The 72089-nt window shown below is 43.4% G+C and overlaps 1 long non-coding RNA gene across 1 annotated transcript; it reads left to right on the top strand.

The window, feature by feature from the left end:
- Positions 1-35898: 35898 nt before the first annotated feature.
- Positions 35899-43961, top strand: LOC135524797 (uncharacterized). Its single transcript, XR_010453026.1, has 4 exons — positions 35899-35921; positions 41921-42044; positions 43229-43291; positions 43496-43961. It is a non-coding gene; the product is annotated as an uncharacterized LOC135524797 (long non-coding RNA).
- The last annotated feature ends 28128 nt before the right edge of the window (positions 43962-72089 follow it).

Here is a 72089-nt window from a genome sequence, read left to right on the forward strand (position 1 = left end):
GAAATTAATCATTCTCTCTACTATTATTCTGACATTTCATATTCTTAAAATAAAGTGGTGATCCTAACTGACTTAAGAGAGGGATTTTTTACTTGGATTAAATATCAGGAATTGTGAAAAACTGAGTTTAAAATGTATTTGACTAAGGTGTATGTAAACTTCCAACTTCATCGTCATCTGTGTAAACACGACCAGAGTTTCGAAACCCAGAGGCGCAACAGAGCGAGAGTTCCATGAACACTTGCGAAACAGAAGAAAAAAAAATCTTCCCTAGTTGTTCATTTTTATCTAAACCTAAAGGTACAACCAAGATTTGAGCCGCTGTAGATGAACATGTTATTAATCCCACTTTGTGAAAATGACAAACTGACACGGTATAATTTATTTACCTGCACATAAGCAGTTCGGTGCAAAGTCGCCCGTTAGAAACATGTCATCGGATCTACGCATGAGATTAGCTAGCCAACGTCGCCATGACATCAGTTTTTGCACCTCTTCATGTTGTTACTGTCTTTGGTTCAACCCTTGACTGTTCTCACCCGTCCCTCTCTCATGGATTAACCGAGGAAACCACAAGACCAATTGGATATTTGCGACATGCCGAGATCATGGGAGGTGTGAATTTACAGTCTGTTATCTCTAAAATACTGTGGCTAGATGGGTTGGAACATGGCTAGGTGGGTTGGGACGTTACTAAGTGGGTGGGTTGGGACATGGCTAGGTGGGTTGGGACGTTACTAAGTGGGTGGGTTGGGACATGGCTAGGTGGGTTGGGACGTTACTAAGTGGGTGGGTTGGGACATGGCTAGGTGGGTTGGGACGTTACTAAGTGGGTGGGTTGGAACATGGCTAGGTGGGTTGGGACGTTACTAAGTGGGTGGGTTGGGACATGGCTAGGTGGGTTGGGACGTTACTAAGAGGGTGGGTTGGGACGTGACTAAGTGGGTTGGGACATGGCTAGGTGGGTTGGGACGTTACTAAGTGGGTGGGTTGGGACATGGCTAAGTGGGTTGGGACGTTACTAAGTGGGTGGGTTGGGACATGGCTAGGTGGGTTGGGACGTTACTAAGTGGGTGGGTTGGGACGTGACTAAGTGGGTGGGTTGGGACGTGACTAAGTGGGTGGGTTGGGACATGGCTAAGTGGGTTGGGTCGTTACTAAGTGGGTGGGTTGGGACATGGCTAGGTGGGTTGGGACGTTACTAAGTGGGTGGGTTGGGACGTGACTAAGTGGGTGGGTTGGGACGTGACTAAGTGGGTGGGTTGGGACGTGACTAAGTGGGTGGGTTGGGACATGGCTAAGTGGGTTAGGACGTTACTAAGTGGGTGGGTTGGGACATGGCTAGGTGGGTTGGGACGTGACTAAGTGGGTGGGTTGGGACATGGCTAGGTGGGTTGGGACGTGACTAAGTGGGTGGGTTGGGACATGGCTAGGTGGGTTGGGACGTGACTAAGTGGGTGGGTTGGGACATGGATAGGTGGGTTGGGACGTGACTAAGTGGGTGGGTTGGGACATGGCTAGGTGGGTTGGGACGTGACTAAGTGGGTGGTTTGGGACATGGCTAAGTGGGTTGGGACATGGCCAAGTTGGTTGAGACATGGCTAGGTTGGTTGGAACATGGCCAGGTTGGTTGGAACATGGCTAGGTGGGTTGAGACATGGCCAGGTTGGTTGGAAAATGGCTAGGTGGGTTGGGATGTTACTAAGTGGGTGGGTTGGGACATGGCTAAGATGGTTGGGACATGGCCAGGTTGGTTGGAACATGGCTAGGTGGGTTGGAACATGGCTAGGTGGGTTGGGATGTTACTAAGTGGGTGGGTTGGGACATGGCTAAGTGGGTTGGGACATGGCCAGGTTGGTTGGAACATGGCTAGGTGAGTTGGGACGTTACTAAGTGGGTGGGTTGGGACATGGCTAAGTGGGTTGGGACATGGCCAGGTTGGTTGAGACATGGCCAGGTTGGTTGGAACATGGCCAGGTTGGTTGGAACATGGCTAGGTGGGTTGGAACATGGCTAGGTGGGTTGGGACGTTACTAAGTGGGTGGGTTGGGACATGGCTAAGTGGGTTGGGACATGGACAGGTTGGTTGAGACGTGACTAGGTGGGTTGGGACGTGACTAAGTGGGTTGGTCACATGGCTAGGTGGATTGGGACGTGACTAAGTGGGTTGGGACGTGACTAAGTGGGTTGGGACGTGGCTAGGTGGGTTGGGACATGACTAAGTGGGTTGGGACGTGACTAAGTGGGTTGGGACGTGGCTCGGTGTGTTGGGACGTGACTAAGTGGGTGGGTTGGGACGTGACTAAGTGGGTTGAGACATGGCAAGATGGGTTGAGACATGGCTAGGTGGGTTGGGACATGGCTAGTTGGGTTGGGACATGGCTAGGTGGGTTGGGACATGGCTAGGTGGGGTGAGAAATTGCCAGGTGGGTTGAGACATGGCTAGGTGGGTTGAGACATGGCCAGGTTGGTTGAGACATGGCCAAGTGGTTTGAGACATGGCCAGGTTGGTTGAGACATGGCCAGGTAGTTTGAGACATGGCCAAGTTGGTTGGGACATGGCAAGATGGGTAGGGACATGGCTAGGAGATTCATATGTAATAGACTCAGGGTTGGGACATGGCTAGGTGAATCATATGTAATAGACTCAGGGTTGGGACATGGCTAGGTGAATCATATGTAGTAGACTCTGGTTTGGGACATGACTAGGTGATTCATATGTAATAGACTCAGGGTTGGGACATGACTAGGTGATTCATATGTAATAGACTCAGGGTTGGGACATGGCTAGGTGATTCATATGTAATAGACTCTGGGTTGGGACATGGATTGGTGATTCATATGTATTAAACTCTAGGTTGGGACATGACTAGGTGATTCATATGTATTAGACTCTGGTTTGGGACATGGCTAGGTGATTCATATGTATTAGACTCTGGGTTGGGACATGGCTAGGTGATTCATATGTATTCGACTCTGGGTTGGGACATGGCTAGGTGAATCATATGTATTAGACTCTGGGTTGGGACATGACTAGGTGATTCATATGTATTAGACTCTGGTTTGGGACATGGCTAGGTGATTCATATGTATTAGACTCTGGGTAGGGACATGGCTAGGTGATTCATATGTATTCGACTCTGGGTTGGGACATGGCTAGGTGATTCATATGTATTAGACTGGGTTGGGACATGGCTAGGTGAATCATATGTAATAGACTCAGGGTTGGGACATGGCTAGGTGATTCATATGTAATAGACTCTGGGTTGGGACATGGATTGGTGATTCATATGTATTAAACTCTGGGTTGGGACATGGCTAGGTGAATCATATGGATCCAGCTTCAGATTCAATGTCTTGGTAGATCCTTTGAGATCCCCCAAGGACAAAACATTCCACCGCTCGAATAAAACACTCTCGTTGTTTGGATTTTCAAACCCAAACAACGGGCCCTCAGATCCTCATAGTTTACCTGCTGCACCATTGAGATAATCTTGACTGGCTGCATCACCTCTTAGTACGGCAACTGCAAGGCGCTACGGAGAGTGATGTGTACGGCCCAGTACATCACTGGGGCCGAGCTCTCTTTCCCTCAGGACCTTTATACCAAGCGGTGTCAGGGGAAGGCCCAAAATATTGTCAAAGACTTCAGCCACCCAAGCCATACACCATTCTCTCTGCTACCGCATGGCAAGCAGTACCAGTGCACCAAGTCTGGATCCAAGAGGACCCTGAACAGCTTCCACTCCCTAGCCACAAGACTGCTAAACAAGAGCGCTGAATAGCTGATCAAATGGCTACCCAGACAATCTGCATTGAGCCTTTTTTGGCACCAATTATCTTGCAATGACTCTATGCGTACACGCTGGACTCTACCCACCTGCTGGACTCTACCCACACACACGCTGGACTCTACCCACACACTGGACTCTACCCACACACTGGACTCTACCCACACACTGGACTCTACCTACACACTGGACTCTACCCAACACATTGACTCTACCCACACACTGGACTCTACCTACACACTGGACTCTACCCACACGCTGGACTCTACCCACCCACACGCTGGACTCTACCCAACACACTGACTCTACCCACACACTGGACTCCACCCACACACTGGACTCTACCCACCCACACGCTGGACTCTACCCACACACTGGACTCTACACACCCACACACTGGACTCTACCCACACACTGTACTCTACCCACCCACCTGCTGGACTCTACCCAGCCACACGCTGGACTCTACCCAGCCACATGCTGGACTCTACCCACCAACACGCTGGACTCTACCCACCAACACGCTGGACTCTACCCACCAACACGCTGGACTCTACCCACACACCTGCTGGACTCTACCCACACACCTGATGGACTCTACCCACCCACACGCTGGACTCTACCCACCCACACGCTGGACTCTACCCACCCACACGCTGGACTCTACCCACCCACCTGCTGGACTCTACCCACCCACACCCTGGACTCTACCCACCCACACCCTGGACTCTACCCACCCACACGCTGGACTCTACCCACACACCTGCTGGACTCTACCCACACACCTGCTGGACTCTACCCACACACACCCTGGACTCTACCCACCCACACCCTGGACTCTACCCACCAACACGCTGGACTCTACCCACCAACACGCTGGACTCTACCCAACCACCTGCTGGACTCTACCCATCCACACCCTGGACTCTACCCACCAACACGCTGGACTCTACCCACACACTGGACTCTACCCACACACCTGCTGGACTCTACCCACCCACCTGCTGGACTCTACCCACCCACAGGCTGGTCTCTACCCACCCACACACTGGACTCTACCCACACACTGGACTCTACCCAGCCACACACCTGCTGGACTCTACCCACCCACACACCTGCTGGACTCTACCCACACACCTGCTGGACTCTACCCACCCACACGCTGGACTCTACCCACCCACCTGCTGTACTCTACCCACCCACCTGCTGGACTCTACCCACCCACACACCTGCTGGACTCTACCCACCCACACACCTGCTGGACTCTACCCACCCACACACCTGCTGGACTCTACCCACCCACACACCTGCTGGACTCTACCCACCCACTTGCTGGACTCTACCCACCCACACACCTGCTGGACTCTACCCACCCACACACCTGCTGGACTCTACCCACCCACCTGCTGTACTCTACCCACCCACCTGCTGGACTCTACCCACCCACACACCTGCTGGACTCTACCCACCCACACACCTGCTGGACTCTACCCACCCACACACCTGCTGGACTCTACCCACCCACACACCTGCTGGACTCTACCCACCCACTTGCTGGACTCTACCCACCCACACACCTGCTGGACTCTACCCACCCACACACCTGCTGGACTCTACCCACCCACTTGCTGGACTCTACCCACCCACACACCTGCTGGACTCTACCCACACGCTGGACCCACACACTGACCCCCAAACACACACACACACACACTACATATTCCCCCACCCCACACACACGCTACATATTCCCACAAGCACATAACACACTGACACCACACACACATACAGACTCACTCACACATACTGTCTATTATCTATCCTGTTGCTTAGTTACTTCTTCCCTACATACTATGATACAAAAAAAAACTGACTTCTGAATGCACTGGGCCTGTATTAAGGAGGCCCCCCCCCCACCCCTCATTCAGCGCTATTTGCATGCCCATGCAGCTGATAATGGCCCATCAAAACTAATAGTTCAAAACACAATAGCTGTATGCAGAAGCGGCCATTACATTGACAATAGTCTGATGGGTGACAAAATGATCAATTGTCAAGACTGATAAACAGTGTGAAATTGACACAACGGCAGAGTAACTGAGCATTTAATTTTTTACTGATTTCCTTATATGAACTGTGGCTCAGGAAAATCTTTGAAATTGTTGCATTTTGTGTTAATATTTTTGCATAGTTTATACATACAAATAACATTTCTACAATAATTGCAATAGTTCATATAGTCTTTCTAACAATGTACATTTACTCATTTCACAGGAGACAGTTGTTAACCTCTGCACCCTTGATTGCTGACCCACATCAGGTACCAACAACATCAGCAGGAGAACACTGATGCCTTGTGCCAAATCCGCAGACTTGTCGAGAGAACATTTGGGCTTCTGAAGTTGAGGTTGAGGTGCCCTACAGTACTCGTCCACTCAGGAGGTGCCCTACAGTACTCGTCCACTCAGGAGGTGCCCTACAGTACTCGTCCACTCAGGAGGTGCCCTACAGTACTCGTCCACTCAGGAGGTGCCCTACAGTACTCGTCCACTCAGGAGGTGCCCTACAGTACTCGTCCACTCAGGAGGTGCCCTACAGTACTCGTCCACTCAGGAGGTGCCCTACAGTACTCGTCCACTCAGGAGGTTTTTTTTTAATATATTTTTTTTAATTGTACCTTTATTTAACCAGGCATTTTCAATGGGAACAGTGGGTTAACTGCCTGTTCAGGGGCAGAACGACAGATTTGTACCCATGTCAGCTCGGGGGTTTGAACTCACAACCTTCCGGTTATGAGTCCAACGCTCTAACCACTAGGCTACCCTGCCGTACTCGTCCACTTAGGTGCCCTACAGTACTCGTCCACTCAGGAGGTGCCCTACAGTACTCGTCCACTCAGGAGGTGCCCTACAGTACTCGTCCACTCAGGAGGTGCCCTACAGTACTCGTCCACTCAGGAGGTGCCCTACAGTACTCGTCCACTCAGGAGGTGCCCTACAGTACTCGCCTGACCAGTGTTCATGCACCATCCAAGCATTTGGTGTTCTTAGTAACATTGCTATTAACTGTGGTGTTGTTCTGCCATCAGTACTGGGCTATATTCCTCAAGCCCTGGGCGGGATAGGTATTGACAGAGTGGGGACTAGGGAACAGGCAATGAGGGGTCTGATAGTGGCGCAGTATTCTAAGGCACTGCATCTCGGTGCTTCACTGCAGTGGCTGGTTCGAATCTAGGCTGCATCACATCTGGTTGTGATTGGGAGTCCCATAGGGCTGTGCGCAATTGGCCCAGTGTCGTCCTGTTTGGCTGGGGTAGGCCATCATTGTAAAATAAGAATTGTTCTTTAACTGACTTGCCTAGGTTAAATAAAGGTTACACAATGTATTAATAAAACCTGGGGATAGCAGACAAGATTTCAGAAGGATCTGTCAACTGCAGAAAAACATTTGACCTGAGGGGTATTGTTTGAGATGGATGAAATGATGTGGATTTTACAGGTGATTTGACTCTAATACAATCAGAAGTTCCAAAAATAGTATAGAGATTCCTGTGTTACCTTCTCATGATCCTCACATTTTGGAGATTTAACAAACTGCAACGGAACCGTGAGGAGTGCATCTGTTACTTGAGTGTGACAGCTGTGTTCACGGTTGCTTGGCTCACTTCAACAATGTCGCCCACTGTAGTTTGAAAGAAGACACTTTGCATAAAACGCTAAGGCTACACATACCTTGGTCTCTACAGATGGGTAATGAACGTGTGAATACAATGTGTTGGGCAAATTCTTTCAGAAGGTCACAAGCATTGTAAACTGTTAAAATATCACATCGCCAAGAGATTCTCAGGAAGATGAGAATAACGTAAATATAGCCAGGGGACTCTTGTTGGCTATATTTTTTGTTTAGTTCTTTTAGATTGGGCAGGACGATTTGAAAAGAGAATTCCGCTCTTACGACCTGGCTCAAGGTTCCAGCATGAAGTATTACTGAAGGCCCGCACAGACAACATTTCCACGTCATAAACAATTTTCGGACATCTTGGCTTGTCCAGTGTGAAAGGGCCTACTGACCAAGTACCACTATGTGCAGTCATAGATTCCCACAAAGTTCTGCCAGTGTCAGAAATGTTGAACCTTTATCGTGCAGTGTGGCCGGTGTTACGAGCCGATCCCGGTGACTGACCAATTATCATGTTCAAGTTGTATTGATATGTTGACCAAGTTGTTCTAAAGATTGGTAGGGGTACGTCTGGTTATAAAAATATGTTATGCGTTTGACACAAAGCAACTGTACTAGTTGTTCAGGCTCTGGTCTTGTCTCATCTTAATTACTATCCGGTAATATGGTCAAGTGCAGCAAAGCAAGACCTAGCAAAGCTGCAGCTGGCTCAGAAGAGAGCAACATGCTTTGCCTTTAACTGCACTTACAGAACTAACATCAACAATATGCATGCCAGTCTTTCCTGGTTGAGGGTTGACAGGAGATTAAATGTTTCTGTTCTAGTTTTTATGATAAATATTACTGTGATGAAAATTCCAGATTGTCTGCATAATCAAATAACATTCAGCTCAGACATTCATACATACCCCACAAGACCTGTCACCAGAGATCTCTTCAGACATGCATACATAGCTCACAAGACATGTCACCAGGGGTCTCTTCAGACATTCATACATACCTCACAAGACATGTCACCAGGGGTCTCTTCAGACATGTCACCAGGGGTCTCTTCAGACATTCATACATACCCCACAAGACATGTCACCAGGGGTCTCTTCAGACATTCATACATACCTCACAAGACATGTCACCAGGGGTCTCTTCAGACATTCATACATACCCCACAAGACATGTCACCAGGGGTCTCTTCAGACATTCATACATACCTCACAAGACATGTCACCAGGGGTCTATTCAGACATTCATACATACCTCACAAGACATGTCACCAGGGATCTCTTCAGACATTCATACATACCTCACAAGACATGTCACCAGGGGTCTCTTCAGACATTCATACATACCCCACAAGACATGTCACCAGGGGTCTCTTCAGACATTCATACATACCTCACAAGACATGTCACCAGGGGTCTCTTCAGACATTCATACATACCCCACAAGACCTGTCACCAGGGGTCTCTTCAGACATTCACCAGGGGTCTCTTCACATACCTCACAAGACATGTCACCAGGGGTCTCTTCAGACATTCATACATACCCCACAAGACCTGTCATCAGGGGTCTCTTCAGACATTCATACATACCCCACAAGACATGTCACCAGGGATCTCTTCAGACATTCATACATACCCCACAAGACCTGTCATCAGGGGTCTCTTCAGACATTCATACATACCTCACAAGACATGTCACCAGGGGTCTCTTCAGACATTCATACATACCCCAAGACAAGACATGTCACCAGGGGTCTCTTCAGACATTCATACATACCCCACAAGACATGTCACCAGGGGTCTCTTCAGACATTCATACATACCCCACAAGACCTGTCATCAGGTGTCTCTTCAGACATTCATACATACCTCACAAGACATGTCACCAGGGGTCTCTTCAGACATTCATACATACCCCACAAGACCTGTCACCAGGGGTCTCTTCACATTCCCCAAGTCCTAAACAAATTCACGGCAACACAAAGTATTATATAGAGCCATGATCGCTTGGAAATCCCTTCCATCTCCAATTACTCAAGCAAACAGCAAAATTACCTTTAAAAAATAAATAAACATTAAACAACATCTCATAGAATGGTGGAGACTTGTGAGAAACACAAACACTGACAAACTATTTTGTTGTTGTATTGTTTGTATATTGTTTTATTTTATATTTGTGCCACTGTCCTGTGTATCACTGAGTACAGTTACATACAAACAATAATGTGACTATTGTGGACAGTCAGATTAATGTAATAGTTTGATTAAAATGTTTACATGCTTTGCAAGAAGATTTACCTAAAAAGGACGCGTTGCGTGTGCGAGCGTTGCAAAATAGATTTACACGTTATTCAATCATTGCACCCACACTGCTCGCACGCACCAACGAGCGTCTGCGTTGCCATGCTCTAAAATAGAAGTTGCTTCTATTTGTGACCCCCGAATGCGATGTAAGTCCTGCCTCTCCCATCTACGATTTGGCTTTTAGAAGCATATACTCACGTGCCATCTCCTCATTGGTTATACCCAGGTGGGTGATTGAAAGATGAACTGAGGTCGGTTGTGGTAATACCTCTTATTATGAAAGTTAGGAAGCCAATCGCCATATAAAGTCCAATGAAGAAAATCCTTGAAGGAGGAGAGATGACTAGAAACGTTTCGGTTGACCGTTTTATGTGTGGATTAACTGTCGGAGTAGAGGACCTTGTGTATTTCAGGTAAAATAACAACTCAACGTTTATATCACAGGACAAATTAGCTAGCAACAGCAAGCAGCTAAATTGCCATACATGTTTAATGCTTTTCGACCTGTCCCCAAATTAATATAATTGGTTCAGGTTTTATTTCAACTTGCGTGTCGTGATCGCATTTGGTGTGGGGGGACAAAATCAATTTGTGAACGATGGCTCACATGGACGCACACGCACATTCTGTTTGGGTGTAATAATCCTGTTCACATGGACACAAAGGCTACCTATTGGAACTCTGATAAATACAGAAAATCTCCAATCAAAATAAACATTCTTACCACAGCAAACAATGTTATTTTTTTGAGAAGCATGAAGTTTGCATGCGAAAACTACTTCTAGACCCATACTTACAGTTGTTCAGAACTCATTTCACTCTCACTAAAGAGGGAGGCTCGCTCGGCTGGTGCTATCACCTCCACAGATTCGCCTAGGCTGGTGCTAGCCTCGCTAGGCTGGCGCTAGCCCATAAAATACAGATTCGCTCGGCTGGTGCTAGCACTAAATATACAGATTCGCTAGGCTGGCGCTAGCACTTAATATACAGATTCGCTAGGCTGGCGCTAGCACTTAATATACAGATTCGCTAGGCTGGTGCTATCACATACACAGATCTAATACACCACTGGAACACTGAATAAGGTGTTGCTCAGAAAACCAGGTGTTTTAATCAGCGTATGTTTACTTAGATTTACGCTGATTTAGATAAGCAGAGTATGGTGTTAACATAACTATCGCATAATCTGCCAACTGCCATAATCAGTTTAATATTGAATTATTATTATTATAATCATGTCATCATACTTATTGTTTTGTTACTTGTTTTTTTGTGAACCCCAGGAAGTGTAGCTGCTGCTTCTGCAAAATCTAATGGGGATCCTAATAAACAATTAAATAATGAACAACCAGGTCTCTAACACCAGAATGACCACATGGCACATCTCTCAGAACGACTTGATAATCAGCGTGATGGACGACCAGGTCACATCTCTCAGAACGACTTGATAATCAGCGTGATGGACGACCAGGTCACATCTCTCAGAAGAACTTGATAATCAGCGTGATGGACGACCAGGTCACATCTCTCAGAAGGACTTGATAATCAGCGTGATGGAAGACCAGGTAACATCTCTCAGAACGACATGATAATGACCATGATGGACGACAAGATCTCCAAAACCAGGCTGACCAAATGGCACTTCTTTCAGAACGACTTGAGATTCACCATGATGGACGACCAGGTCGCTTCTCTCAAAACTACTTGATAAAACTACTTGATAATCACCAGAACGACTTGATAATCACCATGATGGACGACAAGGTCTCCAACACCAGGCTGACCACACGGCACTTCTCTCAGAACGACTTGATAATCACCATGATGGACGACAAGGTCTCCAACACCAGGCTGACCACACGGCACAGAACGACTTCACCATGATGGACGACAAGGTCTCCAGACCACGACTTGATAATCACCATGATGGACGACAAGGTCTCCAACACCAGGCTGACCACACGGCACTTCTCTCAGAACGACTTGATAAACACCATGATGGACGACAAGGTCTCCAACACCAGGCTGACCACACGGCACTTCTCTCAGAACGACTTGATAAACACCATGATGGACGACAAGGTCTCCAACACCAGGCTGACCACACGGCACTTCTCTCAGAACGACTTGATAAACACCATGATGGACGACAAGGTCTCCAACACCAGGCTGACCACACGGCACTTTTCTCAGAACGACTTGAACGACTCAGAACACCAGAGCCACGGACAGCTAAATTGGAGGTGATCCTGGCGAAGGTGGATCATTAAAATGATGTAGGTATTGTTATTGTCTATCGGATGTCAAATTGTATCGTTCTAATTATTCCGTTGGTGTTATCAGTGGGATTTTTTCCAACAAACTGCCAGTAATAATACTTGTAACATTTGACTGTCATTTCTATCATTGATAGAGCATAACCTTCCTGCTAACGTGGATAATAGTAATGGGAGTGGTTTGTGACTATGTCCAAAAGAGCAGCCGCACACCTATTTGTCAGCTCATACCGTAGTTTCGCCTCCAACACCATCTAAACAAGAGTTTTGCACTTGTCGGCTAACGCCAGTTACCGCTGATCTGTTTGACTACTAAAATGAACCGAACCACACCAAGTAATATGGAACAAACACCTACTACCCTGGCGAGGGCTCTATAACGATGAGATTTTGGGGACTCCACATTCAACAGTTTCAATCTGTTTCTGGCACAAACCAGGCGTCTTATTGTAGGTGTGACAGTCTTTGTCTTGGGGCAGAGGTTCGTTTGATTTATTACACTGTGCCACAGTCATATAATCTTAGTGTTTTCTTCACTCGGTTTGATCCCAGTTCCACTGTCTCGGCCCCTCATCCATATTTCGGGCCCATCTCTCATCTTGCGCCCGGTAACCCAGAGAAGATCCATCATCATTACATCTGCGACAGGTCTATTACCTCCAATGACTAAGAGAGAAAGGGGGGTGGTACACTTTTTCAAAGGAGGCAAAAACAGGTAAGGTCCATATTTATTTATTTTTATTTAACCTTTATTTAACCTTTATTTAACTAGGCAAGTCAGTTAAAGAACAAATGATTATTTATAATGATGGCCTACCAAAAGGCAAAATGCCTTCTGTGGGGACGGGGACTGGGATTAAATGAATGAATATAGGGCAAAACACACATCACGACAAGAGAGACAACACAACACTGCATAAAGAGAGACCTAAGACAACAACATAGCAAGGCAGCAACACATGACAACACAGCATGGTAGCAACACAACATGAATACAACATGGTAGCAACACAACATGGTCGCAGCACAAAACACTGTGCAAACATGATTGTGTACAGACAACAGCACAAAGGGCAAGAAGGTAGAGACAACAATTCATCACGCAAAGCAGCCATAACTGTCAGAAAGAGTGTCCCTGATTGAGTCTTTGAATGAAGAGATTAAACTGTCCAGTTTGAGTGTTTTTTTTTCAGCTCGTTCCAGTTGTTAGCTGCAGCGAACTGAAAAGAGGAGTGACCCAGGGATGTGTGTGCTTTCTGGACATTTAACAGAAAGTGTCTGGCAGAACAGGTGTTGTATGTGGAGGATGAGGGCTGCAGTAGATATCTCAGATAAGGGGGAATGAGGCCACATGACCATTCGGAAGACTTTGTTTATGTTTGGGTTGACTTAAATGGACCGATTATTTAAGCCCAAATCAGAGTCCGTAGTCACGATAGTCAGGCCAATTATTACATATTTACTAACCGCCGAGACTTGACATATACAAGAAGCAGCCAACGATGTACTGTGGTGAAGCTGTGAAACAGCTTGCAAGAAATGCCACTATTTACTTTCACCTGTGCTTACTTGTAAACTCTGTCCAGATTCTGATTTATTTGTATTTTTAAAGTCAGAGCCGAGTGTACAAGCAGCTGTTTACGTGGGAGTTAATGCATTGAGAGTTCATAGTCGTGAAATTCTTCTGCAACTAGGGTGGAATGTGGGTGGAGTTTTTTTGCTAAATTAATTAAATTAATTGGAAGACGTTACCATGACTACACGACTGATGAACCCCGAAGCTCAGCCAGGTGCATCTAGATCTGAATCCACCTCAGCAGGTCAGTTGGCTGAATGTTAGTTAGCCATAGTATGTTCTTATCTGCAACTGTGGAGTTTGTCTAACAATCATGAGCCTAAGCCAACTTCACCCTCATGCCTCTTCATCCAGTCCCACTAATATTATGTAATCCCACACATTCATTTTCTCTTTAAATCCCTCGTTCTTTTTCTCAGACACTGCAGGTGATGAACGAATGTAAAAGCTAGCCCTCTGGCAAGAGCAGAAGGCGCTTCGGAAAAGAGAAGAAAAAGAGGGTGATTGAGTCAAGGTTGGGGGTGAACAGGCCCTAGCTGAGAATCCTCAACTAAATCACATCTCAAAAGGAGTTGAGTGGGGACGAGAGTGTGTGGACTGTATCTCCACCTACATCAGGTCACTGTCAGTTGATAATATTTTTTTTAAAGTACATTACTAAAACCTTACTGGGTACCTACCTCTGTTGCTGCGTGCTTTTCTCTGCTGAAATCCATATGTTTTAATAAAATGTTCATCAACTACAAGCACCGACTGTTTCCTCATATGTTCTTAGATGCCAATTGAATCTTCGGTGACATAGGCCTTCACCTCCAAATTCTCATTGTCCAATCAAATCACATAATCTAAAGATGGTGTGTCAACCAATCAAATTTAGCATATCATTACAGGTGTGAATAAACAATTCATTTGACTTGCCACATTTTCTGTAAAGAGCAAATGTTGTGATATATACTGAGATATCAAGAGAGAGAAAGATATGTTTTTTATTTTACAAATTAAACATTTTATAGCGTAACATCATCGGATCAATAAGATGAACAAAATATATATCCAGTGCTTAGTTTTGTTTGAATCTCAACTACAGTAGCTGTCTAGTTTGTAAAGCTTAACCTAGCATCTGGGTGTAGCTACACCTACACTACCCTAGCTTGGATTTGTTCTAAGCAAACAGCTGGAGGCAGGGCTTTCTCCTATAGAGCTCAATTTTTATGGAATGGTCTGCCTACCCATATGAGAGACGCAAACTCGGTCTCGACCTTTAAGTCTTTATTGAAGACACATCTCTTCAGTGGGTCATATGATTGAGTGTAGTCTGGCCCAGGACTGTGAAGGTGAACAGAAAGGCTCTGGAGCTACGAACCACCCTTGCTGTCTCTGCCTGGCCGGTTCCCCTCCCTCCACAGGGAGAGTTGATCAAATGTGATGTGAGAGGTACTCCAATGTTGAAATAGTGTTCAGAAGGCCTTCTTTGGACAATTACACTGCAAACTTTAATTCCTTCGATTCTAAGACGTTGGGGATAGGGGGGGTGTGCTATGCTGACGTAAGGAGTTGGTTTAAAATGGTCATACTATGGATCATTTAGCTATTTGATTTGGAGTTTTAAGACCCCCTAATTAAGGTATCCCCCCCAAAAATAAAACAATTATTTGATAAAATATTAATCCTTTACTACTTAAGCACATAGAACTACATTGAATAACACATAAGTGGCAAAAAGGACAGTCAAAAAGTGAATTTAAGTAGGACCATTATATTACTCTGCTCAAATCATCTCAATCGACACGGCATCTTCCAGAGCGAATGGAAGGAGAATCAACTCGGCAGTTCTGTTCAGGACTACACAACAAGTCACTGGATACCGGACGACTGTAGAATAGAACAACAGTAGAAGACTTGTTGAACCATTTCGGAACAATCAGAGCCTTACAAGCGTGCCACGAAAAGGCCCAAGGAGTCCCGGTTCCGAGAGATACACGGCAAACCAAGGAATTGCATGTAAATCAATTCATGATTTCTTACTCTAAGCGAGTGGCGGTTTGTGTGCAAAGTATAGGAGTACTATAAGTGAGGGTAGTTTCTAAAATGTACCAACGTTAAGTGTCTCTCACCCTTTCCATGTCTTTTGTAACAAGCAGCCATACTGTTGTCAGTCCGCTGGGGATTTTTTTTGTTTACATATTAAGCATGTATGTTTATCATGTGTTACCATTTACTTTGCTAGTAAATAAATAATTTAACATGTTTGTGAAGTACTGAATCATACGCTTTTTTATTTATCCATTATGTTACCAGGTAAATTGACTGAGAACATCTTCTCATTTGCAGCAATGACCTGGGGAATAGTTACAGGGGAGAGGAGGGGGATGAATGAGCCAATTGTAAACTGGGGATTATTAGGTGACCGTGATGGTTTGAGGGCTACATTACATTACATTTAAGTCATTTAGCAGACGCTCTTATCCAGAGCGACTTACAAATTGGTGAATTCACCTTCTGACATCCAGTGGAACAGCCACTTTACAATAGTGCATCTAAATCATTTAAGGGGGGGGGGGGTGAGAAGGATTACTTATCCTATCCTAGGTATTCCTTGAAGAGGTGGGGTTTCAGGTGTCTCCGGAAGGTGGTGATTGACTCTGCTGTCCTGGCATCGTGAGGGAGTTTGTTCCACCATTGGGGGGCCAGAGCAGCGAACAGTTTTGACTGGGCTGAGCGGGAACTGTACTTCCTCAGTGGTAGGGAGGCGAGCAGGCCAGAGGTGGATGAACGCAGTGCCCTTGTTTGGGTGTAGGGCCTGATCAGAGCCTGGAGGTACTGCGGTGCCGTTCCCCTCACAGCTCCGTAGGCAAGCACCATGGTCTTGTAGTGGATGCGAGCTTCAACTGGAAGCCAGTGGAGAGAGCGGAGGAGCGGGGTGACGTGAGAGAACTTGGGAAGGTTGAACACCAGACGGGCTGCGGCGTTCTGGATGAGTTGTAGGGGTTTAATGGCACAGGCAGGGAGCCCAGCCAACAGCGAGTTGCAGTAATCCAGACGGGAGATGACAAGTGCCTGGATTAGGACCTGCGCCGCTTCCTGTGTGAGGCAGGGTCGTACTCTGCGGATGTTGTAGAGCATGAACCTACTGGAACGGGCCACCGCCATGATGTTGGTTGAGAACGACAGGGTGTTGTCCAGGATCACGCCAAGGTTCTTAGCGCTCTGGGAGGAGGACACAATGGAGTTGTCAACCGTGATGGCGAGATCATGGAACAGGCAATCCTTCCCGGGAGGAAGAGCAGCTCCGTATTGCCGAGGTTCAGCTTGAGGTGGTGATCCGTCATCCACACTGATATGTCTGCCAGACATGCAGAGATGCGATTCGCCACCTGGTCATCAGAAGGGGGAAAGGAGAAGATTAATTGTGTGTCGTCTGCATAGCAATGATAGGAGAGACCATGTGAGGTTATGACAGAGCCAAGTGACTTGGTGTATAGCGAGAATAGGAGAGGGCCTAGAACAGAGCCCTGGGGACACCAGTGGTGAGAGCGCGTGGTGAGGAGACAGATTCTCGCCACGCCACCTGGTAGGAGCGACCTGTCAGGTAGGACGCAATCCAAGCGTGGGCCGCGCCGGAGATGCCCAACTCGGAGAGGGTGGAGAGGAGGATCTGATGGTTCACAGTATCGAAGGCAGCCGATAGGTCTAGAAGGATGAGAGCAGAGGAGAGAGAGTTAGCTTTAGCAGTGCGGAGCGCCTCCGTGATACAGAGAAGAGCAGTCTCAGTTGAATGACTAGTCTTGAAACCTGACTGATTTGGATCAAGAAGGTCATTCTGAGAGAGATAGCGGGAGAGCTGGCCAAGGACGGCACGTTCAAGAGTTTTGGAGAGAAAAGAAAGAAGGGATACTGGTCTGTAGTTGTTGACATCGGAGGGATCGAGTGTAGGTTTTTTCAGAAGGGGTGCAACTCTCGCTCTCTTGAAGACGGAAGGGACGTAGCCAGCGGTCAGGGATGAGTTGATGAGCGAGGTGAGGTAAGGGAGAAGGTCTCCGGAAATGGTCTGGAGAAGAGAGGAGGGGATAGGGTCAAGCGGGCAGGTTGTTGGGCGGCCGGCCGTCACAAGAAGCGAGATTTCATCTGGAGAGAGAGGGGAGAAAGAGGTCAGAGCACAGGGTAGGGCAGTGTGAGCAGAACCAGCGGTGTCGTTTGACTTAGCAAACGAGGATCGGATGTCGTCGACCTTCTTTTCAAAATGGTTGACGAAGTCATCTGCAGAGAGGGAGGAGGGGGGGAGGAGGATTCAGGAGGGAGGAGAAGGTGGCAAAGAGCTTCCTAGGGTTAGAGGCAGATGCTTGGAATTTAGAGTGGTAGAAAGTGGCTTTAGCAGCAGAGACAGAGGAGGAAAATGTAGAGAGGAGGGAGTGAAAGGATGCCAGGTCCGCAGGGAGGCGAGTTTTCCTCCATTTCCGCTCGGCTGCCCGGAGCTCTGTTCTGTGAGCTCGCAATGAGTCGCCGAGCCACGGAGCGGGAGGGGAGGACCGAGCCGGCCTGGAGGATAGGGGACATAGAGAGTCAAAGGATGCAGAAAGGGAAGAGAGGAGGGTTGAGGAGGCAGAATCAGGAGATAGGTTGGAGAAGGTATGAGCAGAGGGAAGAGATGATAGGATGGAAGAGGAGAGAGTAGCGGGGGAGAGAGAGCGAAGGTTGGGACGGCGCGATACCATCCGAGTAGGGGCAGTGTGGGAAGTGTTGGATGAGAGCGAGAGGGAAAAGGATACAAGGTAGTGGTCGGAGACTTGGAGGGGAGTTGCAATGAGGTTAGTGGAAGAACAGCGTCTAGTAAAGATGAGGTCGAGCGTATTGCCTGCCTTGTGAGTAGGGGGGAAGGTGAGAGGGTGAGGTCAAAAGAGGAGAGGAGTGGAAAGAAGGAGGCAGAGAGGAATGAGTCAAAGGTAGACGTGGGGAGGTTAAAGTCGCCCAGGACTGTGAGAGGTGAGCCGTCCTCAGGAAAGGAGCTTATCAAGGCATCAAGCTCATTGATGAACTCTCCGAGGGAACCTGGAGGGCGATAAATGATAAGGATGTTAAGCTTGAAAGGGCTGGTAACTGTGACAGCATGGAATTCAAAGGAGGCGATAGACAGATGGGTAAGGGGAGAAAGAGAGAATGACCACTTGGGAGAGATGAGGATCCCGGTGCCACCACCCCGCTGACCAGAAGCTCTCGGGGTGTGCGAGAACACGTGGGCGGACGAAGAGAGAGCAGTAGGAGTAGCAGTGTTATCTGTGGTGATCCATGTTTCCGTCAGTGCCAAGAAGTCAAGGGACTGGAGGGAGGCATAGGCTGAGATGAGGGCTAGATTGGGAATTTAGCCAGGACACCAGGCTTAACACCCCTACTCGTACAATAAGTGCTACGGGATCTTTAATGACCTCAGAGAGTCAGGACACCCGTTTAACATTCCATCCGAAAGATGGCACCATTGGGATTTTGTTTTAGACCAGAGGAAAGAGTGCCTCCTACTGGCCCTCCAACACCACTTCCAGCAGCATCTGGTCTCCCATCCAGGAACTGACCAGGACAAACCCTGCTTAGCTTCAGAAGCAAGCCAGCAGTGGTATGCAGGGTGGTATGCTGCTGGCATAAGTGAGGCTCGGGTTTTTGCAGATGCAAGAAGGTTACGACTGTTCAGAATGGTGATATGATATGAGGTTATGGTTAATTAGTTGACTGTTTATAGATGTGATAGGTAAAGACGTTTAGAGTTTAATCCGGGAGATGATAACTCTTTAAAGAACCGCTCTCGTGGTGCCCCAAATCCTAATAAGTTCATTATTACATGATTAATTTAATTGGGTAACAATTAAACATATTTAGGTAATTAGATAAATAACAGTCTTCAGATTGATGTTAAAGTCAAGTCCCGACATATGTAACTTAGAGTTGATTTACGCACGGTGCGTCAATCTAACAATGTCGCAAGTGTAAATTTGAATTCTTCTGACCCTAGATCAACATTGGAGTCATGTCCCGCAAAAAGGCAGGTTCCTTGATAACACATGACCGTGGAACCTGTCTAGCACAGCGATTGAAATGCTTGAGAAGAGGGAATGACAAATTCTCAACTTCAACCAAGCATTACCAGGGGACTCTCTGTTCTGCAATATCTTGATGGGACAGGGTGGTCAGCATTCCAAGGACTGAGGAACCATTCACAATGTTGTCATACAAGGATGCAATCATTAAGCCGTACAAAAAAGGGTTAAGATGGTCGTTCGTTTAGCTATTTGATTTTGGATAGCAGGACCCCTTTAGGTATCAAACAAATATTTTGAATTTGATAAAATGTTGAATTTGACCTAAACTACTATAGCCTATAGAAACATTGAATAACAGTTTTATAAATGGCAAAAAAATACAACATATTTTGCCTAAGCAATCTATACCTATGAGATATTAGAATCCTCCGGAAATATTTTTGTTTTTTTGGACACATACTGTATGTTGAGAGATGTGAGCTACGTCAATGCTCCCTCTCTCGCTCTGCTATGTGTGCATCATGTTCATCTTGCTAGCTGCAACTCAAATGGCTCTGAATTTCATTGGTTGAAATCGAATTGCTAGGGGGCTGAAAGATTTGGTGAAAATGGTTCAACATCGCTTCCAGAAAAGAGTCCAGTTGAAACTAGGGATTTCGTGGCTAATTGAGTTAAAACAGTAATTCTACTCATAGATTATGCATGTATGAACTACACATTGACACATCCAAACAAAAGTGGGTGGTTTAAAAAATACTTAAGTATTTTAAGCATGTATTTAACCCTTTACACTCGTGGGATTTGGCCTATGGATATGGAAAGCATAACCATTGTAGTAATTAAAAGAAACAGTTGAGATTATGGGAAAATTATTAGACTAAAAGGTGAGGACACAACAGTTCACCTGACACAAAACTGAATCCAAATTACAGGAACTGATTTGTTGGAAAGGTGTGTGAAAGTCACTGAGCTCTTCATTTTTTTAACCTTTATTTAACTAGGCAAGTCAGTTAAGCACAAATTCTTATTTTCAATGATGGCCTGGGAACAGTGGGTTAACTGCCTGTTCAGGGGCAGAACGAAAGATTTGTACCTTATCAGCTCGGGGGTTTGAACTCACAACCTTCCGGTTACAAGTCCAATTCTCTAACCACTATGCTACCCTGGGCCATTCTACTGCCAATGTTTGTCTATGGATTTTTAATGTCTGTGTGCTCGATTCTATATACCTGTCAGCAACGAGCGTGGCTGAAATAGCCAAATCCACTAATTTGAAGGAGTGTCCACATACCTTTGGCCGTGCAGTAAATTTTAACTGTGGGCTTTCAGCATAGTTTGTTTGTCACTTTTTTGCCTGCATCTCTCCAACCTGAAAAAGAAGAACAACACTTAGTCATATTAAAATAACCCCAGGGTATCTCTTAAGAAGAACTGACGCATCTTACAGTTAAATAAACATATGGAAGCAAAAGTCCACTTCAGTTAATTTCATGAATTGGTTAATGTAACTTCCAGCTCAGTGGCTGGAAGTTACCACAACGTAGACAATGTTGCAACTTTTAGTAAAAGCTTCACATTTCAATGACACATGCGGGTATCAATCAGACAACATGCCTGCCGTCAAATCAATTAAGGGACTTTAAAAAAAGAAAAGGAAAAGCCACACACTCCGATGCAATGATCTATTTTTGACCAATGTTTCAACAGCGAAGCAGTCTTTATCAGGGTATAAACCAGCATTGGGACCAACATAGACACTAGACACTAAGACAACATTTAAATTGGGTCCTCTTCAAATAATCTGGCCCTCCATAACAACCTTGCTCGTCCTCGCCATCTCAGTGTGTCATCACGTCCTTATCTCTGTGAACAGTGTGGTGGAGGCTAGCGTCCATATACCATCCTGATGTATTCTTACCACTGCACAGCCAACATCAGATCAAATCCGCTATTGCAAAGGATTGCTTCTCTCTCCTCTATAATCAGATAGAGAAACAATCTTTACATACCATTTCATTCTCTGATTAGTTTTGTACAAACTGTAAGGTTGACACTTTAGATAAATGCAACATTCGTTATTTCTCTGTTTTCCTGTACGTGTTGTGTATTTCAAGTATAGAAATAGACAACTGTGGTCCAAGGTTACAGGAACACAAGGTCCCCTTTTTCGATAAGCCCAGTGGTTCAACAAGTTTGGAAATTGAGAAAATAAACTTTAAAATGGAGTGTCTGAGAAAACTGGTCTGGACTTTGCTATCGTAGAAGTATCAGTTCTCAGATATTTGCCAGTGTTGATGTTATCGTCGGCATACTTGCTGGCCGGCTTGAAATGCTACTGAGTTACGGTACCGTGGTATCAGTATAATAAATGCTACTGAGTTACGGTACTGTGGTATCAGTATAAGAAATGCTACTGAGTTACTGTACTGTGGTATCAGCATAATAAATGCTAAGGAGTTACGGTACTGTGGTATCAGTATAATAAATGCTACTGAGTTACTGTACTGTGGTATCAGTATAATAAATGCTACTGAGTTAATGTACTGTGGTATCAGTATAATAAATGCTACTGAGTTACGGTACTGTGGTATCAGTATAATAAATGCTACTGAGTTACGGTACTGTGGTATCAGTATAATAAATGCTACTGAGTTACGGTACTGTGGTATCAGTATAATAAATGCTACTGAGTTAATGTACTGTGGTATCAGTATAATAAATGCTACTGAGTTACGGTACTGTGGTATCAGTATAATAAATGCTACTGAGTTACGGTACTGTGGTATCAGTATAATAAATGCTACTGAGTTAATGTACTGTGGTATCAGTATAATAAATGCTACTGAGTTACGGTACTGTGGTATCAGTATAATAAATGCTACTGAGTTAATGTACTGTGGTATCAGTATAATAAATGCTACTGAGTTACGGTACTGTGGTATCAGTATAATAAATGCTACTGAGTTACGGTACTGTGGTATCAGTATAATAAATGCTACTGAGTTAATGTACTGTGGTATCAGTATAATAAATGCTACTGAGTTACGGTACTGTGGTATCAGTATAATAAATGCTACTGAGTTAATGTACTGTGGTATCAGTATAATAAATGCTACTGAGTTACAGTACTGTGGTATCAGTATAATAAATGCTACTGAGTTACGGTACTGTGGTATCAGTATAATAAATGCTACTGAGTTACGGTACTGTGGTATCAGTATAATAAATGCTACTGAGTTAATGTACTGTGGTATCAGTATAATAAATGCTACTGAGTTAATGTACTGTGGTATCAGTATAATAAATGCTACTGAGTTAATGTACTGTGGTATCAGTATAATAAATGCTACTGAGTTACGGTACTGTGGTATCAGTATAATAAATGCTACTGAGTTACGGTACTGTGGTATCAGTATAATAAATGCTACTGAGTTACAGTACTGTGGTATCAGTATAATAAATGCTACTGAGTTACGGTACTGTGGTATCAGTATAATAAATGCTATGCTACTGAGTTACGGTACTGTGGTATCAGTATAATAAATGCTACTGAGTTACGGTACTGTGGTATCAGTATAATAAATGCTACTGAGTTACGGTACTGTGGTATCAGTATAATAAATGCTACTGAGTTACGGTACTGTGGTATCAGTATAATAAATGCTACTGTGTTATGGTACTGTGGTATCAGTATAATAAATGCTACTGAGTTAATGTACTGTGGTATCAGTATAATAAATGCTACTGTGTTAATGTACTGTGGTATCAGTATAATAAATGCTACTGAGTTACGGTACTGTGGTATCAGTATAAAAAATGCTACTGAGTTACGGTACTGTGGTATCAGTATAATAAATGCTACTGAGTTACAGTACTGTGGTATCAGTATAATAAATGCTACTGAGTTACGGTACTGTGGTATCAGTATAATAAATGCTACTGAGTTAATGTACTGTGGTATCAGTATAATAAATGCTACTGAGTTACGGTACTGTGGTATCAGTATAATAAATGCTACTGAGTTACGGTACTGTGGTATCAGTATAATAAATGCTACTGAGTTAGTATAATAAATGTACTGTGGTATCAGTATAATAAATGCTACTGAGTTACGGTACTGTGGTATCAGTATAATAAATGCTACTGAGTTACGGTACTGTGGTATCAGTATAATAAATGCTACTGAGTTAATGTACTGTGGTATCAGTATAATAAATGCTACTGAGTTACGGTACTGTGGTATCAGTATAATAAATGCTACTGAGTTAATGTACTGTGGTATCAGTATAATAAATGCTACTGAGTTACGGTACTGTGGTATCAGTATAATAAATGCTACTGAGTTAATGTACTGTGGTATCAGTATAATAAATGCTACTGAGTTACGGTACTGTGGTATCAGTATAATAAATGCTACTGAGTTAATGTACTGTGGTATCAGTATAATAAATGCTACTGAGTTAATGTACTGTGGTATCAGTATAATAAATGCTACTGAGTTACGGTACTGTGGTATCAGTATAATAAATGCTACTGAGTTACGGTACTGTGGTATCAGTATAATAAATGCTACTGAGTTACGGTACTGTGGTATCAGTATAATAAATGCTACTGAGTTACGGTACTGTGGTATCAGTATAATAAATGCTACTGAGTTACGGTACTGTGGTATCAGTATAATAAATGCTACTGAGTTACGGTACTGTGGTATCAGTATAATAAATGCTACTGAGTTAATGTACTGTGGTATCAGTATAATAAATGCTACTGAGTTAATGTACTGTGGTATCAGTATAATAAATGCTACTGAGTTACGGTACTGTGGTATCAGTATAATAAATGCTACTGAGTTACGGTACTGTGGTATCAGTATAATAAATGCTACTGAGTTACAGTACTGTGGTATCAGTATAATAAATGCTACTGAGTTACGGTACTGTGGTATCAGTATAATAAATGCTATGCTACTGAGTTACGGTACTGTGGTATCAGTATAATAAATGCTACTGAGTTACGGTACTGTGGTATCAGTATAATAAATGCTACTGAGTTACGGTACTGTGGTATCAGTATAATAAATGCTATGCTACTGAGTTACGGTACTGTGGTATCAGTATAATAAATGCTACTGAGTTACGGTACTGTGGTATCAGTATAATAAATGCTACTGAGTTACGGTACTGTGGTATCAGTATAATAAATGCTACTGAGTTACGGTACTGTGGTATCAGTATAATAAATGCTACTGTGTTACGGTACTGTGGTATCAGTATAATAAATGCTACTGAGTTAATGTACTGTGGTATCAGTATAATAAATGCTACTGTGTTAATGTACTGTGGTATCAGTATAATAAATGCTACTGAGTTACGGTACTGTGGTATCAGTATAAAAAATGCTACTGAGTTACGGTACTGTGGTATCAGTATAATAAATGCTACTGAGTTACAGTACTGTGGTATCAGTATAATAAATGCTACTGAGTTACGGTACTGTGGTATCAGTATAATAAATGCTACTGAGTTAATGTACTGTGGTATCAGTATAATAAATGCTACTGAGTTACGGTACTGTGGTATCAGTATAATAAATGCTACTGAGTTAATGTACTGTGGTATCAGTATAATAAATGCTACTGAGTTACGGTACTGTGGTATCAGTATAATAAATGCTACTGAGTTACGGTACTGTGGTATCAGTATAATAAATGCTACTGAGTTACGGTACTGTGGTATCAGTATAATAAATGCTACTGAGTTACGGTACTGTGGTATCAGTATAATAAATGCTACTGAGTTAATGTACTGTGGTATCAGTATAATAAATGCTACTGAGTTACGGTACTGTGGTATCAGTATAATAAATGCTACTGAGTTACGGTACTGTGGTATCAGTATAATAAATGCTACTGAGTTAATGTACTGTGGTATCAGTATAATAAATGCTACTGAGTTACGGTACTGTGGTATCAGTATAATAAATGCTACTGAGTTACGGTACTGTGGTATCAGTATAATAAATGCTACTGAGTTACGGTACTGTGGTATCAGTATAATAAATGCTACTGAGTTACGGTACTGTGGTATCAGTATAATAAATGCTACTGAGTTACGGTACTGTGGTATCAGTATAATAAATGCTACTGAGTTAATGTACTGTGGTATCAGTATAATAAATGCTACTGAGTTACGGTACTGTGGTATCAGTATAATAAATGCTACTGAGTTACGGTACTGTGGTATCAGTATAATAAATGCTACTGAGTTACGGTACTGTGGTATCAGTATAATAAATGCTACTGAGTTACGGTACTGTGGTATCAGTATAATAAATGCTACTGAGTTACGGTACTGTGGTATCAGTATAATAAATGCTACTGAGTTACGGTACTGTGGTATCAGTATAATAAATGCTACTGAGTTACGGTACTGTGGTATCAGTATAATAAATGCTACTGAGTTAATGTACTGTGGTATCAGTATAATAAATGCTACTGAGTTACGGTACTGTGGTATCAGTATAATAAATGCTACTGAGTTACGGTACTGTGGTATCAGTATAATAAATGCTACTGAGTTACGGTACTGTGGTATCAGTATAATAAATGCTACTGAGTTACGGTACTGTGGTATCAGTATAATAAATGCTACTGAGTTACGGTACTGTGGTATCAGTATAATAAATGCTACTGAGTTACGGTACTGTGGTATCAGTATAATAAATGCTACTGAGTTACGGTACTGTGGTATCAGTATAATAAATGCTACTGAGTTACGGTACTGTGGTATCAGTATAATAAATGCTACTGAGTTACGGTACTGTGGTATCAGTATAATAAATGCTACTGAGTTACGGTACTGTGGTATCAGTATAATAAATGCTACTGAGTTACGGTACTGTGGTATCAGTATAATAAATGCTACTGAGTTACGGTACTGTGGTATCAGTATAATAAATGCTACTGAGTTACGGTACTGTGGTATCAGTATAATAAATGCTACTGAGTTACGGTACTGTGGTATCAGTATAATAAATGCTACTGAGTTACGGTACTGTGGTATCAGTATAATAAATGCTACTGAGTTAATGTACTGTGGTATCAGTATAATAAATGCTACTGAGTTAATGTACTGTGGTATCAGTATAATAAATGCTACTGAGTTAATGTACTGTGGTATCAGTATAATAAATGCTACTGAGTTACGGTACTGTGGTATCAGTATAATAAATGCTACTGAGTTACAGTACTGTGGTATCAGTATAATAAATGCTACTGAGTTACGGTACTGTGGTATCAGTATAATAAATGCTACTGAGTTACGGTACTGTGGTATCAGTATAATAAATGCTATGCTACTGAGTTACGGTACTGTGGTATCAGTATAATAAATGCTACTGAGTTACGGTACTGTGGTATCAGTATAATAAATGCTACTGAGTTACGGTACTGTGGTATCAGTATAATAAATGCTACTGAGTTACGGTACTGTGGTATCAGTATAATAAATGCTACTGAGTTACGGTACTGTGGTATCAGTATAATAAATGCTACTGAGTTACGCAACTGTGGTATCAGTATAATAAATGCTACTGAGTTACGGTACTGTGGTATCAGTATAATAAATGCTACTGAGTTACGGTACTGTGGTATCAGTATAATAAATGCTACTGAGTTACGGTACTGTGGTATCAGTATAATAAATGCTACTGAGTTACGGTACTGTGGTATCAGTATAATAAATGCTACTGAGTTACGGTACTGTGGTATCAGTATAATAAATGCTACTGAGTTAATGTACTGTGGTATCAGTATAATAAATGCTACTGAGTTACGGTACTGTGGTATCAGTATAATAAATGCTACTGAGTTAATGTACTGTGGTATCAGTATAATAAATGCTACTGAGTTACGGTACTGTGGTATCAGTATAATAAATGCTACTGAGTTAATGTACTGTGGTATCAGTATAATAAATGCTACTGAGTTAATGTACTGTGGTATCAGTATAATAAATGCTACTGAGTTACGGTACTGTGGTATCAGTATAATAAATGCTACTGAGTTACGGTACTGTGGTATCAGTATAATAAATGCTACTGAGTTACGGTACTGTGGTATCAGTATAATAAATGCTACTGAGTTACGGTACTGTGGTATCAGTATAATAAATGCTACTGAGTTACGGTACTGTGGTATCAGTATAATAAATGCTACTGAGTTACTGTACTGTGGTATCAGTATAATAAATGCTACTGAGTTAATGTACTGTGGTATCAGTATAATAAATGCTACTGAGTTACTGTACTGTGGTATCAGTATAATAAATGCTACTGAGTTACTGTACTGTGGTATCAGTATAATAAATGCTACTGAGTTAATGTACTGTGGTATCAGTATAATAAATGTGACTTGTTTCAGGAAACTAAGTGAATGTCATGCGTCACTACCTCACCGGAGAGGCATTTGAAATGCTTTTTTTGTTGTTGACAGAAATGCCTTCTGAAACATGTGAACTTTCCTCAATAATAAACTTCTATGCCATCTGTAAATACAAGTACAAATGTAAAATTACGAGGCTAGTTAGTTTAGCCACGAGAAAAAGACAGGAACTTATAATGATAATGGATGGGCTGGACATGCCGAGAGATGAGATGAGATTGGTCTTCCATGTAGCACGCTTCTGTCTATAACATGAGCTGCTCAGTATGAGTAGGCAATCCTTTCTAACACAACTTTTTTTAAAGATATCACAGATAACTGCAAAAGTGTTGCTAATGCTCCTCCACTTGATGGAGGACTGAGATTTGAAAGAACATAGAAGGCTGTTCTACAAAACACCTGTCTCTGGATAACATCTTCAAACCAAGGGCAACCATGGCATCCGTGACAGAAAGGAGTGTTCATCCATACACAGTATCTATCCTACCCTGCCTTTCTATGGTCTTCGAAAGCCAAGTTAACAAATAGATCACCGACCATTTAGAATCCCACCACACCTTCTCCGCTATGCAATCTGATTTCCGAGCTGGTCTTGGGTGCACCTCAGCCACGCTCAAGGTCCTAAACAATATCATAACTGACAACAATACTGTGCAGCTGTATTCATCGACCTGGCCAAGGCTTTCGACTCTGTCAATCACCACATTCTTATCAGCAGACTCAACAGCCTTGGTTTCTCAAATGACTGCCTCACCTGGTTCACCAACTACTTCTCAGACATAGTTCAGTGTTTCAAATCGAAGGACCTGTTGTCCGGACCTCGGGTAGTCTCTCTGGGGGTGCCACAGGGTTCAATCCTCGGGCCGACTCTTTTCTCTGTATACATCAATGATGTCGCTCTCGCTGCTGGAGATTCTCTGATCCACCTCTACGCAGACAACACCATTCTGTTTCCTTCTGGCCCTTCTTTGGACACTGTGTTTAACTAACGTACCGACAAGCTTCAATGCCATACAACACTGCTTCCGTGGCATCCAACTGCTCTTAAATGCACGCAACAAAGCATCCTTCACTCATGCTGCCAAATATACCCTTGTGAAACTGACTATCCTAACGATCCTTGACTTCGGCGATGTAATTTACAAAATAGCCTCCAACACTCTACTCAGCAAATTGGATGCAGTCTACCACAGTGCCATCCGTTTTGTCACCAAAGCCTCATATACCACCCACCACTGCGACCTGTATGCTCTCTTTGGCTGGCCCTCGCTTCATATTCATCGCCAAACCAACTGGCTCCAGGTCATCTATAAGTCTTTGCTAGGTAAAGCCCCGCCCTACCTCAGCTCACTGGTCACCATAGCACCACCCACCTGTAGCATGCGCTCCAGCAGGTATATTTCACTGGTCACCCCCAAAGCAAACTCCTACTTTGGCCGCCTTTCCTTCCAGTTCTCTGCAGCCAATGACTGGAACGAACTTCAAAAATCACTGACGCTGGAGACTCAAATCTCCCTCACTAACTTTAAACACCAGCTGTCAGAGCAGCTCACAGATCACTGCACCTGTATATAGCCCATCTGTAAAGAGCGCATCCAACTACCTCATCCCCATACTGTTATTTATTTGACTTATTTTAGTCCTTTATATCCCAGTATCTCTACTTGCACATCATCATCTTCTGCACATCTATCACTTCAGTGTTTAATTGCTAATTTGTAATTACTTTGCCACCATGACCTATTTATTAGCTTACCTCACTTATCCTACCTATTTTGCACACACTGTATATAGACTTTTTCTATTGTGTTATTGACTACATGTTTGTTTACTCCATGTGTAACTCTGTGTTGTTGTTTGTGTCACACTGCTTTGCTTGATCTTGGCCAGGTCGCAGTTGGTACTTATACCAGCCTTTCCACCATGCTCCTGTCTTTCTCTCGTTCCTGTTTTCTAGTTTTCCCCGGTTTTGGACAATTCTACCTGCCCTGACCCTGACCCTGAGCCTGCCTGCAGTTATTTATCTTATAACACCACACTGGATTACTGACCCCTGCCTGTCCTGACCCTAATCCTGCCTGTCGTTCTGTACCTTTCAGACTCTAGTCTGGACTACTGACCTCTGCCTGCACTTGACCTGTCGTTTGCCTGTCCGATCGGTTTCTGTAATAAAATATTGTGACTTCGAAACTGTCTGCATCTGGGTCTCTCCTGAGCCTTGATACGGCGGTTGGAACCAAAAATCTCAAATTTGGAGTCATTGGACTTCCACTGGTCTAATGTTGCTCCTGTTTCTTGGCCCAAGCAAGTAGTGGTTTCTTTGCAGCAATTAGACCATGAAGGCCTGATTCAAAGTCTCCTCTGAACATGATTTTGGCTGCAAATTCTGAGGCTGGTAACTCTAATGAACTTATCCTCTGCAGCAGAGGTACATTCTGTGTTTTCCTTTCCTGTGGTGGTCCTTGTGAGAGCCAGGTAACTCTAATGAACCTATCCTCTGCAGCAGAGGTAACTCTGGCCTTCCTATCCTGTAGCGGTCCTCATGAGAGCCAGTTTCATCATAGCGCTTGATGGTTTTTACGGACTGCACTTATCCTGTTAGAGATCGGGCTACTTTTTTCAACATTCTGTTAAAAATCGCACAACATTTCAACGTCCTGCTACTGATGCCAGGAATATAGTATATGCATATGATTAGTATGTGTGCATAGAAAACACTCTGACGTTTCTAAAACTGGTTAAATGATGTCTGTGACTATAACAGAATGTGTTTTGTGGTCAAAACCGCAAGGAAACCTGATCACAAAATCGACAAAGAAAAATTAAATCCGCCAGTCTCTGTATTGTCTATTGCAAGGTATAATAGATAACGATGGGCTTACAGTTCCTACAGCTTCCCCACGATGTCGCCAGTGTTGTGATTTCAATGCAGCTAAATCCTTGGTCATATGAGTAATAGGCACAGCCTTTCGTCGGGTACACAGCAGGAAGAAATGGAAGGGGGAAAGTGGACTACGTTTTCCAAACTTGTTGCTATTGAATACAGATCGCTCCGTGATCAATTTGATCGTTTATTAATGTTTACTAATACCTAAAGTTGGATTACAGAAGTAGTTTGAAGTGTTTTGTCAAAGTTTATAGGCAACTTTTTTAATTAAAAAAATAACGTTGCGTTTATAAACAGTGTTTTTCCTGGATCACACAGTCTTCATAAATGGACATTTTGGGTATACAAGGACAGATTTAATCGAACAAAAGACCCAATTGTGATGTTATGGGACATATAGGAGTGCCAACAAAGAAGCTCGTCTAAGGTAATGAATGTTTTATATTTTATTTCCGCGTTTTGTGTAGCGCCGGCTACGCTAATTCTTTTGTTTACGTCCCCTTCAGGTATTTCGGGGTGTTGCATGCTATCAGATAATAGCTTCTCATGCCTTCACCGAAAAGCATTTTAAAATCTGACTTGTTGGCTAGATTCACAACGAGTGTAGCTTGAATTGAGTACCCTGCATATGTGTTTTAATGATCGTTTGAGTTTTAACGAGTGCTATTAGCATTTGGCGTAGCGCATTTGCATTTATTGTTGGCAAGGTGGGACGCTAGCGCGTCGGGTTGCCCAGAGAGGTTAAAGAAACTTTCAAAGTTTTCCAGATTGACCGACCTTCATGTCTTAAAGTAATGATGAACTGTTGTTTCTCTTTGTTTATTTAAGCTGTTCATGCCATAAAATGGACTAGGTCTTTTACCAAATAGGCTCAGTCTATCTTCTGTATACCAACCCTACCTTGTCATAACACAACTGATTGGCTTAAACGCGTTAAGGAAAGAAATTCCACTAATTAACTTTTAACAGTTATATTGTTATACTTTTAACATGGCACAACTTTTAATTGGAATACATGCAAGACTGTTGGAAAAGCACTCCTGGTGAATCTGGTTGAGAGAATGCAAGGGTGTGCAAAACTGTCATCAAGGTAAAGGGCGGCTATTTTGAAGAAAATTTGATTTGTGTAACACTTTTTTGGTTAATAGATAAATCCATATGTGTTATTTCATAGTTTTGATGTCTTCATTATTATTATTTTTGTGTTCATACTTTTTTTTTCATACTTTTTCATAACAAAAACGACAAGTTTGATGTCGGACGACAATAGAATGCTCATGATGTCACCGTGACAACTGTCTGCAGACATGTCGATAGATGTAGTATGAACCAGCTTTTAGTCTTGAAATCTTTGGTTCTTTAGTACACTACAGAACTCACTCTGTTGAGCACATGGCCTCACATGTGAATCCTTAAAGAGATGGGTGGGGCTAAGGCTTAAGAGCGTGTGAATGTGACAAAGAGGAGCACTTCAGTAGGTACCAAAACATTCAAGGGCTATTTTCTCAAAAGTCGGGTTACACATTTATCAACTTTCAAAGCAGAATTACGTACCCATTGTTTCTCAACTGTAATGTATGACACACCATTTTTTTTTTTCGAGATCTGAGTCTCTACTTTCATCCAATGTAAAAAACACAATTTCAAAATGTTGCTACATAGGACCGAATCGAGCCAGTCGTTCACAAACGCTACTGAGTTATTGTACCGTGGTATCAGCATAAGTCATAACAGAAGCGATGTGCTATATTGCACTTCAGTGAACAAATAAGATTCGGTGAGGCACCACTGAAATCGGATTGGACAGCATGTTTGGCCATGGGATGTAACACCTGTACGCTAAGATAGCCGTCAGCGTAAACCATCCGTGTATAGATCTTGAGCGAATGGGTGAATCTGTAATGTCCTATCCTCAATAGGGCTATGTGACAAAAAAAAACAGTACAGGATGACAAAGGCTTGAGGAGGGAGGGTGGTTGTGTGTTGCAGATAAGCTGAGGAGAGGAAGAGAGGAAGCAAACATTCATATGGTGCTGATGATTTACACAGGTACCTCTTTCCTGCCGTCAGTGACCAACATCGCCCTATTTGGCCTCATGGGTGAGATGTAATTAATATTTTTCATAATTTAATAAAGATTCTAAAATAAAAGACACATCTGGTGATTCTATGTCAAACAGTTGTGTTATATTTCAGTCGTCTGTGATGTATATAAAGGGTAATATTGAGATCGAAACTCAAAAATGTAATACATTTCAACACTTTCTGACTGTAACCATGTGTGTGAGTTGTATACTTTTGTTTCAGAGTGAGACTACCAAAAATGACTCTGTGTGGCCCTGATTTAGCCCACTGCAGTAAAAGGTTAAGACAGGAAGACTGTGTCAGTTAAGACAGGATGACTGTGTCAGTTAAGACAGGATGATTGTCAGTTAAGACAGGATAGGTGTGTCAGTTAAGACAGGATGACTGTGTCAGTTAAGACAGGATGACTGTGTCAGCTAAGACAGGATGACTGTGTCAGTTAAGACAGGATAGGTGTGTCAGTTAGGACAGGATGACTGCGTCAGTTAAGACAGGATAGCTGTGTCAGTTAAGACAGGGTGACTGTGTCAGTTAAGACAAGATGACTGTGTCCTGTCAGTTAAGACAGGATGACTGTGTCAGTTAAGACAGGATGACTGTGTCAGTTAAGACAGGATGACTGTGTCAGTTAAGACAGGAGGATTGTCAGTTAAGACAGGATGACTGTATCAGCTAAGACAGGATGACTGTGTCAGTTAAGACAGGATGACTCTGTCAGTTAAGACAGGATAGGTGTTTCAGTTAAGACAGGATGACTGTGTCAGTTAAGACAGGATGACTGTGTCAGTTAGGACAGGATGACTGTGTCAGTTAAGACAAGATGACTGTGTCCTGTCAGTTAAGACAGGATGACTGTGTCAGTTAAGACAGGATGACTGTGTCAGTTAAGACAGGATGACTGTGTCAGTTAAGACAGGAGGATTGTCAGTTAAGACAGGATGACTGTATCAGCTAAGACAGGATGACTGTGTCAGTTAAGACAGGATGACTCTGTCAGTTAAGACAGGATAGGTGTTTCAGTTAAGACAGGATGACTGTGTCAGTTAGGACAGGATGACTGTGTCAGTTAAGACATGATGACTGTGTCCTGTCAGTTAAGACAGGATGACTGTGTCAGTTAAGACAGGATGACTGTGTCAGTTAAGACAGGATGATTGTCAGTTAAGACAGGGTGACTGTGTCCTGTCAGTTAAGACAGGGTGACTGTGTCAGTTAAGAGAGGATGACTGTGTCATGTCAGTTAAGACAGGGTGACTGTGTCAGTTAAGACAGGATGACTGTGTCAGTTAAGACAGGGTGATTGTGTCAGTTAAGACAGGATGACTGTGTCAGTTAAGACAAGATGACTGTGTCCTGTCAGTTAAGACAGGATGACTGTGTCAGTTAGGACAGGATGACTGTGTCAGTTAAGACAGGATGACTGTGTCAGTTAAGACAGGGTGATTGTGTCAGTTAAGACAGGATGACTGTGTCAGTTAAGACAGGGTGACTGTGTCAGTTAAGACAGGATGACTGTGTCAGTTAAGACAGGGTGATTGTGTCAGTTAAGACAGGATGACTGTGTCAGTTAAGACAAGATGACTGTGTCATGTCAGTTAAGACAGGATGACTGTGTCAGTTAGGACAGGATGACTGTGTCAGTTAAGACAGGATGACTGTGTCAGTTAAGACAAGATGACTGTGTCCTGTCAGTTAAGACAGGATGACTGTGTCAGTTAAGACATGATGACTGTGTCCTGTCAGTTAAGACAGGATGACTGTGTCAGTTAAGACAGGATGACTGTGTCAGTTAAGACAGGATGATTGTCAGTTAAGACAGGGTGACTGTGTCCTGTCAGTTAAGACAGGGTGACTGTGTCAGTTAAGACAGGATGACTGTGTCATGTCAGTTAAGACCGGGTGACTGTGTCAGTTAAGACAGGATGACTGTGTCAGTTAAGACAGGGTGACTGTGTCCTGTCAGTTAAGACAGGGTGACTGTGTCAGTTAAGACAGGATGACTGTGTCAGTTAAGACAGGATGACTGTGTCATGTCAGTTAAGACAGGGTGACTGTGTCAGTTAAGACAGGATGACTGTGTCAGTTAAGACAGGGTGCCTGTGTCCTGTCAGTTAAGACAGGGTGACTGTGTCAGTTAAGACAGGATGACTGTGTCAGTTAAGACAGGGTGACTGTGTCCTGTCAGTTAAGACAGGGTGACTGTGTCCTGTCAGTTAAGACAGGGTGACTGTGTCAGTTAAGACAGGATGACTGTGTCAGTTAAGACAGGGTGACTGTGTCAGTTAAGACAGGGTGACTGTGTCCTGTCAGTTAGGACAGGATGACTGTGTCAGTTAAGACAGGGTGACTGTGTCCTGTCAGTTAAGACAGGTGACTGTGTCAGTTAAGACAGGGTGACTGTGTCTTATGTGTGTCAATCGCATGCTGCAGGGTTCTTTCCTCACCTCCTTAATAAAAATAAAAAAGTATACATTTGTAATTTATTTGCACAGGTTGTATCAAGACAGCAGTAATCAACCGCATGCTACACAAAATAGTCTACATTATTATTAAGTGGAATCCTCTCCCTAATGTAGCCTTTGAATGAATATCAGTGCATTGTGTTAATGTACATCTGCCCCCCAAAAAATAACTCAAATACACTAGCAAAAAAATATAAACGCAACGTAACGCAATGTAAAGTGTTGGTCCCATGATTCATGGGTTGAAATAAAAGCTCCCAGAAATGTTCCATACGCACAAAAAGCGTATTTATCTCAAGTGAAATCTCTCAAACTTTGTGCAGAAATGTGTTTATATCCCTTTTAGACCCACAACTGGATCCTGGACTTCCTGTCGGGCCGCCCCCAGGTGGTAAGGGTAAGTAAAAATACATCCGCTATGCTGATCATCAACACGGGGGCCCCTCAGGGGTGCATGCCCAGTCCCCTCCTGTACTCCCTGTTCACTCATGACTGCACGGCCGGGCACGACTCCAACACCATCATTAAGTTTGCAGATGTCATGACAGTGGTAGGCCTGATCACCGACAACGACAACGACGAGACAGCCTACAGGGAGGAGGTTAGAGACCTGACCGTGTGGTGCAAGGACAACAACTTCTCCCTCAACGTGATCAAGACAAAGGAGATGATTTTGGACTGCAGGATAAAGAGGACCGAGCACGCCTCCATTCTCATCGATGGGGCTGTAGTGGAGCAGGTTGAGAGCTTCAAGTTCATTGGCGTCCACATCATTAACAAACTATCATGGTCCAAGCACACCAAAACTTATTCCTCCGCAGGAGACTGAAAATATTTGGCATGGGACCTCAGATCCTCAGATCCTCAAAAGGTGGCTGGAGTCTGATGATTTCAAGGGCCTTCCTCTGACACCGCCTAGTATAGAGGTACTGGATGGCAGAAAGCTTGGCCCCAGTGATGTACTGGGCAATACGCACTACCCTCTTGTGTGCTTTGCGGTCGGCAGGACATTATTGTCCAACAAACTCCCGTGGTTATCATATATAACAGCATAGGGTAAAGGTCTCAAGGACAACCTGCTGTGTTGACTATTGGTTGTTCCAGGCCAACAATAGATGTAATCACCAAAACACCTGAATTAAACACAACCAAACAATTGAAAGCCCTGATAGTATAGTTGACCCGAGTAACTGACATTCTAACATCGGATGTGCTTTGTTCTTGTTGTGGTACTGTAGGTTCACCAGCTGACCTCTAACAAGACACCCATGTCAACTGGATTCCCACTGTGAGGATGAGCAATGCTGCAGCAACATCAAACTCCCACTGTGAAGATGAGCAATGCTGCAGCAACATCAGACTCCCACTGTGAAGAGGAGCAATGCTGCTGTTACATCAAACTCCCACTGTGACGATGAGCAATGCAGCAGCAACATCAGACTCCCACTGTGAAGAGGAGCAATGCTGCAGTTGCATCAAACTCCCACTGTTAGGATGAGCAATGCTGCAGCAACATCAGACTCCCACTAAGAAGAGGAGCAATGCTGCAGTTGCATCAAACTCCCACTGTGAGGATGAGCAATGCTGCAGCAACATCAGACTCCCACTGTGAAGATGAGCAATGCTGCAGCAACATCAAACTCCCACTGTGAAGATGAGCAACAATGCAGCAACATCAAACTCCCACTGTGAGGATGAGCAATGCTGCAGTTGCATCAAACTCCCACTGTGAAGATGAGCAATGCTGCAGTTGCATCTGTTTCCACTACTACTTTGTCCTTTTCCACATATGAACGGAGACATCCCTCAGTTATACGAGATGGTTGTCTTATGCTGTGGTTTGGTCAATCTGAATGATTCTGCTGTGCTATTTGAGTAGAGAGCACCTTCACCTTGTCGTCATGACAAAAGTATCCCCATAAACTGTATGAATATATAAAATGTAATCTGGAACTTGTAAAATACTATTGTTTATGATATTGTAAACATACCGTACTTTAATCATAAACTCAGCAAAAAAATAAACATCATTTTTTCAGGATCCTGTCTTTCAAAGATCATTTGTAAAAATCCAAATTACTTCACAGATCTTCATTGTAAAGGGTTTAAACACCGTTTCCCATGCTTGTTCAATGAACCATAAACAATTAATGAACATGCACCTGTGGAACAGTCATTAAGACACTAACAGCTTACAAACAGTAGGGAATTAAGGTCACAGTTATGAAACCTTAGGACACAAAAGAGGCCTTTCTACTGACTCTGAAAAACACCAAAAGAAAGATGCCCAGGGTCCCTGCTCATTTGCGTGAACGTGTCTTAGGCATGCTGCAAGGAGGCATGAGGACTGCAGATGTGGCCAGGGTAATAAATAGCAATGTCCGTACTGTGAGACACCTAAGACAGCGCTACAGGGAGACAGGACGGACAGCTGATCATCCTCGCAGTGGCAGACCACGTGTAACAACACTTGCACACGATCGGTACATCCAAACATCACACCAGAAGGACAGGTACAGGATGGCAACAACAACTTCCCGAGTTACACCAGGAAAGCACAATCCCTCCATCAGTGCTCAGACTTTCCGCAATAGGCTGAGAGAGGCTGGACTAAGGGCTTGTAGGCCTGTTTTAAGGCAGGTCCTGACCAGACATCACCAGCAACAACGTTGCCTATGGGCACAAACCGTCCCTGGACCAGATAGGACTGGCAAAAAGTGCTCTTCACTGACGCGTTACGGTTTCATCTCACCAGGGGTGATGGTCGGGTTTCGTGTTTATTGTTGAAGGAATGAACGTTACACTGAGGCCTGTACTCTGGAGCGGCATCGATGTGGAGGTGGAGGATCTGTCATGGTCTGGGTGTCACAGCATCATCGGACTGAGCTTGTTGTCATTGCAGACAATCTCAACGCTGTGCGTTAAAGGGAAGACATCCGCTTCCCTCATGTGGTACCCTTCCTGCAGGCTGATCCTGACATGACCCTCCAGCATGACAATGCCACCAGCCATACTGCTCATTCTGTGTGTGATTTCCTGTAAGACAGGAATGTCAGTGTTCTGCCATGGCCAGCGAAGAGCCCGGATGTCAATCTCATTGAGCACATCTGGGACCTGTTGGATTGGAGGGTGAGGGCTAGGGCCATTCCCCCCAGAAATGTCCGGGAACTTGCAGGTGCCTTGGTGGAAGTGTGGGGTAACATCTCACAGCAAGAACTGGCAAATCTGGTGCAGTCCATGAGGAGGAGATGCACTGCAGTTCTTAATGCAGCTGGTGGCCAGATACTGACTGTTACTTTTGATTTTGACCCCCCCTTTGTTCAGGGACACATTATTCAATTTATGTTTGTTACAGGGAAGACATCCTCCTCCTCCTAAATGTCTGTGGAACTTGTTCAGTTTATGTCTGAGATGTTGAATCTTATGTTCATACAAATATTTACACACGTTAAGTTGGTGAAAATAAACACAGTTTATTTTTTGTTGTTGCTGAGTTTAGTTATATTGTTGTATGGGTGAAATAAAAACTATTTTGTATTTCTCTGCTTTGCCTAGCACCACCATAATAAGTATTTCTTATAACCCAACTATTTCATTTCTCTACAATTTAAACACCTTTTGCAATAGACAATGTAATTGTTGTGGTAGTCTTAGGCCAACCATCTTCATTATACCAACGTCACCTCCATGTCCCAATCAGACCTTCTGGGAGACAAGTATCTGGCATTGAGCTTGGTGGTAGTAGTTATACTATTTGTATGCTTTAAGCTAAGAATCCCATCATATCCTGCTTCCGGACATTTCAACACCTAGATTACAAAGTTCGGATTTGCACTAAACAATTTAATGTCAGAACAAGGCATGTACAAACTCCTGTCTATTTGATTATCCTCATATACATTGTCTACTGGTATGGTTTTTAAATTGAGAACATGTAACTGAACACTATGTAAACAGCATGTGAGCTATTCTCTAGTTCAGATGCACAATGTCAAGGGGTGCATTGCAAATGCTCATAAGGCTAATGCCCTCATACTGAAGGACAGTGGTTCCTATCTCAGGTCCAGTACAGTTTATTGTAGCCCCGGATAAACACACCTGATTCAACAACAAATGTGTGCTGTTGTGGATACTGAAGGACGGGAGTTGTGATCCACTGCTGTAGGCATTTGTATGCATTGGCATTGGATGCCATTATCAGCTGCAAAATGGGTACACATGGTTGATATCCTGAAACAAACTATTGTTGGAGAGCTTACGGCTGAACAACAAGGTCATGTTCATCTGAGAATACAACACAGAGACAGACAAACTAGAGACAGATTCCCTTCCCCTCTTCAATGCAGGATTGTGATCTGTGATTTATCAACATCGACACTAGATAATCTTGAATAATAGTTCATTTTAAAGTTTAAACACTGAACTTCACTATACATCAACACTATTTCATATCATTTTCAAGTGTACAAGTAAGTCAACTCATATATAAAAGGTTAGACGTCTTAGTAACAGGTAGGCTATTACTAAGAGATAATAGCAGAGGTGGCCAACCTCACTCCCATTGATCCCTGATCTACTGGGGGGAGCAGACCTCTGTTCCAGTCCAGTAATAGCACCCTTAATGATCAACTAATTAGGTTTGATACATTGAGTCAGGTGTCTTAGCGCTGGGTTGGAACAGAAGCCTGCACAACCAGCAAGGTTGGCCTGCTGCAGTTGTAATAGGTTTAGACATTGTGTGTTTACTTTTAAACTGTATTTTAGTTCACAAAAATGTGCTAACATAGCTACACATACGGTATAATCCATGGTATACAAGGATATGCTCTTATTCTCTTGGGACATTATTTGGGATCTCTTCATCTGCGGACAGGGTTTCACTGCTCTCTGTACCTGAAAACAGAAAACTGGCATTATTATACTCAAATCTCTGAATGGGGCGTTGCTATATCTCTCTGTACCTGAAAACAGAAAACTGGCATTATTATACTCAAATCTCTGAATGTTGCGTTGCTATATCTCTCTGTCCTCGTAGTTTTTCCTCGCTAGTGACTGGAACTGGAGAATATAATCACAATGTCCTCCTAGAAAGGTACCGATTCATACATAAAGGGCGGCAGGTGTTTAGTGCGTCCGAAATACAAGTAACCCTCAAGTCCTGTACAGCACGCTCACGGTGGAGAAAACACACGTAGCTATGTTTAATTGCATCCATGATTCCGCTGAACAAACTAGAAAATGATACCACTGATTATCACCTGTCCTATCCAACGTAACCTAATATCCCCTTTCTGACACCTGGAACCACTAGCTAATCATTTCTCCCTCTTCCATGGCTGTTAATTAGGTACCTAGATACATATGCATTTAGAGTTACAATGACAAAATACATCAAGATAACTAACTAACTGGCTAATATGAAGCTAGCAAGCTGGTGATATTTAATTCACGTAGCTAATCAAAACAAATCAAATTTTATTGGTCACATACACACGGTTAGCAGATGTTTTTGGGAGTGTAGCGAAATGCTTGTGCTTCTAGTTCCCGACAGTGCAGCAATATCTAACATGTAATCTAACAATTCTACAACAACAACCTAACACACACAATCTAAATAAAGGAATGGAATAGGAATATATACATATAAATAGATGGATGAGCAATGACATAGCGGCATAGGCAAGATGCAATAGATGGTATAAAATTCAGTATATAAACATGAGATGAGTAATGCAAGATATGTAAACATTATTGAATTGGCATTGTTAAGGTGACTAGTGTTTCATTTATTAAAGTGGCCAATGATTTCAAGTCTGTACGTAGGCAGCAGCATCTCTGTGTTAGTGATGGCTGTTTAATAGTCTGATGGCCTTGAGATTGACGCTGTTTTTCAGTCTCTCGGTCCCAGCTTTGATGCGCCTGTACTGACCTCGCCTTCTGGATGGTAACGGGGTGAACAGGCAGTGGCTCGGGTGGTTGTTGTCCTTGAAGACATTTTTGGCCTTCCTGTGCCATCGGGTGCTGTAGGTGTCCTGGAGGGCAGGTGGTTTGCCCCTGGTGAAGCGTTGTGCAGACCGCCCCACCCTCTGGGTAGCCTTGCTGATGTGGGCAGTGCAGTTGCCATACCAGGCAGTGATACAGCCCGACAGGATGCTCTCAAAGCTATCTTAACACACTGTATAGCTAGTTGACTAGTGAACATTACGTTAGCAGCTCATTTGAGTTAGTCTACACACTAAGTTTCTGTAGCAAGCTAGCTAGTTCTTTATAATTTTCCAAATATATTTACCTACTGTAATAGGTTATCCTACTGCCTCTGTTTTCTGGGTCCTTATAAAACTAAATAATGGGAGATCTTTCCGGTAGCTAAATGCAGCTTTTCTATTCCCTTTACAGGGGAAGCTATTCCATCACACCTTGTGACACAGCAAAAATTCCCCAAACTTCTGAATTAATGGCGGACTGAAATCCCTGCTTGGGAAAAAGCTTTCCAGAGGAACGAGGATTAACTTTGTAAAATGTAAGTATTAGGTTTATTAGTTTGTTTGAATAATGTTAAAATGTTAAACAAATTACTTTCATATGAATTTCAAATTACAATGTTGAGTCACTACTGTTTATCAGTGTAAGGTGTGCTCCCTCTCCGGCCTCTAGGTCACCAGGCTGCTCGTTATGGCACACTTCTGTCACCATCGTTACGCACACCTGTCACCATCGTTACGCGCACCTGTCACCATTGTTACGCACACCTGTCACCTGCGCGTCATCAGACTCACTTGGACTCCATCATTTCACTAATTACCTTCCCTATATATGTCACTCCTTTTGGTTCCTTCCCTATATATGTCCCTCCCCTATATATGTCCTTCCCATTGGTTCCTTCCCTATATATGTCCCTCCCATTGGTTCTTTCCCTATATATGTCCCTCCCATTGGTTCCTTCCCTATATATGTCCCTCCCATTGGTTCTTTCCCTATATATGTCCCTCCCATTGGTTCCTTCCCTATATATGTCCCTCCCATTGGTTCTTTCCCTATATATGTCCCTCCCATTGGTTCCTTCCCTATATATGTCCCTCCCATTGGTTCCTTCCCTATATATGTCCCTCCCATTGGTTCCTTCCCTATATATGTCCCTCCCATTGGTTCTTTCCCTATATATGTCCCTCCCATTGGTTCCTTCCCTATATATGTCCCTCCCATTGGTTCTTTCCCTATATATGTCCCTCCCATTGGTTCTTTCCCTATATATGTCCTTCCCATTGGTTCCTTCCCTATATATGTCCCTCCCATTGGTTCTTTCCCTATATATGTCCCTCCCATTGGTTCCTTCCCTATATATGTCCTGCCCATTGGTTCCTTCCCTATATATGTCACTCCTTTTGGTTCCTTCCCCACGCGTCATTGTTTCTGTTCCCGTGTCATGTCTGTGTGTTGTTTGTGTTTCTTGTTTTGTATTTAGTTGTGTTTATTTATTAAAACACTCACTCCCCTGAACTTGCTTCCTGGCTTACAATCAGCCTGCTAGCCAAGCGAAGTTAGCTTGATCTCGTCCTGGTATTCAGCTGTTTAGGGATAAACAACTAAGCAAACTAATTGGAAAATAAGCAGAGTCAATTGTAAAGACTGTCAGTTTTTACATCCTGAATTGATGAACTTGCTAGCCAGATAATGACAAATATATCAAATCATTTTTTTTTTAAGGGACAGATTTCACTCTATCACTGGCTTGTCAGGACAAAACAGTCGAGCCCAACTGGTTTAGAGGTAAGATATTTTAACATCTGATTAAAAACCTAGGCAATGCAGCTAGCTGTGTTCTCTCCAATCTAAGCTCGTTAGCCAGCCAAGTCATTTGTGCATTCTGACATCATCAGGTAATACATGCATGCAGTGTCTGATTGTTACAGATACAAGTATCCTGTGTGTGTATCCTGTGTGTGTTTCTTTTCTCTCTTTCTCTCCTCACAGGTGAAAATCATCACTCCTTAATCAGTCAACAATCATCAATCAGAAGACACACCTCCTCCTGTTTCCTACCCAATCACAGTTCCTTTCCCTTGGTTTAAAAACCCCATCAGTTGTTTGCTCTAGAGCTCAATCTTTCTGTAAATGACATGTCTGTAGGTCACTCTTGTTGTGTATTAACCTCGCTTTTGTTTGAGCACCTTCATAGCACTTTGTCATCACCTGTGAGTATTGTTTTGGTTATGGTGTTTGATTGCTGGTGGGAAAAGGGGAAACCAAGACAAGTCGCCCATGGGCATACACTACCCGTAGGTAAACTTTTAAATACACTAGTTAGAACTGGGCGGACCACCCACTGTATTTTTGGTTAGTTAGTTGTTAAAGTAGGCTAGTCTAGCTTAGGGGTGTTTTTGAATACTTATTGTTCCTTTCCCTGGGTCCAGCTCAGCCCCTTTCCCTGCTCCCCCCATTACCGTGTGTTTTCAAATAAACCTTGAGTTTGACGGTAAATTTCAGTTGTCCTGGTTATTTCATTCACACTTTTGCTTTGTCACTTATAATTTGCATGAGTTATGTTACGGGTCTCATTACCATTCCCCCCCCCTAGACGGGCCAAAAAGGGATCCGTAACACTAATGTTAGCCAACTTTTTTTCTTGTCAATTTCCCCTCCCCTCATGTTTCACCATTGCATATCAACACAATGTTGTAAATATATCAATTAAAAGTAAGAACTTGATCAAGGCTCTGAATATGCAGAACTGTTGACAACCATTGCACTTTGACAAAGGTAGTTGTGGTTCTCAGCAACTGTAATTCTGAGCAGCGGTTAATTTCTCCACCCATGTCCTTATGTTTCCGCTCTGTTCTCCCCAGGTCCAAGCACATCCCAGCCCAACACCCAGGTCCAAGCACATCCCAGCCCAACACCCAGGTCCAAGCACATCCCAGCCCAACACCCAGGTCCAAGCACATCCCAGCCCAACACCCAGGTCCAAGCACATCCCAGCCCAACACCCAGGTCCAAGCACATCCCAGCCCAACACCCAGGTCCAAGCACATCCCAGCCCAACACCCAGGTCCAAGCACACCCCAGCCCAACACCCAGGTCCAAGCACATCCCAGCCCAACACCCAGGTCCAAGCACATCCCAGCCCAACACCCAGGTCCAAGCACATCCCAGCCCAACACCCAGGTCCAAGCACATCCCAGCCCAACACCCAGGTCCAAGCACACCCCAGCCCAACACCCAGGTCCAAGCACATCCCAGCCCAACACCCAGGTCCAAGCACACCCCAGCCCAACACCCAGGTCCAAGCACATCCCAGCCCAACACCCAGGTCCAAGCACATCCCAGCCCAACACCCAGGTCCAAGCACACCCCAGCCCAACACCCAGGTCCAAGCACATCCCAGCCCAACACCCAGGTCCAAGCACACCCCAGCCCAACACCCAGGTCCAAGCACATCCCAGCCCAACACCCAGGTCCAAGCACATCCCAGCCCAACACCCAGGTCCAAGCACACCCCAGCCTTCCACCTAGACAAAGATTTTTCAGCAGGAAAATCACCCTATCCTAGGAGTTTAGTCAGCAGTGTGCAACATCACTGTTAGAATTAGATCCACATGTTATTCTCTATCAGTATCCTGGGGCAGAATTGTCAGCTCATTGTAACTTGTGAAGCTCTTTCTAAAATACAGACATGGGTGATTTATGCCCCAGGGTACTGCTGTGTAAGTTTTTATTCCTGCCCAGCACAAACTCCACTATTAATGGTCTACAATTTAGGCCACAACCACAGCTCTGTGTATTCAACATGTTTTCAATACCTCTCACACATACAAGTAGTGATCTCTCCTCCACTTTCAGCCAGGAGAGATTGACATGCATATTATTGTTAGCTCTCTGTACATCCAAGGGCCACCAATGTTGCCCTGTTATTAAAAATGTAAGGTTTCCTTGTTATTAAAAATGTAAGGTTTCCTAAGTCCATCTTTGTGGCACCTGACCACCCAACTGAACAGTGGTCCAGGTGCTACAAAACTATGTCCTGTAGGACCTGCCTTGTTGATAGTGCTGTTAAGAAGGTAGAGCAACGCTTTATTATGGACAGACTTCTCCCCATCTTAGCTACTGTTGTATGAATATGTTTTGACCATGACAGTTAACAATCCAGGGATTCTCCAAGCAATTTATTCTCCTCAACTTGCTCAATTTCCACATTATTCATTGCAATATGTATTTGAGGTTTAGGATTTGGTGAATGATTTGTCCCAAATACAATGCTTTTAGTTTTTGAAATATTTAGGGTTAACTTCTTCCTTATTCCACCCATTCTGAAACTAACTGTAGCTCTTTGTTAAGTGTTGCAGTCATTTCAGTCGCTGTGGTAGCTGACGCGTATAGTGTTGAGTCATCCTCACACATAGACACGCTGGCTTTACTCAGTGGTATGTCGTTAGTAAAGAATGAAAAAAGTACGGGGCCTAGACAGCTGCCCTGGGGAATTCCTGATTCTTCCTGGATTTTGTTGGATTTTCTTAAAGAACATCCTCTGTGTTCTGTTAGACAGGTAACTCTTTATCCACAATATAGAATGGGGTGTAAAGCCATAACAAGTTTTTCCAGCAGACTATGATCGATAATGTCAAAAGCCACACTGAAGTATACCAAAACAGCCTCCACAATCTTATCAATCATCATTTTGCTAAAATGTTCATTCTATTCTACTTTGTTTGTATTATCTTTTATTTCTTGTTGCATTGTTGAGAAGGAACCTGCAATTAAGCATTTCGTTGGACCAAGTGTGTCCTGTACATACGACAAATAAAACTTCAAACTTTCCTTATTTTGTACAATGGTTAATATTATGAAAAAGTCTCCCCACAGTTCTGGTTTTGAGGCTTGGGCATCTGGGGACTGTAGTTCATCTGTCTAATTCCCTGCAAGGAGAAAGGCAATAACAATATTACAATGGCGTATTCATGTAATATATATGTGCATGAATATAATTAAATTGGACATGTTCTCCTTTACAATATGCCAGTGTTTGTTTTGTATCTCATGCACAGTGAAACACTACTCTGATAAAAAGAGTCATTCTCAAACAGTAAGCAAATAGCTTATTTCGCAATTTTTTTAGTTTGCTTCAACCTTCGTAAGTATGTCATACATCCTCAACAATGTAAAAGCAGACCAGACAATTTGGGAGAGGAGAACCCTACATAAAATTATTCTGGTCGGTGTCAGCTTAATTCACCAGCACAGTGTGTCTCAAACTTGGTCCTGGGAACCCCAAAGGGTGCGTGTTTTGGTTGTTGCAATTGCTGTATATAGCTGATTCAAAAAAAAAATCAATGATTGAGGATTTCATGATTTGAATCAGCTGGCAAAAAAAACGTGCACCCCTTTGGCATCCCCATGAACTGAGTTTGGGAATCGCTGCTCTAACTGGAAATGGGATTATGTTGCTTGTTTATGTAACAGGAAATAGCTGTTTTTGTCTGGAAGGTAACAACCAGAGCTGTGTCTCTGTTACACATTTAACCTCATTACAGTACTTAGTAGTAGTGGCACCTTTCCCAATAGGATAGGGTGAAACGTTACAAATAACTCTCTGTATGCAAATCCTCAGATAATGTGGTTAATAGCATGCAGCATCCACCTGCAATACATCCCCAATACCTAAGACCGGTTAAGCCCCCTACTCCAAGGCAGAAGTAATGAAAAGACAGTTATGCTTTAAAATAATGAAAATACATTGACAGTTTTAGGCAATTCACAGAATAGCCTACTGTAATTTACCTCACGTGCGCGTGTAGCCTAAGCTTGAAGACAACCAATGAAAACATAGCAATGCAACCTAGCAGTCTTACAGCATTTATATCTGATATCCAAATAACAAATAAACAAACTAACTTCATTATTAACGGTGTCCCTTCTTATCCTTGCACCAGTATGCAATGTCAAGCAACTGAAAAGTCCACAACTTTAGATGTCCTCTTCTGTCAGGACATAAACAGAACGTCCAATTACCTCCACGGGAATCTTTTATAATTAAATCACATCAACTGACGGCTCTCTTTTGGTATTGATAACAATTATTTGATGTCCATCACTCAGGTGGGTAGCTAGCTAGCTAGCATCACTCCGACTGGTAGCTAAATCCATCGATGGAATTCATGTTAATCCCGAAGGCGGAAATGTAATTCAGTGGTATGGAACAATCCTCTTCCAGAACTAGTACATCCTCTTCTCCAACGATAGCCCGACGTAAGTGAATTTATGAATTCGGCTCCTCTCTACTTGTTATCGCATTTTCTCTCTCTCTCGCTCTTCTTCTTTTGCAACACACTTGTCTGCGCACTCCTTCTTGCCACCTCTCCCCAGGATCTTTTTAGAGCCGGCCGTAACGTCACCTGGCTCATAGTAGTCTTGGAAATTCACTGAATAGAACAGCGAAAGCCACATTTACATTTGAAATATTTGTTATATATTTCCATTCTGGGATAGTTGTTCACTGTATTGCTAGCATTAGTCCCTCATACTGCTACAATGTAAACGGATTAAAAGCTAGCTTTGTTGACGCCGGCTGAGTGATGCACTTTCCTGTTTAGGTTAGAGGTCATGTCGAAGTACATTTAAAATGTTATGGATTTTAGGCACTCTGCATTCTCCCATACGAGACAATATCTCTCTCAGGTGTTCATGGAAGATCACTCATCGAAGAACGGGAGAACTCAGAATGCAGCAATGCATTTCGGAACACAGCATCAGTCATCAGACTTGGTGCTGGGGCATCCATGCTGTACTAAGGCTTACTGCCATTCAGTGACCTGAGTCTGGGGCAGTGGACCTAGATACTGAGAGAGAGCAGTGCCATATGCAAGTGGACGGGTCGTATAAGCCCAGCTCTCCTATCTCTGCTGCCCTGCCATGCTTTGCCACACACAGTCAACTCTTGCTCGTCTTCTAGAACTCAGAGTCCATGCACAACCAAGGCTGTGGCCCGAGCCGGGTGACCTGACAACCAAGGCTGTGGCCCGAGCCGGGTGACCTGACAACCAAGGCTGTGGCCCGAGCCGGGTGACCTGACAACCAAGGCTGTGGCCCGAGCCGGGTGACCTGACAACCAAGGCTGTGGCCCGAGCCGGGTGACCTGACAACCAAGGCTGTGGCCCGAGCCGGGTGACCTGACAACCAAGGCTGTGGCCCGAGCTGGGTGACCTTTATGGGAATCATGGAGTCATGGCCCGAGTTTCCCTGTGCTGTCCATGTCTACCTAACATCCGTCGTTGTGATCGTAACCTGGCAGCAACCCTCGTAGTTCATTAGGTCTACATGTTATTTAAGAAACAATGACCTTTTATGATAAAATCTCGCAATGAGCTCATCTGGCCTGTGTAGGAATCCTAATTAACTAGGCAGGGCATGAGTGGCTTAGAAGAAAGGGGATAGGAAAAAAACAAGCGCACAAGCAACATTTACCTACTACATTGGTCTCCTCTCCCACACATCCCAATTCCACATCAAATAAAACATAGCCTCTAAGGCAACAAGTACATTTAAAAAGCACCGGGGAAAAAAAATATGTAAACGTTTTCTAAGTACAGTGTAGACTTCCACACACAATACTCAAACTGTTGCTCAATTCCAGTGGGAACTAAGCTAACAAGCAATTCATGCGACAAGATTTGATCTAGAAAGATATGAGCTCCAATTAGCCAAAATCTGCTGTCGGCGAACGTGTCTGAAGTCCGAGTGACGCCGGCGAAGTCTGACATGACACCGGATCAAAGGTGTACTCCATGGCCACTAGCTGCATCGACACGCCCTAGGCGGTAGCAGGTATGCTGAGAATGTGTTTGTGTCCGCTAGAGCGTGACCTGCAGGGCTTTGTGATAGGATCACCACGTTCTGGTGAGGAATGAAGCTCTGGAGCAGGAGGGGAATGGAGAACATTAGAATAGAGAACAGAAACCGCAGTGAAGCTTGTAAAGATTCTAGTCCAGGAGAGGAATGAGATACAGTAGGTTTTGTGTGCTGTGACTTGTGTGTTGTGTGTTTTGTGTTTTGCTAGCTACAGTATGTAAGTGTAATAGTCAGTGAGTGTTTGTGTGCGTAGCGTTTCAGTATTCATGTATAGATGTATTGGCCATAATATCAATTTCAAGTGTTCTGCATCTCAAAGGCAGACATGTGGGACTTGAATTGATGAGTTAGGATCGTGTAAACACACACACACAGACACAGCATCTTGCTCCTGCCTGCAGCTAACCAGAATGGTGTAATTATTAATCAGGCAACAGCCAACGCTTCAACCTCATGGCTCAGGAGCCTACCGCTACAGGAACACATCAGGCATTCACTCCAGCCTCACTTTCTCACCCACTCTCCCTGTCTCCCAGCAGTACCTGTTCCTGTTCTGTCTCCCTGGGCCAGGATCAGCATTCAGACCAGGCTGCTGTTCTCAAAGTCTGCTGTGATAGCAAGAGAAAGGGGGGGCGGGGGAGGAGGAAAAAAAGTGAGCTGTTTTACAGCTCTCCTCTGGGCTCGGTTAAAAGGGAATTTGCCTCCAATATAATCCCCATCTAATTTGGCCTGGGTGGCCGTATCACCTAAATAATGTTGCGTAGCTCCATTGCCCATATGACAGCTCATTGTTTTATTACAGATAAAGCAACCCCCCCTGCCCTCACTGGCTCTGGCTCTTGTATTGGCCCTGTCCTCTGTTTTCTTATTGGAGGCTCTCATTAATCCTCCTCCAATCAGAACAGGACTGAACTCTACTTCCTGCTACGGGAAAGAGAGGAAAAGATGGAGGATGCTTATTGGTAATTTCTGGTTTCGATGTACAAAGAGGTGTGTATTCCAAGTGGTCATTCAGAACGGATTGACCGAACATTGTGAAACATGCCTAGATGTTTGGTTGAAATTGTGTGACGGAGGTCAGAGGAACCCCCTGAATTTATTGATAATGTCTTAACAATGTCAAGCAATACGCAAGGTCAAGATGTTATGGAACTCACCTACAGTATCATCACCTGGTAATACCTCATCTACAGTAGCATCACCTGGTAATACCTCACCTACAGTATCATCACCTGGTAATACCTCACCTACAGTAGCATCAGCTGGTAATACCTCACCTACACTAGCATCACCTGGTAATTCCTCACCTACAGTATGTAATACCTCACCTACAGTAGCATCAGCTGGTAGTACCTCACCTACACTAGCATCACCTGTTAATACCTCACCTACAGTATCATCACCTGGCAATACCTCACCTACAGTACATAATACCTCACCTACAGTAGCATCAACTGGTAATACCTCACCTACACTAGCATCACTTGGTAATACCTCACCTACAGTAGTATCAGCTGGTAATACCTCACCTACAGTAGCATCACCTGGCAATAACTCACCGACAGTACATAATACCTCACCTATAGTATCATAACCTGGTAATTCCTCACCTACAGTATGTAATACCTCACCTACAGTAGCATCAGCTGGTAATACCTCACCTACAGTATCATCACCTGGTAATACCCTACCTACAGTATCATCACCTGGCAATACCTCACCTACAGTACATAATACCTCACCTACACTAGCATCACTTGGTAATACCTCACCTACAGTAGCATCAGCTGGTAATACCTCACCTACAGTAGCATCACCTGGCAATACCTCACCTACAGTACATAATACCTCACCTACAGTATCATAACCTGGTAATTCCTCACCTAGAGTATGTAATACCTCACCTACAGTATCATCACCTGGTAATACCTCACCTACAGTATCATCACCTGGTAATACCTCACCTACAGTATCATCACCTGGTAATACCTCACCTACAATATCATCACCTGGTAATACCTCACCTACAGTATCATCACCTAGTAATACCTCACCTACAGTAGCATCACCTCGTTATTACCTAACCTACAGTAGCATCACCTGGTAATACCTCACCTACAGTACGTAATACCTCACCTACAGTAGCATCACCTCGTTATTACCTAACCTACAGTAGCATCACCTGGTAATACCTCACCTACAGTAGCATCACCTCGTAAAACCTCACCTACAGTATCATCACCTCGTATTACCTCACCTACAGGAGCATCACTTCGTATTACCTCACCTACAGTAGCATTACCTGGTAATACCTCACCTGCAGGAGCATCACTTCGTATTACCTCACCTACAGTAGCATCACCTGGTAATACCTCACCTACAGTATCATCACCTGGTAATACCTCACCTACAGTATCATCACCTGGTAATACCTCACCTACAGTAGCATCAGCTGGTAATACCTCACCTACAGTATCAACACCTGGTAATACCTCACCTACAGTAGCATCACCTGGCAATACCTCACCTACAGTACATAATACCTCACCTACAGTATCATAACCTCGTATTACCTCACCTACAGGAGCATCACTTCGTATTACCTCACCTCCAGTAGCATTACCTGGTAATACCTCACCTGCAGGAGCATCACTTCGTATTACCTCACCTACAGTAGCATCACCTGGTAATACCTCACCTACAGTATCATCACCTGGTAATACCTCACCTACAGTATCATCACCTGGTAATACCTCACCTACAGTAGCATCAGCTGGTAATACCTCACCTACAGTATCATCACCTGGTAATACCTCACCTACAGTATCATCACCTGGTAATACCTCACCTACAGTATCATCACATGGTAATACCTCACCTACAGTATCATCACATGGTAATACCTCACCTACAGTAGCATTACCTGGTAATACCTCACCTATAGTATCATCACATGGTAATACCTCACCTACAGTAGTATCACCTGGTAATTCCTCACCTACAGTAGCATCACCTCGTAATACCACACCTACAGAAACATCACCTCAAGTGTGACCACTGGGCAGATCCCACACCACCCCAATCTCCTATTGGTTACTTTGTCATTAGGAGGTGTGGCCCTGCAGTCCCATTTTTTCCCATTAATTTACCTTCCAGTGCTAAGGTTTGGGAATGTAAGTGTTCTCCCTATTATTTACACATCTCCACCAGACAGCCATGGCTTCTTCACTTCTCCATGCTCTCGTCCTGGGACTCAGAAGACACCTCATCTTCGGGGTGACTGAGTGTCTGGGCTATCCGACGGGGAAGCTAACCAAAATAAGGGGATGGAATGGTTGCAGTGTTACTGGGGGAGGACGAGGGTGACGGTTGCTGCAGCACTGGGGGAATCACGAGGGTGATGGACGATGGTTGTTGGATACAGTAATTGTGTTCAGGTAATTGACCCCCCCCCCCCCCCAACTTCTCCCTCGCTATAATACCCTCTCCCTGTCCCAGGAGAAAACACCAGCTAAGGAGTCTTGAAGGCTGAGCCCCATAGCCCTGGCATTTGTTCCGGATTATCAAGCTTCGACTTTAGTGGCCTGATGGTTGACACTCGTTTACGACTATGTACGTGAATGCAATGCTTGATTCTCAAGTCTACTAAACAAAACAAAAATGTGGATATGATTGTTTGTTAGCTATTTTTTTTTTACATTCAGTTATACATGTGTTGCAGTATTACTAATTACTGTAGTCAAGTCATGACATAACATTTTTTCACTGTGTCTACATTGTAAATATATTTAACAAGAGGATGAAATCATGAGTTTCTATTTTATAGGAAATATATTTATAATTTATAATATAATATTTTATAAACCCTTAGGAGATATGGAAGAAAGACGAAGAGAGAAAAGGATTTGCAAAGCCACAAAATGTAACCTTTATTTAACTAGGCCAGTCAGTTAAGAGCAAATTCTTCTTTGCAAATGACAGTCCACCCTGGCCAAACCCGGACGACGCTGGGCAATTATGCGCAGCCCTATGGGACTCCCAATCACGACTGGATGTAATTCAGCCTGGATCCGAACCAGGGACTCTAGTGACGCCTCTTGCATTGACATGCAGTGCCTTAGAACACTGTGCCACAGCATTGCTGTGCTGCCCTTTCTCCTTTCCTGCATCAGCAAATTCATCTCTGGGCGCAGATTATCTTTTAATAAAGGGGGGAATATATCTCAATTTATGAGCCACTGATTCATGTCAAGTGCTGCAGTCAGATGACAAGGCTTTACCTGGATTTAGGATGTAAGTAGATCTCCAGCCCCGATCAGCGTGTTTATATCCTGTGATGTGCACGTCACTGTCAATATGAGAGCAAGCACCCACAATGTAAAGCAAGACAAGTTCAAATGCTCCTCTCTGTAGTCTAGGGATTCCTCCCGCTCTCTCTGGTTCTTCTCACATGTTCACTAGTGTTGTTAATTCCATTACCTTAGAAGCTGAGCTATGAAAAGCGACGCATATAGTGCTTCCTATTCCTACATCTTCTACGTCTCTCTCTCTCCCTCTCTCTCTGGCTTTATTTCTCATGTTTTGACAGCTATTGTTGCTAATTACCATGTCTTAGACTGAATGAGCTGTGCACTGAACACAATAGCATAGTCATTGTCAATCCTAAACTACTCCCCGAGACAACCATTTCTCATTCACAGGGGTATCGCATTGCATATAATTAAACCTTTTGCTTTGTTTGATAGTCAGTCTAGAACCAGTGAACTTTTTAGCCCTAGTTTTATGCCCTTCGACCGACTTCAAGAGCGCTATGATGTCATTCTGTTGATGGTAAACACTTGATAATCAGCGTTTACGATCCATTTACGGTCTTTTATACTACCGCTCAAACTCACCTTTTAGGACTGCACTGTAAAGCCAATGTCACCCCCTTACCACGGACTATAAAACAACCTATTCCCAACTCGTCGTGCCAATGAAGGTTCTCTGCTTTTGGCTTGCAATGACATTGGAATGACCAATCAGATGTCTTAATACTGAGTGAGTCATGGTTGGTTGACCTATCAGAGGCAATGACACAGCAATTGGCTCTCTCCTTGAACCCAAAGGCATGTCTTGGGTGGTTCAGTTCAATCCAGTGATCGGATTGTATGTGGAATTACAAAATGAAAATGGCCCATTTACAGAATTCCTGAATGCTCTGGACTCTAAATGGAATTAACCCCCCCAGTCCTGGATTGGATTAGAGTTGGAATTAAGCCAGATTATCTAGTACATTTCTCCACACGTCAGAATGAATTTAATAGATACTCAAATACTGATTATAGACTGGGTGGTTTGAGCCCTGAATGCTGATTGGCTGAAAGCCGTGGTATATCAGACCGTATACCACGGGTATGACAAAACATTCAGTTTTACTGCTCTAATTATGTTGGTAACCAGTTTATAATAGCAATAAGGCACGTTGGGAGTTTGTGATATATGGCCTAAGGGCTGTATCCAGGCACTGCGCCTTGCGTTATGCTTATGAATATCCCTTAGTCATGGTATACTGGCCATATACCACACCTCCTCGACCTAATTTCTTAATTATACGCTGATTGTGTCCAAATGACCATACCTGCGTCCTAAACTGGAGGCCGTTTGATTGACAAAAATCTAGTTTTATACTATGTGACATTTTGATAATCAAGAAAGCTTTAAAATCCCGGATGTCATACTCATTTTGGCTTTGACAACAGTTGATCATCAGGCATGGGGGTGTGCTACTGAAATGAAACAATTACTGTGAAACCACATGATTGCGCATTCTAGAATGTTTTTATAGTATCTGAATATTCTAGTGGAATTTGATGCACACTTTTCCACAACTGTGAGTGACAGGACCTCTTCAAGTTGCCAAAACACAAACATTAGGAAAGATGCACAAAGAGAGAAACCTCTGCGGTTCAAGTATTACATTCAAGTATTACATCGTTAGCTATATAAATATAATAATAATAAATATAATAATAATAATATATAATAAATATAATAATAATAAATATAATAATAATAATATATAATAAATATAATAAATAATATATAATAAATAATATATAATAAATATAATAATAATAAATATAATAATAATAATATATAATAAATATAATAATAATAATATATAATAAATATAATAAAAAAAATAAAAAAAAAAAAAAAAGCTATATCTTTGAAAACAGATTTTTTAAATATTTTTTTACCCAAAGTGGATTTCTGTTTTCTGATTGAAAATGGTTTCTTATTATGTTGGCCTTTGTCAGAGCCTTTAAACTAAATACTGAACCATCTTTAGATTTCTGAGTCGGCACCGGGGATTCTGGGTGTGGCTGCGCTATTGATATCATGTTTAATCACACCTTTTGATTTGAACGTACCGATTGTTTTAGTTTTGTAGAGTAGGCTACCTATTGAATTTCTGGATCAGGCCTTAGCAGTCATTCTGATCTCGCTCCCAACAATCAGTGCTTTTGTTTATTATGTTCCAGCAGTTGTGAATTTTTTTGATACACCCGACTGTCCACGTTTATTTTCTGTGCACTAGCCTTTTGATTTGACCATTATCTTTACGTTTTGGTTTGTGTACTAGGCTGTTTGATTGAATGTATATATGTTACAGTGCTTTGGTTTCACTGATAACTATTTTGAAACGGAACCAAATGATCTGTTTCTGCTTTCAGTCAATTTATTAAATAGGATAGATGGATTACATAGGCATGTGTGACAGTCATCCTATAACCAGTTTGGAGAAATGAATCAAACTGAAAATGTGCTTTTATCAGGCTGTTTAATGCGATGCGTGTCTGTTAAATTTGGAAAAATCCCCCCTGTACTTGACCCCTGCCCCAGCTACTCAGCCAGTCAGGAGCCACTATTGTGTTGCGGGCGTGGCATCTTGGATATTTTTTACCAAACGGTACGTGCTAAATATTATGTGACGACGAGTACATAGTATGCAGTTTAAATATGTTATTTAAAAATATATATTTTATTTCACCTTTATTTAAGCAGGTAGGCTAGTTGAGAACAAGTTCTCATTTACAAATGCGACCTGGCACGCTAGTATGGGTTTTAGGACACGGCCACTGTCCTAAACACTCAAGGTGAAAGACCATATTCTCTGTAAGTCCTATTCTCTAATGGTGTGGCACATGACTCCAACCATCCACATGTACGGTGTCTGTATTAGGACAATCCCAGTCTTAAGGACTTGGTAACTCTGAGACAGTCCTGTACATGATCTGTACAGAATTGCTTTGCTTTATCTTGGCCAGGTCACAGTTGTAAATGAAAACTTGTTATCAACTAGTTTACCTGGTTAAATAAAGGTGAAATAAAATAAAAATACAAATCAAATCTCAACCCTTTCCTTATTATCCTCAAGACTTGATTCAAAACTGACTTTCTCTGACCTACCTGCCTTCACACAGGAAACCTCACTACAATCTCATATTCTATAAAAAAAATAGATAAAATCTGATTAAAACATCTAACAAGCTCTTTATTTAAGCTCTCACCTAAGGATTCCTGCGTTCCCGCCAACACATCTAACAATATCACAGACGAAATAGGAAATGTCTGGGTAGTGTGTGTAGCATGTTCATTCTTTCTGCATGAATAACTCAATTCATCTCGGTGTCCGTTACCGTATCCTTTCCATTTGACATCAGTGTGACTCCATTAGGGTGAAGCACAGGGGGAGTACATGATGGTAGTCAGTAGTGGGCGGCGCTCAGATTCACAGACTTCTATCGATTCAATCGCAGTATAAAGGATTGCCTCTGGAACAGGCGCCCTGGGTGCATTTCTTAAAACCAAGATCCACTTTGTCTTTTAAACAGCAACACATCACGACTCCCTGAGTCATCGATTCTATCACACACGAAAATCCCAATCGGCTTGCAGGAGCGTTGGGGATCGTGCTTGATGAGGAGCAGGTACCTGGGAGGGGGAGGGGGTGGGGGGATCAGGCCTGATGAGGAGCAGGTACCTGGGAGGGAGGTGGGGGGTGGGGGGATCAGGCCTGATGAGGAGCAGGTACCTGGGAGGGGGTGGGGGGTGGGGGGATCAGGCCTGATGAGGAGCAGGTACCTGGGAGGGGGTGGGGGGGGGATCAGGCCTGATGAGGAGCAGGTACCTGGGAGGGGGAGGGGGTGGGGGGATCAGGCCTGATGAGGAGCAGGTACCTGGGAGGGGGAGGGGGTGGGGGGATCAGGCCTGATGAGGAGCAGGTACCTGGGAGGGAGGTGGGGGGGGGGGGATCAGGCCTGATGAGGAGCAGGTACCTGGGAGGGGGGTGGGGGGGGGATCAGGCCTGATGAGGAGCAGGTATGTGGGGGAATCGGGCCAGCGATTCTGAGCTTACGATCCATAACGGCAAAGAAGTTGAACACAAGCTACCAGTCCGTCTCGACCTGCCTTTTCTTGAGAACACACAGTGAATTCACCAAGCTCTCTTATATTCTCCCTTACAGCCTCATCAGTGCGTTGTTTGGCGTTCATCTCTACGATCACCTTATATCGCGTCTTTTTGATGCTCTGCCACCTGGAGTGAACAAGAAAGGAGGTCAATGAGGTCAATGTCAGCCAAATCACATACTGTAGTGATGGTGGCCATGTTCAAGCAACCCTACATACATCTCAATGTTGATTTCTTTCTTTTGGTAACGCTGCTCCAACCTCACGAGACTCACTGATCGTTTCACCAAACGGAGATCCCCAAGCTTTATCTGACACACTGGATCAGGTCCATGCGTACTCGTTTCGCTACGGTGTTATCGATACAGATATGTACAAACAGCGAACTAAATGCGGAAGTGATTTTCTCTCGGACAACCATCTGTGTATACAGTAAACGGTACCTTAAAAAGCGTCCTTTGACCTCTGAATCTACACATCTCCGTGACCACAATATATATCGGCTCACCCCTCTCATTTGCGAGGGGTGACTCTCGCAAATACGGTCACTGGAGATGGCAGCTTTCCACTACATTAATATGCTAATCCACAGGTTTTTTTTAATAACTTGTGAAATTCACTCAGAGAGATATCACTTAGCCAGTCAGCCAGTCAATGTGAAAATTATTGTTCTTGGGACTTTTTAGAAAGACATTCCAATGATGCTGTAAAGTGGCTGTTCCACTGGATGTCAGAAGGTGAATTCACCAATTTGTAAGTCGCTCTGGATAAGAGCGTCTGCTAAATGACTTAAATGTAATGTAATGTAATGCTTATACCATCTAAAATATGATTTCCACCTACAGGAAATGGGCGCAATAACGTATTGGTAAAAATTATGTGCAAATTATTTTAAACAGAATTGGGCCATGCATATAGCCTGTGAATGGTGAATGTTATCAGATATGCTATTAGCAATACTCATTATCACCTGTATCCCAACTGATGCAGCGTTGTGACGATAAAACGGTACACTGAACAAAATATAAATACAAAAGTGTTAGTAACCATGTTCCATAAGCTGAAATAAAAGATCCCAGAAATGTTCCATATTTACAAAAAGCTTGGTAACACTTTATTTGACACCCAGCGTCATAAAAGATTATGACACGTGTCATAACCTGTTATAATATGTCCCAAGGGCTGACATAACGTGTTATAATATGTCCCAACGGCTGACATAACCATGTCATAATATGTTCCAAGGGCTGACATAACCATGTCATAACATGTCCCAAAGGCTGACATAACCATGTCATAATATGTCCCAAGGGCTGACATAACCATGTCATAATATGTCCCAAAGGCTGACATAACCATGTCATAATATGTCCCAAGGGCTGACATAACCATGTCATAATATGTCCTAACGGCTGACATAACCATGTCATAATATGTCCTAACGGCTGACATAACGTGTCATAATATGTCCCAACGGCTGACATAGCGTGTCATAACATGTCCCAATGGCTGACATAACCATGTCATAATATGTCCCAACGGCTGACATAACGTGTCATTACCATGTCATAATATGTCCCAACGGCTGACATAACGTGTCATTACCATGTCCTAATATGTCCCAACGGCTGACATAACGTGTCATAACATGTCCCAACGGCTGACATAACGTGTTATAACCATGTCATAATATGTCCCAACGGCTGACATAACGTGTCATAATATGTCCCAACGGCTGACATAACGTGTCATAATATGTCCCAACGGCTGACATAACGTGTCATAATATGTCCCAACGGCTGACATAACCATGTCATAATATGTCCCAACGGCTGACATAACCATGTCATAACATGTCCCAACGGCTGACATAACGTGTCATTACCATGTCCTAATATGTCCCAACGGCTGACATAACGTGTCATAACATGTCCCAACGGCTGACATAACGTGTTATAACCATGTCATAATATGTCCCAACGGCTGACATAACGTGTCATAATATGTCCCAACGGCTGACATAACCATGTCATAATATGTCCCAACGGCTGACATAACCATGTCATAACATGTCCCAACGGCTGACATAACGTGTCATTACCATGTCCTAATATTTCCCAACGGCTGACATAACGTGCCATAATATGTCCCAACGGCTGACATAACGTGTCATAATATGTCCCAACGGCTGACATAACGTGTCATAATATGTCCCAACGGCTGACATAACGTGTCATAACATGTCCCAACGGCTGACATAACGTGTCCTAACATGTCCCAACGGCTGACATAACGTGTTATAACCATGTCATAATATGTCCCAACGGCTGACATAACGTGTCATAATATCATTTACATTTACATTTAAGTCATTTAGCAGACGCTCTTATCCAGAGCGACTTACAAATTGGTGAATTCACCTTCTGACATCCAGTGGAACAGCCACTTTACAATAGTGCATCTAAATCATTAAGGGGGGGGGGGGGTGGTGAGAAGGATTACTTATCCTATCCTAGGTATTCCTTGAAGAGGTGGGGTTTCAGGTGTCTCCGGAAGGGGGTTTCAGGTGTCTCCGGAAGGTGGTGATTGACTCCGCTGTCCTGGCGTCGTGAGGGAGTTTGTTCCACCATTGGGGGGCCAGAGCAGCGAACAGTTTTGACTGGGCTGTGCGGGAACTGTACTTCCTCAATGGTAGGGAGGTGAGCAGGCCAGAGGTGGATGAACGCAGTGCCCTTGCTTGGGTGTAGGGCCTGATCAGAGCCTGGAGGTACTGCGGTGCCGTTCCCCTCACAGCTCCGTAGGCAAGCACCATGGTCTTGTAGCGGATGCGAGCTTCAACTGGAAGCCAGTGGAGAGAGCGGAGGAGCGGGGTGACGTGAGAGAACTTGGGAAGGTTGAACACCAGACGGGCTGCGGCGTTCTGGATGAGTTGTAGGGGTTTAATGGCACAGGCAGGGAGCCCAGCCAACAGCGAGTTGCAGTAATCCAGACGGGAGATGACAAGTGCCTGGGTTAGGGACCTGCGCCGCTTCCTGTGTGAGGCAGGGTCGTACTCTGCGGATGTTGTAGAGCATGAACCTACAGGAACGGGCCACCGCCATGATGTTGGTTGAGAACGACAGGGTGTTGTCCAGGATCACGCCAAGGTTCTTAGCGCTCTGGGAGGAGGACACAATGGAGTTGTCAACCGTGATGGCGAGATCATGGAACGGGCAGTCCTTCCCCGGGAGGAAGAGCAGCTCCGTCTTGCCGAGGTTCAGCTTGAGGTGGTGATCCGTCATCCACACTGATATGTCTGCCAGACATGCAGAGATGCGATTCGCCACCTGGTCATCAGAAGGGGGAAAGGAGAAGATTAATTGTGTGTCGTCTGCATAGCAATGATAGGAGAGACCATGTGAGGTTATGACAGAGCCAAGTGACTTGGTGTATAGCGAGAATAGGAGAGGGCCTAGAACAGAGCCCTGGGGGACACCAGTGGTGAGAGCGCGTGGCGAGGAGACAGATTCTCGCCACGCCACCTGGTAGGAGCGACCTGTCAGGTAGGACGCAATCCAAGCGTGGGCCGCGCCGGAGATGCCCAACTCGGAGAGGGTGGAGAGGAGGATCTGATGGTTCACAGTATCGAAGGCAGCCGATAGGTCTAGAAGGATGAGAGCAGAGGAGAGAGAGTTAGCTTTAGCAGTGCGGAGCGCCTCCGTGATACAGAGAAGAGCAGTCTCAGTTGAATGACTAGTCTTGAAACCTGACTGATTTGGATCAAGAAGGTCATTCTGAGAGAGATAGCGGGAGAGCTGGCCAAGGACGGCACGTTCAAGAGTTTTGGAGAGAAAAGAAAGAAGGGATACTGGTCTGTAGTTGTTGACATCGGAAGGATCGAGTGTAGGTTTTTTCAGAAGGGGTGCAACTCTCGCTCTCTTGAAGACGGAAGGGACGTAGCCAGCGGTCAGGGATGAGTTGATGAGCGAGGTGAGGTAAGGGAGAAGGTCTCCGGAAATGGTCTGGAGAAGAGAGGAGGGGATAGGGTCAAGCGGGCAGGTTGTTGGGCGGCCGGCCGTCACAAGAAGCGAGATTTCATCTGGAGAGAGAGGGGAGAAAGAGGTCAGAGCACAGGGTAGGGCAGTGTGAGCAGAACCAGCGGTGTCGTTTGACTTAGCAAACGAGGATCGGATGTCGTCGACCTTCTTTTCAAAATGGTTGACGAAGTCATCTGCAGAGAGGGAGGAGGGGGGGAGGGGGAGGAGGATTCAGGAGGGAGGAGAAGGTGGCAAAGAGCTTCCTAGGGTTAGAGGCAGATGCTTGGAATTTAGAGTGGTAGAAAGTGGCTTTAGCAGCAGAGACAGAGGAGGAAAATGTAGAGAGGAGGGAGTGAAAGGATGCCAGGTCCGCAGGGAGGCGAGTTTTCCTCCATTTCCGCTCGGCTGCCCGGAGCTCTGTTCTGTGAGCTCGCAATGAGTCATCGAGCCACGGAGCGGGAGGGGAGGACCGAGCCGGCCTGGAGGATAGGGGACATAGAGAGTCAAAGGATGCAGAAAGGGAAGAGAGGAGGGTTGAGGAGGCAGAATCAGGAGAAAGGTTGGAGAAGGTATGAGCAGAGGGAAGAGATGATAGGATGGAAGAGGAGAGAGTAGCGGGGGAGAGAGAGCGAAGGTTGGGACGGCGCGATACCATCCGAGTAGGGGCAGTGTGGGAAGTGTTGGATGAGAGCGAGAGGGAAAAGGATACAAGGTAGTGGTCGGAGACTTGGAGGGAGTTGCAATGAGGTTAGTGGAAGAACAGCATCTAGTAAAGATGAGGTCGAGCGTATTGCCTGCCTTGTGAGTAGGGGGGAAGGTGAGAGGGTGAGGTCAAAAGAGGAGAGGAGTGGAAAGAAGGAGGCAGAGAGGAATGAGTCAAAGGTAGACGTGGGGAGGTTAAAGTCGCCCAGGACTGTGAGAGGTGAGCCGTCCTCAGGAAAGGAGCTTATCAAGGCATCAAGCTCATTGATGAACTCTCCGAGGGAACCTGGAGGGCGATAAATGATAAGGATGTTAAGCTTGAAAGGGCTGGTAACTGTGACAGCATGGAATTCAAAGGAGGCGATAGATAGATGGGTAAGGGGAGAGAGAGAGAATGACCACTTGGGAGAGATGAGGATCCCGGTGCCACCACCCCGCTGACCAGAAGCTCTCGGGGTGTGCGAGAACACGTGGGCGGACGAAGAGAGAGCAGTAGGAGTAGCAGTGTTATCTGTGGTGATCCATGTTTCCGTCAGTGCCAGGAAGTCGAGGGACTGGAGGGAGGCATAGGCTGAGATGAACTCTGCCTTGTTGGCCGCAGATCGGCAGTTCCAGAGGCTACCGGAGACCAGGAACTCCACGTGGGTCGTGCGCGCTGGGACCACCAGATTAGGGTGGCCGCGGCCACGCGGTGTGGAGCGTTTGTATGGTCTGTGCAGAGAGGAGAGAACAGGGATAGATAGACACATAGTTGACAGGCTACAGAAGAGGCTACGCTAATGCAAAGAAGATTGGAATGACAAGTGGACTACACGTCTCGAATGTTCAGAAAGTTAAGCTTACGTAGCAAGAATCTTATTGACTAAAATGATTGAAATGATACAGAACTGCTGGAGTAGGCTAGCTGGTAGTGGCTGCGATGTTGACACTACACTAATCAAGTCGTTCCGTCGAGTTTAATAGTTTCTACAGTGCTGCTATTCGGGGGCTAGCTGGCTAGCTAGCAGGTTGATTGCGTTACGTTACCTTAATAGAACGACAATAGCTGGCTAGCTAACCTAGAAAATCGCTCTAGGCTACACAATTGTCTTAGATACAAAGACGGCTATGTAGCTGGCTAGCTACGATCAAACAAATCAAACCGTTGTACTGTAATGAAGTGAAATGAAAATGTGATACTACCTGTGGAGCGACGCGGAATGTTGACCGGGTAGTTGGAGTTCAATTCGGTAGAGGTTGGCTAGCTGTTGGCTAGCTAGCTAGCAGCATCTCCTACGTTAAGGACGACAAATAGCTGGCTAGCTAACCTCGGTAAATATGTCCCAACGGCTGACATAACGTGTCATAATATGTCCCAACGGCTGACATAACGTGTCATAACATGTCCCAACGGCTGACATAACGTGTCATAATATGTCCCAACGGCTGACATAACCATGTCATAATATGTCCCAACGGCTGACATAACCATGTCATAATATGTCCCAACGGCTGACATAACCATGTCATAATATGTCCCAACGGCTGACATAACGTGTCATAATATGTCCCAACGGCTGACATAACCATGTCATAATATGTCCCAACGGCTGACATAACCATGTCATAATATGTCCCAACGGCTGACATAACCATGTCATAATATGTCCCAACGGCTGACATAACCATGTCATAATATGTCCCAACGGCTGACATAACCATGTCATAATATGTCCCAACGGCTGACATAACCATGTCATAATATGTCCCAACGGCTGACATAACCATGTCATAATATGTCCCAACGGCTGACATAACCATGTCATAATATGTCCCAACGGCTGACATAACCATGTCATAATATGTCCCAACGGCTGACATAACCATGTCATAATATGTCCCAACGGCTGACATAACCATGTCATAATATGTCCCAACGGCTGACATAACCATGTCATAATATGTCCCAACGGCTGACATAACGATAAGAGCGTCTGCTAAATGACTTAAATGTAAATGTAATAATCATGTCATAATATGTCCCAACGGCTGACATAACCATGTCATAATATGTCCCAACGGCTGACATAACCATGTCATAATATGTCCCAACGGCTGACATAACCATGTCATAACCTGGTTATGACACCTACATAAGAGTGTCAAAACACATATTTACTCAAATATGTTTTGTTTTTTTCCCTGACAAGAAGATTCCATTTCCTTTTGAAAGATTGTTTCTTAAGTGCTTAACTATTGTTGCATTGAATTCTTTACAAATGTTTTTTTTAAATCATATTTTAACTCCTTGTTAGTCCAGAGAAATGCATTGAACAACACATTCATAAAGCCTAAAGAAGACTGTAACACATCTATAATAAGAAACAAGGTTTGGAAGTGTCTGTCCAATATCTCGGATATATAAGAAAGATCAGGAAATATATATGGGGTTACTTGTGTGTAATATTTATATATACATTTCTATATATATTTAGAAATAGAAATAGAGCATTATCAAAGTGTGCGCAATTACAATGATAATTCAATATGGTAAATTTCAGAAAATGTTATGTGACATAAACATAGGGTTAGACAAGTAGTTTATGGTGTATTGGAATGCTTGCCTTGTGTGGTAGGTTTGGACACTTATGTAGGTGTCATAACCAGACGTAAAATATCTGCCGTGGTAGGTTGTGTGTGGGTTGGACACTCTTATGACGTGAAATATCTGCCGTGGTAGGTTGTGTGTGGTTTGGACACTCTTATGACGTGAAATATCTACCGTGGTAGGTTGTGTGTGGTTTTGACACTCTTATGATGTAAAATATCTACCGTGGTAGGTTGTGTGTGGTTTGGACACTCTTATGACGCAAAATATCTACCGTAACGTAATATATGTCACAAGAGGTCTAAATCTGTGTCATGACCAAGTTACGTCAGCTGTTATGATACATTACGACATGGTTGTGAACACGTCATAACATGTTTTGATGTTGGGTGTCGTGTTACCAGTGACTTATTTCTCTAAAATGTTGGGTTTGTCCATCTGCATTTACCTTATTGTACACCGCATTCTGATTGTTATTATTATGAATTATTATTTTATGAATATTAATGTATACATAATAAATTATTATTATTAAAGATGATTTACTACATTTTTGGGGGCTTCTATTACAAAGTATGTCATTGCCCTTCTAAGACGATATTTCCCCTTTAAGAGCTCTGTTCCACAGCTGCACCTAAACTGTGCTTGAATCTCAGGTTGTAAAACTATGCCACCTGCACAATTGGAGGAGATAAATACATGTGGTAGCAATGGAAAACTGAGATCCCCCTTTTGTGTTAATTAAGAAAGGCCAAATCTACTTTCAAAATGCATTTGCCAAAAGTGTTTTCCGTGATTGCATTTAGTATTGCTGTGCATTGACTCCTTTTCAGAATACACTATTCTATCCTATGGCTCTCACCTTGAATGCACCGCGAAAATAATATTTATCTCACGTAGAACACCCAACAACAAGCCAACTAGGTAAACAGGTCAACTATTCACGAAGGGGATTGTCTGGTTTAGTTTAATAACACCATTACATGACTAGGTAAATAGATCATCTATTGTCTGGTTTAGTTTAATACCACCATTACATGACTAGGTAACTAGATCAACTATTCTACTATGGAGTTGTCTGGTTTACTATAATACCACCATTACATGACTAGGTAAATAGATCAACTATTCTACTATGGAGTTGTCTGGTTTACTATAATACCACCATTACATGACTAGGTAAATAGATCAACTATTCTACTATGGAGTTGTCTGGTTTACTATAAGACCACCATTACATGACTAGGTAAATAGATCAACTATTCTACTATGGAGTTGTCTGGTTTACTATAATACCACCATTACATGACTAGGTAAATAGATCATCTATTGTCTGGTTTAGTTTAATACCACCATTACATGACTAGGTAAATAGATCAACTATTGTCTGGTTTACTATAATACCACCATTACATGACTAGGTAAATAGATCAACTATTCTACTATGGAGTTGTCTGGTTTACTATAATACCACCATTACATGACTAGGTAAATAGATCAACTATTCTACTATGGAGTTGTCTGGTTTACTATAATACCACCATTACATGACTAGGTAAATAGATCATCTATTGTCTGGTTTAGTTTAATACCACCATTACATGACTAGGTAAATAGATCAACTATTCTACTATGGAGTTGTCTGGTTTACTATAATACCACCATTACATGACTAGGTAAATAGATCATCTATTGTCTGGTTTACTATAATACCACCATTACATGACTAGGTAAATAGATCAACTATTCTACTATGGAGTTGTCTGGTTTACTATAATACCACCATTACATGACTAGGTAAATAGATCATCTATTGTCTGGTTTAGTTTAATACCACCATTACATGACTAGGTAAATAGATCAACTATTCTACTATGGAGTTGTCTGGTTTACTATAATACCACCATTACATGACTAGGTAAATAGATCAACTATTCTACTATGGAGTTGTCTGGTTTACTATAATACCACCATTACATGACTAGGTAAATAGATCAACTATTCTACTATGGAGTTGTCTGGTTTACTATAATACCACCATTACATGACTAGGTAAATAGATCAACTATTCTACTATGGAGTTGTCTGGTTTACTATAATACCACCATTACATGACTAGGTAAATAGATCATCTATTGTCTGGTTTAGTTTAATACCACCATTACATGACTAGGTAAATAGATCAACTATTCTACTATGGAGTTGTCTGGTTTACTATAATACCACCATTACATGACTAGGTAAATAGATCAACTATTCTACTATGGAGTTGTCTGGTTTACTATAATACCACCATTACATGACTAGGTAAATAGATCAACTATTGTCTGGTTTACTATAATACCACCATTACATGACTAGGTAAATAGATCAACTATTCTACTATGGAGTTGTCTGGTTTACTATAATACCACCATTACATGACTAGGTAAATAGATCTACTATAATACCACCATTACATGACTAGGTAAATAGATCTACTATAATACCACCATTACATGACTAGGTAAATAGATCATCTATTGTCTGGTTTAGTTTAATACCACCATTACATGACTAGGTAAATAGATCAACTATTCTACTATGGAGTTGTCTGGTTTACTATAATACCACCATTACATGACTAGGTAAATAGATCAACTATTCTACTATGGAGTTGTCTGGTTTACTATAATACCACCATTACATGACTAGGTAAATAGATCAACTATTGTCTGGTTTACTATAATACCACCATTACATGACTAGGTAAATAGATCAACTATTCTACTATGGAGTTGTCTGGTTTACTATAATACCACCATTACATGACTAGGTAAATAGATCATCTATTGTCTGGTTTACTATAATACCACCATTACATGACTAGGTAAATAGATCATCTATTGTCTGGTTTACTATAATACCACCATTACATGACTAGGTAAATAGATCATCTATTGTCTGGTTTACTATAATACCACCATTACATGACTAGGTAAATAGATCAACTATTCTACTATGGAGTTGTCTGGTTTACTATAAGACCACCATTACATGACTAGGTAAATAGATCAACTATTCTACTATGGAGTTGTCTGGTTTACTATAATACCACCATTACATGACTAGGTAAATAGATCAACTATTCTACTATGGAGTTGTCTGGTTTACTATAATACCACCATTACATGACTAGGTAAATAGATCAACTATTCTACTATGGAGTTGTCTGGTTTACTATAATACCACCATTACATGACTAGGTAAATAGATCAACTATTCTACTATGGAGTTGTCTGGTTTACTATAATACCACCATTACATGACTAGGTAAATAGATCAACTATTCTACTATGGAGTTGTCTGGTTTACTATAATACCACCATTACATGACTAGGTAAATAGATCAACTATTGTCTGGTTTACTATAATACCACCATTACATGACTAGGTAAATAGATCATCTATTGTCTGGTTTACTATAATACCACCATTACATGACTAGGTAAATAGATCAACTATTGTCTGGTTTACTATAATACCACCATTACATGACTAGGTAAATAGATCATCTATTGTCTGGTTTACTATAATACCACCATTACATGACTAGGTAAATAGATCAACTATTGTCTGGTTTACTATAATACCACCATTACATGACTAGGTAAATAGATCAACTATTCTACTATGGAGTTGTCTGGTTTACTATAATACCACCATTACATGACTAGGTAAATAGATCAACTATTCTACTATGGAGTTGTCTGGTTTACTATAATACCACCATTACATGACTAGGTAAATAGATCAACTATTCTACTATGGAGTTGTCTGGTTTACTATAATACCACCATTACATGACTAGGTAAATAGATCAACTATTCTACTATGGAGTTGTCTGGTTTACTATAATACCACCATTACATGACAGAAATGGGAGCACTGGAAGTTCCATCCTGAGTGACAAAGTTAAAGGCTTTGAATGACTTTCCCAGCAGCTACAGAAGGCTTTATATACAGCTGTCTGAGTTGGGCGCCGCAGTGGTGTGCATTACAGACTCTTTAATTCCCTTCATCTGAACATGGGAATGGCAGCAATAATCATGCATGTCAGTTCAGTGCACACAGCGTCACAGAGAAAATGTAACATTTTTAGAAAATTTATTTATTTAGGAATGTATTTCGTTGAACAGACATGCTTCTGTCTGTATTAGCATCTACACTGATCTCAAAAACGACTTTTCCAGAATCCCTCGTAGCGACGGAGAACGTTGACCCCTTGAATACATGTAGTGGGTGATTTCACAGGTTTGGAACAGAGGCTTACATTATTGGCACATTTAGGGAAGTAATGATAGATGTTTTGATAAAAGGTTTGTCCACTGTAGAGGTCCGTTTCAAACGGTTGCTTACTTTGTCTTTTGTAACAGTGATGAAATACAGTTGATATACAAAAACAACATGTCAGTAGTGCTGATCCCCTGGCAAAGTGGCTGTGAGGAAGGGCTTCTTGTCCTGCCCTGGTCCTTACTGGGGACACATGATGGAGGTATCCTGTCACCTCTACATGTCAGTAGTGCTGATCCTCTGGCAACGTGGCTGTGAAGAAGGGCTTCTTGTCCTGCCCTGGTCCTTACTGGGGACACATGATGGAGGTATCCTGTCACCTCTACATGTCAGTAGTGTTGATCCTCTGGCAAAGTGGCTGTGAAGAAGGGCTTCTTGTCCTGCCCTGGTCCTTACTGGGGACACATGATGGAGGTATCCTGTCACCTCTACATGTCAGTAGTGTTGATCCTCTGGCAACGTGGCTGTGAAGAAGGGCTTCTTGTCCTGCCCTGGTCCTTACTGGGGACACATGATGGAGGTATCCTGTCACCTCTACATGTCAGTAGTGTTGATCCTCTGGCAAAGTGGATGTGAAGGGCTTCTTGTCCTGCCCTGGTCCTTACTGGGGACACATGATGGAGGTATCATGTCACCTCTACATGTCAGTAGTGTTGATCCTCTGGCAACGTGGCTGTGAAGAAGGGCTTCTTGTCCTGCCCTGGTCCTTACTGGGGACACATGATGGAGGTATCCTGTCACCTCTACATGTCAGTAGTGTTGATCCTCTGGCAACGTGGCTGTGAAGAAGGGCTTCTTGTCCTGCCCTGGTCCTTACTGGGGACACATGATGGAGGTATCCTGTCACCTCTACATGTCAGTAGTGTTGATCCTCTGGCAAAGTGGCTGTGAAGAAGGGCTTTTTGTCCTGCCCTGGTCCTTACTGGGGACACATGATGGAGTTATCCAGTCACCTCTACATGTCAGTAGTGTTGATCCTCTGGCAAAGTGGCTGTGAAGGGCTTCTTGTCCTGCCCTGGTCCTTACTAGGGACACATGATGGAGGTATCCTGTCACCTCTACATGTCAGTAGTGTTGATCCTCTGGCAACGTGGCTGTGAAGAAGGGCTTCTTGTCCTGCCCTGGTCCTTACTGGGGACACATGGAGGTATCCTGTCACCTCTACATGTCAGTAGTGTTGATCCTCTGGCAACGTGGCTGTGAAGAAGGGCTTCTTGTCCTGCCCTGGTCCTTACTGGGGACACATGATGGAGGTACTTTTTTTTAGGAGGGGATGCCATCGGTTGATGTAGACAAGAAAAAAAAAAGTTGAAGTTAAGCAGTGTTCAAAGTAAATGCAATGTGAACACGTGAATGGGTTCGTGTGGTTTCATTCTATTGCCAACAGTTAAATATATTAGCTATAGAGATAGGATGAGTGAAAATATTTAAATCTAGAAGTTCCAAGTGTGCCCTTTCAATTGCTTGTCATAGCGCCACCATGTGGCCAGTTGGCATGGGCCACACCCCGCAAGAGAGGGTGTGGCCCATGGTCCTTTGCCATCATTCAACTTTTGTCCATCCCCCGCCCCGACCCGGGCTCAAACCAGGGACCCTCTGCACACCAACAACTGACACCCACAAAGCATCATTACCCATCGTGCCACAAAAGCTGCGGCCCTTGCAGAGCAAGGGGAACCACTACTTCAAGGTCTCAGAGCGAGTGATGTCACCGATTGAAACGCTATTAGCGTCGCACCACTGCTAACTAGCTAGCCGTTTCACATCGGTTACACAAGGTTGCACCCTCCTAGGCCTAATCATCTCACACAAATTTACATTCTAATTTGGCCTTACAGAGTAATAGAAACAATAATAATAATAAACAATAACAATGATGACGATAATAATAAGAATGAATGCCAATAAATGCACTAGGGTTTCTCGCAGCATCGCAAAATAAACCCCTAAAAACATATTAGAAAAGTAACCTAAATCAATCAGGCCAAAGTAATGAATGTACCCCCTTTTGCCATCAGAACAGCCTCAATTCGTCAGAGCACGGGACTCTGCAAGCTGTTGAAGCATTTCAAAGGGATGCTGGCCCATGTTGACTCCAATGCTTCCCACAAAATATTGTTGTCTGTCAACAATAACAGACCACCAGGGTCTGAAAACGTGGATAGAAAATCACTGAGAATAATAGCAGACAATTTTGCCGCTCCTACGAGGCCATATCTTCAATTTAAGCCTACTAGGAAGTGTGTGCCCTTAGGCCTGGAGGGAAGCTTAACTCCTTCCGCTACCTAAGGAAAGTAAAACCATATTTCCTGGTTTAAATAACCGACCAATCAGCCTGCTACTAACTCTTAGTAAAGTTGGGGGAAAAAAACTTGTTTGAACAGATACAACGCAATTTTACAGTAAACAAATTGACAACAGACTTTCAGCACACTGATAGGGAAGGACAATCAACAAGCACAGCACTTACAGTGATACTTTTCTGAGAGAAACAGATGACCCCCTGCTCTATTGTGGATAAAGAGCTACCTGTCTAACAGAACACTCAGGGTGTTCCTTAATGGAAGCTTCTCCAACATAATCCAGGTAGGATCAGTAATTCTCAGGGCAGCTGTCTAGGCCCCTTACTTTT

Source organism: Oncorhynchus masou, chromosome 31, assembly GCF_036934945.1.
Source record: "Oncorhynchus masou masou isolate Uvic2021 chromosome 31, UVic_Omas_1.1, whole genome shotgun sequence".
NCBI classification, from domain to species: Eukaryota; Metazoa; Chordata; class Actinopteri; order Salmoniformes; family Salmonidae; genus Oncorhynchus; species Oncorhynchus masou.